Source organism: Uranotaenia lowii, chromosome 2 (assembly GCF_029784155.1).
Source record: "Uranotaenia lowii strain MFRU-FL chromosome 2, ASM2978415v1, whole genome shotgun sequence".
NCBI lineage: Eukaryota > Metazoa > Arthropoda > Insecta > Diptera > Culicidae > Uranotaenia > Uranotaenia lowii.
In genome coordinates this window covers 102,669,301-102,741,389 of record NC_073692.1, presented here as the reverse complement: position 1 = coordinate 102,741,389, position 72,089 = coordinate 102,669,301, and the positions used below count along the sequence as shown (strand labels likewise).

The 72,089-nt window shown below is 36.0% G+C and overlaps 1 long non-coding RNA gene across 1 annotated transcript; it reads left to right on the top strand.

Annotated features, from left to right (window-relative positions):
* The first annotated feature begins 60,099 nt into the window (after window positions 1-60,099).
* Window positions 60,100-60,874, top strand: LOC129746755 (uncharacterized). Its single transcript, XR_008737364.1, has 3 exons — window positions 60,100-60,147; window positions 60,218-60,289; window positions 60,357-60,874. It is a non-coding gene; the product is annotated as an uncharacterized LOC129746755 (long non-coding RNA).
* The last annotated feature ends 11,215 nt before the right edge of the window (window positions 60,875-72,089 follow it).

The following is a 72,089-nucleotide window of genomic DNA, read 5'->3' as shown; positions in this document are numbered from 1 at the left end:
TCTTTCTTAATGTTTACAAATATCGACAATCTTACGATGCAGATAACAAAAACTTTGCGAAACGACTATGGAAACATAAAAATTGCCAGCAAACAGATGAAAACAATTGGATCGATTTTTCCTTTAGTCAAAGATAAAACACTTTATGGGGAAAACACCAATGTAATCTACAAAATTAATTGTAATGGAGAAGAAAAACCGGAAACAAGTGATGAAAACGTGGGGGAAAAATGTAAGGCATGCTACATAGGACTGTCATGTCAAACAAACAAATTAAAACGTTTATGGGAACTTGGATACACTAAAGCAGGCTACCCAATTGCAAAGCTGAGCCAACAAACTGCACTTCTGGATCACGAAATCACCACGCACCACCTTTTCGACATCGAAGGAGCCAGGATTATCGACAGGGGAAACAACCAGGAAAAATTGAAGATATTGGAAAGCTGCCACATTAAAACAACTAAAAACACAGTAAACATTAAGAAAGACACTGAAAACATCCACTCTTCATACGCCAACATTTTCCAACTACTCGGAAAAATAAGCGAACTGCCAGATAATCAAAAAAAAAAAAATACACACAAAAAAACTACACCACCAACACACATACACATCAACTGATTTTTGATCAAAACAAAATAAGTGAAAAGTGAAAACTGTGCTAAAAGTTCGATGCTGTGGAAAATTAATCCCAAAATCACTAGACAAACGGATTTTTATCCGCAAACATCTGTACGCAGTAAGTCGATACACTACACCTTTCATCTAAAAACACGAATTGAATTAAATTATTCGGAAAACAGATCAAAAGACAGCTATACACGACCAACCGAGTCGACACTCACAAGAAAACGGCATCTTTTCGGTAAGAAAGCATAAATTATAATCAGCAGAACTAACTAAATAAACACTATTTTAGTCCCTGAAGAAGATCCAATAAGGATCGAAACGTTGGAAACGTAAATCATTACGTCGTTTTTGCTAAAAACAAGACTGCAAGCCGAAAAAACTCCCCGAAAAAAAAAGAATAAAGGTGTTATAAATGTTCTAAGTGTTGTTTGGTCCTACTTACAATAACGTATCTGTTCTTTGTTAATTTACTTAAGGTAAGTCTATTGTCACATTGCTGGTCGATCGGTATTTGACACATGCTGTAACGTCGAGTTATATGGAAATTCATTATGAAAGTTCGAATTTGAAAAAAACATAGATTAGTGTTTTACGGAACGAGATTTTGGTCGTTTGTCTATGGCGGTCACAAGCTACTGTGATATGTTTGAGCTTTGATCGATGGAAGTTTGTTCATTTTGTTCTATGTGTTCATTCTGTAAGCTTTTAGATTGATGTTCGGAGTGTTTGTACAATTTGTCGAATATGGCAGCGTATGCAGTGTTGAGATTGTCAACATCTGTACGTTTGTTTACAGAATTTTTGGTCATGTAGATGTGGCACATTTCCAAAAATTCTAGATTTCTATGGCGTAGTGTGCTATCAATTATTTTGGTGTTTGAGAGTTCGAATCTATGTTTACAAATTTATTCAGTTTTCTATAAGGGTATATACGGATGGTAGTATTGGCGAAAAATTGGCCTCAGCCATAACCTCAAATTTTGATTTGCTGGCGACCTCACCAGTGATGCTAGGTGCGTTACTTATATCAGTATTTGCTTGTTTTAAACTTATTATAATATTTCCGAATTGATTAAAATTTTTAACTATCAATAGCTAAACGTTTGAATTCATTACGGGGCGTCCTTAAATGGACGAAGATAAGCCATCTTTTGCTAAATTTTCAAGATGAATTAAAAACATTTGAAACATATTTTCATGAACTGCTTGGTAGATTTAAAAAAGATGTTTCTATTTTCTAAACGAATACCAAATCATTCACTGTTACAAACAAGTTAGTTAATAAAAGCCCCGTCTATGTTGACTTTGAAAATGATCGCCTACATGCTCTGATTATTTTTAACAAATCCACATAATTCGTTAAATCGTTTAAATGGCGATACAGTAAGTTGTTATTTCGTTCAGAAAAATGATGCTTTTAATTTCATATTCGAATAGAAATCTACCGTAAAGTTGCCAATTCTCAGTACTCATGAAAAGGTTTTTCAATTACAAAGTCATCATAAAAATATAATCATTTTCCAAATATCAATGCATTTGGCACCCCTGACCACCCTAAAAAATCAAAACACGACCACTAGTGTATCACTTTTCCACAGGGCGAATTTGTCGATATTAGTACCGGAAAATCGCGTTTATCGTGCGCCCTTCTCAAAAATCGATTCTGTTCTCCCATGGTTTGAGGTTAGGGCTGAGGCTTAGGCTGCTAAGGTGGTGTTCGTGTAAAACTGTCAATATATCTTAATAAGAGCGGATTTTTGCATGAGTTTGTCTTACATGGGGGCTGTGTTGGAGTATGTGTTAACTATCTTGTCTAACTGGTTCATTAGTGATCTGTGTCCTGATATTCTGTCGTTTAATCTCTGTTGGGTGAGGCCAATGTATTGGTAGTCGCAGTCCTCGCATGGGATGGAGTAGATGAGCTTAGAGCGATCATCGTTTGGTACGGGTTCTTTCAAGTGTGTGTGTATATGTTGCCTATGGAATTCGTTTGTTCGCTTGCGATTTTGATGGACGAATAGTCGGCTTGCAGCATTTTCCCTAATTTTTCCGTCAAATTAGGTACAAATGCCATGGAAAAATATTTGAGTTGGCTGTTTTCTGTTGGAGTACCGCCATAAACAAACGACCAAAATCTCGTTCCGTAAGACACCAATCTATCCCCCTTATTCTACACCGCGCGTGAGGTGACGATAGTCGAGTCAAGTCGGAGTCACGTGAGTCTTGTCACCTTATTATCGAAGCCGATGTGACAGAGGTTCATGCCCAGCTGACTACTAGATTAGGATAAGAACTCAAAAAGTTCATTTTAAAAGACGTTTCTCACCTAAAGCGACTACTGGAATCGGGTGCTTAGGATGACTCGACTATCGTCACCTCACGCGCGGCCATCATAAGCGGGTATGTTTTTACAAATTCAAACTGGCTCTTGGTCATTCCTGATAATTTTATAACTTAAACATATTTATCCAACAGCATTGCATTTAACACGGTAACAATGTTTTGCCAACATAATTTCGACTTACTTTTTCCGCAGAATGTTTCAAAATAGCTATGTTAATCTAACAGTCCATAATAATAAAAACAGTTTGAAAAGCAGTTGTCGAAAACTATAGCTAAGAGAAACTTAAACATGAGAAAACTGGAAATGAACCTTTTTTGGAAATAAACAATTTGGTAGCCTCAAATTTCTCATCTATAATTTTTTTTCGTAGAACAACAGTTGTTTGTAATCATAAAACTAAGCTTCTGTGAATTTTTCAGCGAATAATAAAAATTGGGTTCTAGAAGGTTAAGTCATGAACCTTATGGTAGGAAGCAAACTTTCAAATCTACATTTATTTCAAAAAATTTATCAACTACTACACGAGAAGTAATATGGTTTTAAAAATAAATGCCTGATTTTTTTCCGGACGAATCCGAACCGGACAAATCCGGGAAATTTTATCTAAAAACCTGGAAAATCCGTTCATTTGATCTCAAAATGTTCAACCCAAAATCCAGACAATATCCGTGCAAATTTTGTCAAAACAACGGATTTTTTCAGTAAAAATCAAAAAGAAAACACTTGATTTTTTCATTAAAAGCATCAGCAGATTTACAATCGTTTTTAAGGCTCACAAAACACCAGTCTTGATTAGTTGGATAAAACTTGTCATAAAAAAATTCTTTTTGGGCGTAAAAATGAAGAAAGTATAATAACTTAAATTGATTAGGGTATCCGAGCCGGACTTTCCTCATATTTGGTGTCAAATATCCGGGCAAGTCCAGATAATTCCAGGTAATCTGGTAACCATATTTTAAAAATTCAAGATTTTAGCACCAACATGTGAAAAGGGTCAATGTTCATTTAAGACATTTCGAGAAAAACGCGTTTAAAAATTTGCAACCTTTTTTAAATCGCTTATTAAAATTCACGTGAAATCTTCCAAGTCTATATGGCCAAAACGGTGCGCAGGATCATTCTTAATATGTTTTTTATCGATAAGAGGGTATTTTCTTGGAAAAATAGCTCGCAATTGTTTATAGAACCTAGCTGAAGTATGAATTTACACTAAATGTGTTATACATCCTTTGCTTTGTACTGTATGTCTCATGTGTGTGAGTGGAAAGGAGATAAAATTTCCTCTATTTTGGGACAAACGCTTATGGTTCTTTCAATAGGAGTGAGTGAATCGCTCTTCGCATATTCCCCCTTTTAATGTTTTGCATCAGACCGTTTGTGTTGTAAAGGAGTTAAGGGTGTATAAATCAATTTTTGTGGGGAAAATGTCATCTTATGGGTGTGTATTTTTTTATGGAAACTAATAAACTAAAAACGGTTTTTGTGATAAGTAGAGCTCATATTGGGCTATTCGAATTCGCTCAAAACATGTTTTGTTTACTTTCTCTTTAATACCCTTTTCACATGTTAGTGCTGATTTGTTTCCCTACCCTAAGAAATAATTACATACTATGAAAAACTGTAAAAGAATGTGGTATACTGATTTTTTTCTAAAATATTTATATCTTAAAAACAAGAAAATAGGTTCAATTGAAATATTAATTTTCTGACAGCTTAAATCAAGAAAAACATTCCACCCCAAGATCGCATTACCAATTTGTTTTAAATGCTGTGATTGGTCATGGCAAGTGTGAATTTTTCCTTAAAATGCCCCCGTGTCGTGATAATTTCACAATTTAGGTTTTTCATCATTTTGATCTAAATTTTAAAACACTTTCAATAAGGTGTCACCAAGCAGAGAAAAACGAATAAGACAATATTTTCTGACACATCGATAGAGGAGAATCTAAACTATGATTTTATGCTTAAAAATCATGCTGAACTCGCAAAGGTATGCTTTTTATGGGTATGTTCTATCACGGCCAATGCGTTCGTTATAACGCGCAAATCGTAGTAGGCTGAAAATAGCATTAAATTTTCAAAAAGGCCAATTTTCATTGAAAATGAACAAAATGTCTAAAACCATATTTGGAGCGTTAATTCAGCCCAAAAAATCTACTTTTCATTTTTTTCAAAATTTTGATTAGTCCATTTTGATTTTCTTTTCAGTCAAAGTGTCTGTAAGTATTGGTGTGTTTTTGGTCTTCGGCTGCTTTCGGGTGTGTTCGGCTGCTAGGCGCATATTGAATACACAGCGGCGCGTATTTGCAACACAGTTTTGTTCTGTGGCTTTGAATATGGTCTTTAAAAATCAAGGTTTTGAAGCAACTATAGCAATTTGAGTAATAAAATATCATAGGCATTTGTAGAAAACACTTTTCTTCAACGATTGCACCCATTTTCAACACAATTTGTACGTGGAATACATAGAAAATCAGCGATTCGCTTAGGTGGCGCATAATAGGGCATGTTCCCCTATAGATTCAGTTTATTTTCCTTAACATAGTTTCCATCTCACGACATAACTTGATGGAAATAATTCCTCCAATTTCTCGTGCATCCCACATTCACCAGATCACGCTCCGCTTGGTCTAACAACCTCGCTCGTTGTTCGGCATTCTTGCAACATGTCCTGCCCAGCGTATCCGCCTAGCATTCGCCACATTCTGGATACTGGGTCCGCCGTAGAGTCAAGTAAGCTCATTGTTCATTCTTCGCCTTCACACTCCGTTCTCCTGCACGCCGCCAAAGATGGTTCTTAACACTCGTCGGTCGAATACTTCGACCACGTCTCGTGCCCGTAGAGAACAACCGGTCTAATGAGCGTCGTGTACAAGTTACATTTTTTCGTTTAATACATTCGATACAGTTATAAGTTAAAGAATCACAAAAATAAACAATTTACACTAGACAAAGATAATAGATTACAATGAATCACATAATATCAGCTGAATCTGAAATTGTTTATTTTTTTTGTGATTCTTTAACTTATAACTGTATCGAATGTATTAAACGAAAAAAAATAAAAGTTACACTTCGTGCGAGAGCTAAGTCTTCTCTACCACAGTTGTTTGTGGAGTCCGTATTAGGCACGACCTACACTGATCATTCGCCGCTGGATCTCACGGCTGGTGTCATTGTCTACGGTCATCAGTGGGCCGAGATATCTCCAGCTAGTGGCCGTTGATCGTGACGTTTTTATTTCTGGACAAGCGGGTTCGGTCGGTCTCGGATCCGCAGGCCAGCAAATCAAACGATGGCGGCCCTTCTTCCTCGAATACAGCGTCGATCTCGATTGGTTTAGAGTTTAGAAAGTGTCATTTCAAGTAAAGAGTAGTCCACCGTCTTGGGTCGATTCGTTAGGATCGGGGATGTACAATCGACCGGTACTTCCGATCGTGGGTTGATCGTGGTTGTGGCGAGGATTCCGTCCACTGTATCTTTTGTCCCAAAACAAAGGGGTCCTGTAGTAAGGAGACACACTGGCATTAGAGCGCGTCCTTTTTGGCGAAAACAAAATGGCGGATGATCGGTGGCGTCAGGGTGTAATTTGCACTAATGTAGTTTTGCTATTTTGATTTATGTGTATACCTGCGGTGTTTTTTAGCCAGCACCAGGAAGCCTCGTTTGACCGGCCTTGAACCGCGAGTTTCAGTCGTTGCTCTCGCTTTGCGATAGCTTCTCGTTCGTTGTATCATCGGGGCGTCGCTGCCGATCGTGTGATTACCCGGAGGCATCGACTATCCTATTTGGCCTTCTGGTTTTGAGATGAAAAAGCATTCTGGCTGCATGCTGTTGACGTTGTTGCGCAGTCGTTGCTTCGAAGGCGGATTTTTGAGGAAAAACTTCACACACACACTAGTTACTCACTGCGATATTCTACTTATTTTGAAAAAGCTACGTTAAACCGCGATCATTCTCTACCACCTCGATGGAAGTGTTATCTGACGCTTACAACTTCGTCTTGGACGTATAAATCATTGACTCAATACACAATTAACACACGACGTATTACAGGACACGACACTTAACGACATCTCCTTCCTTTAATACGTCGTGTGTTAATTGTGTAGTTAAGTTCTTACTCTGGCACAAATCCGCTTCAAAATGACTGTGTTTGTGGTAGATCTTCTCCACAGCCGCCCCCTGCGACCATCGCCTTGTCGAAGCCCTCTGCGCTATTCGGATGAACTCGACAATTCACCCGAAATCGTCACAGCGTCCCATCCTTCGTCGCCTTGATAAGTCTAGTCAGCTTCCCAGAAAAGCCGTTCTCGTTCATGATTTTCCATAGCTCGACACGGTAGATCGTGTCGTATGCGGCTTTGAAGTCGATTAATAGATGGTTCGTAGCGACTTGGTGTTCACGGTATTTCCATAGTGTGAAGACCGTCCATCCATGGACGTCCTCCATCCTGATGATCTCCCACGAATCTGTTAGCTTGTGGCTTTAGGCGGCGGAGTAGAATTAGGGATAACACTAGATTCAGTATGCTAGCCTTCATAGCCTCGAAAGATGTACAAGTGTGTGAAGTTAAACTACACACCAAGTTTTATTGAGATTCTATAGCTGTATGTGAATGTGTATTTAAAAAAAAACTCATAACTTTATTTTTTTCTTTACGTGCTTCTCTGAAGCACACCGTTCATAGTTAATTCAAAAATATTCCGTCACCTCTAGTTCAAATCAACCCCTTTTTTGTCTATGATCCTGCGACATGAAGATCATCCCGAACAGATTGAATTTCTAGGAAGTAATTTGCGTCAGGATAACACCCATGACGGTTTTCCAGCGATCCGAGACATCAAATGCTCAATTGAAGCCAATTGGTGTAAATTGAAATGGGGTACAACAGTGTAATTCCTTGCTCCAGTACATTTCAGATGGCAAGCCGCACACTTCCCATTATTTGCCCGAACGAACGAAAGTACGAACATGGTATGCAGAATATCACTTGCCTGCTGCTGGATGGTGTCATCACTTTGCTGCTCCTTCACATTGTTTTCCATTAAATTGAATTTACTACTTTGTACTTAGGGCCGCGCGGCCACACATGCTTCCTACATACTCTAGTGGAGGCAGTCGGCATATAGATCAGTGTTATAAAATGTAACCAAATCTCCCAGTTAGAATCTTGCGCTCGAAAGTGACAATTAGTGTCGCAGACATCTTTTTATTGTCTATCTCTATTAGGACGCATTTGTGTGAGAATGCAAAAATTCATTGCATTTATTAGATAACTAGTGTTAATTTACACACTTAAGAAACACAAGCCGAAGAATTTCGCTTCACACTTTAACGAGAGTCTGACACGGATTCCACAGTTGGTCGTCGTCTTATCGTGTCAGCAGCGTGGAGCAGCGTTGTTGATAGTAAATTCTGCCCATCGTCGTCGGCCAAATCACGACCGGAAAGAGTCCGAGTGTGTTTGAGTAATTATATTTCCTTTCTTGTTTATTTTTTGCTTGCCCAGATCGAAGATTTAATCAGAGTCCCGCGCGAAAAACACCGAGGGTAAAGGGGCCGGGCAGAAAAATTAATAAAGTACGAAGAACATACAATACGTTCTTTTTTTGCAGAATCATTATTCGATTTGGGAGGTTAATTCTATAGGGTAACGAGAATTTAAGAACCTGTTGGTCGGAAAGATAATATACGTTATATATTTTGGCTTTGATGTTAGTTCAGTTGATAATAAATTCAGGTTTGATGGAAATCTACTGCGTAAAATGGAGCATATCAGAACAACACTTGGGAAGATACCTTGTGGTTCTGGTCTGACTGTCTGTGTTGTTACTTTCCACTTATTTTAGTTATCCATCTTATTTCGTTTTCGAATTCGTAAGAGAGTCAGTTGAAAACTGATCGTTTTATCATACATCCAAACCGAATTTCTCCCATTTATATTGATAGAAAAATAAAGAAGATTTAAGTGAGATTTGTTAAGAGATTATTTAAAAATGTTGTCCGATACATTTCGACACGATTTTAAGAAAGAAAAAAAATTGTGATTCTATTGGAATCGGAGTTGAAGCACGTTTTTGAAAATCATTTCATATACTAGTAAGGAGACTAAAATAACGAAAAACGACAAGTTTAGATTACAACTCTGTGTTTGCTGTCAGCGTTAATACGATAAAGCGATGAATTTGTATATTCAATTCATATGATTAATGTGGACAGAAATATTTCAAAAACTGTCCATAAATTGTCCTAAATTCTTTTATCAAAATTTCCAAATTGCTTCAATGCTTTGCAAATTGCAAAATGCAAAAATTCAATGAAAGCCACCTTTTCTCGGCCACTAATCTAAAACATGAGACCAATATCGAATTGGTAGCGCTTCAAAATCACTTTGTTCTAATTTCACATTGATTATAATAAAATGGACGACAATATCACAACAACATTAAACGGTTTGTATGTATTGACAACCTCCTTTAACACTTGAAAGCAGATTTTTTAAGGGACTTGAACAAGTTTAAATCCCATCAAATAAATTTAAAAAAAAGGACAGATGGCTTGTCAAGCAGAACATTTGAGCACATTCAAAGTTATGAACAAACCATAGGCGAAATTAGAAACAAGTAGTGCTGATTAGTGGAGATTTGTTCCAATTGAATTGTTCAGTTCAAGGAATGAATCTACCTTACTTAGTACTGGGAAATTACTTGATCCCAAAAGTTATTTAGAAATAAGTGTTAAAAAACATGTCAGAAAATTGGTAGCCTCCGCCGCGGCGAAATTTTGTCTTAAATCGCTTTAAGCCTAAAACATTTAATTTTACGACACTATATTGAAACTATGAACTGAAAATTTTGAGTTGCAATTCCACCAAACTGTTGTTTTGAAATTCGAATTTTGACTTTCGAAACTCCTATCTCGTCTTTAGAATGGGTTTTCTTCAAGAAGTGTTACTAAATCAGTTCAAAACATTAAACCAAGTCAACAGAATGATCAGAAAAATATCTTAAACTTTATGTGCATTACTTTATAGCTAATGACTTTGATTATGAAAAAAATCATTTATTACTTTACAAATTTTATGGTGAACAAGCAACAGCAACAACACAGCAGAAATTTGGGCAGGCTCGGCCTGCCGGTTGCCACAAAAAAAAATCTGTATCATAAATGAGTCTGATCTTCGTCCATACATGTCCTAATTTAACAGAACTAAATACACTGATGGTATTGATTTTCGTGGCATCGCTGGTCGGCAGCCGGCAGGCCGAGCCCGACCGAATTTCGTTTGTGTTGTTGCTGTTGCTTGTTTAAGTGTTATTTTCTTCCTTGCAAGCAGCCGGTGTGTCTTCGTGCCGGACTGGACGAACGACGATCGTTTTTATTTTCTTCCAATGAGAAGAAAAAATAAAACGAAGAAGAGTGCTTGGCAAATTTCTAAAGCCAGAGTTCACATTGAGCAGCACATTGAGCAGAGTGAATCAGCTCATTGTGTTTTTCATCATTGTGAGAAACCTCTCAGAAAATTCGACTATCGGTGCGCAGTAAGAGAGCGAGCAGTAGACATTCTATCGCCGTGCGCGCAGTTCTAGAAAGCTTGAGCTCACATTGTGCTTTTAGAACACATTGTGCTGTTTTGAGGAGTATAACACCCCTGTTGCCAGGTTGCCCGGATTCATCCGGTTTTGCTAGAACATTTGAATCAAAATTTGAGGTGAGTCCGGTCTGGCCCGGTTTTCCGGTTTTGTAGCAAAAAGCCCGGATTTTGCCCGGATTTATTCACATCAATTTTAAAACGTGACATAAACTGAGATTACTATAATTTTTAATTTTATTATAATTTTTAATTTTTACGTTCAAAAAGAAGTTTTCAATGGCAAGTTTTAGAAATAATCATGACTCGTGTTTGGAAGCTTGATATACAATTTTAAATCTGCTGATGTTGTTTGTTAAAAAAAAATATTGCAAGTATATTTTTCGTTATTTTTGCTGAATAATTCCGCAGTTTTGACCAAGTTTGCCCGGATATTGCCAGGATATCGATTTGAACATTTTGAAATCAAATGCTGGCCAGGTTTTTTGATAAAATTGGCTGGATTTGTCCGGTCCAGATACGGCAATTCTGGCAACCTTATTTTACCATTTTTTAGGAAGCTTGAATTGAATTACCAATTTTTTTTTATCAAATGATAACATTTTTTTTATCTTTTCTATGGGTTATCTAGTGAAAATCCCATGTATTAAGCTTGTAAACAAATGTTAACGACCTCTTTTTAAGATCTCCCATGTAGAATGGAATACCCATTTAAGTTTTATTTTGTACTTTTAGAAATTTCTAAATAGAGTTCCGCTGAAACCTCTGCATGTGTGCAATGTGCTTTATAAGCTTTCTTATAATTGGATGGTAGAATTGAACACACCGACGATCAATAATAACTTAAAATTTAAAAAATTACAAATTAAATTAAATTGTACAAAACTAAAAACTTCAGATTATATTACTAAAAGTCTCGTGCGTTGAATTTGGTTTAAATTTTTTTCATAAAATTAACGTTTAATTGTCTAATTGCTATTTTAAATTAAATTCCTACACGGCAATCAAAGTGTTGAGATCACAGCCTTGAACTTACAACCCTCAGTTTTATTAATTGTTTCCCTATGAGGAGTTCCGAAAATATGAAAATGGTTGGTTCTTAAAAGCTGGAACATAAGTGTTCAGTCCAAATAGTTATTCAACTGAAGAAGTCAATTCATAATAAACATGAATTAATGTATCCTTACTTTGCACACTGCATATTCTAGTAGATTCACTGTTCTTCTCAATATATTTCTAACAGGCGAGTAGTTTTTTTTTATCCTAAATGAAGGCTCATTATTGCAATCAAATGCCTCGCACCGGTATCACGTGCTTTGAACAGTAGAAGGAAAAAAAACCCGCCAAAATTTCCCCTTTCAAATTTTGAATGCTCAGCAAGCTTTGATTTGCTTTCCAGTACACGTGAACTTTGAATGGTCGTTTCTAATGCCCGGCCCATGGTGATGGTGAAAACAACCCCGCCAAAAGAAACGAAAATCGGGTGGCAAAATGGATGCCATGACTTTTGGTTCGTGGGAATAAAAACGAAAGTTGTATGGGAGGGTCCCTTTTCTTAGGTGGGATGGGCTCAAAACTATTACTAAAACCTTACCATGGTCCAAACACATAACTGTATCAAATTTCAAGCTGATCGGTTAAGCGGTGTGGATTTGTATAAGGTGCATACAAACAAACATATATAGTCCAACTCATCTTTATATATTAGATTGAAACATTTTTCAAAAAAAAAAACGATTTAGGCCACAATTTTATTTTGTGATTCTTGTTCTTCTAAATGCTCAAGTTTCATTTCAAAAGGCAATCAATTCAAATTTGTTCATAATTTTTTCATCTTGGAAGTGATTTGAAGTAGAACCTTTAATTTAATATTAATGGGCTAGGGCAGTGGTCGGCAACCTTTTGAGTCAGAAAAGCCAAAATTTTCAAATTTTTAAAATTCAAAGGTTGAAAGAGCATTCTTAAAGATTTTTTTTTAGTAAATGAACATTTATTTTACGGCATTACTTTAAAACCAGTTAAGTTTTCTTCTAACTCTTGGATATTTTTTAAAATCTATTTCTGATTACCATTTTGTACATGAATTCTCTTCTGGATCTTTAACTCTTCTAACATGGTTTGATTCTATATCAACTCCGATGTGTTGGTAAATATTAAGTCATAAATATTAAAAATCCATATCAAGCTTAAATGAATACTTTGCAGGGTGTTTAAGTGAAAGATTTGAACATATTAACATGAACAGTATATTTATAATTTCTTCGGCAAAGAAAAGCTTATAAATCAACAAAGTAAAGGGAAATAAATTTTCTTAAAATTTGCAAGCTTTTTATGAAACTCCCCTGATTTAGCTAATCCTTTCCAAAATCCTGAAGTATGAGGTTAAATTCCACTGAAATATATGTAGCCGAAAATTATAATCTTCTAAAATTATGCTCCTACCAAAATTCATGACATCAAGCGAACATGTCTTCAGAATGTTATGCATCTGGAAATTTAAAAAAAATCATTTTATGTCACATGTGATTCCTTAGTGTTGAAATTCAATTCATAGTAGATTATTCATCAATGCTTGCTAAAATTTAGATTACTGGGAAAAATCTGTGGTTTGACCAGTATAAATCTGTATTACTGTGATTTTGAAGACTTCGTTAAAAATTCGTGACAAATATTTAAAAAAAAACAGGCAAAATCAATTCAAGGATACTTTATACTTTAAAACTTTTTATATTTACTTTATAATAAAACAACGGTGTCTAACTCTTAATAAAAAAAAAAAAAGATCGTTACTGAAACTTCGTTGAAAATTTGTGTGCTTCTGGTAAATATTGGCTGCAGGCATCACCCTTGAAATTTTAAATTTGTTCAAAGACTCAAAGATTTACTTCTTTTTTGAATACATACAATTTAATCATAAAAAACCTGCTTCGGGATGTAAAGGTTAATTTAGTAATTGATTACAAGTATTAAGTCTGTGAGTAAGTTTTCAAATAGATTTTCGGAATTGAAATTTAATTCATTCTCAATGCTGATTCGAGTTTGAAAAGCTGTCAAACTTTAATTTGTAATTCTCAATTCTCAATTTTGGAATTTTGTACTCGAATTCCATGTATCTTTTCTCTTTTTAATCTGTTATTTATTTAGTAAGCTTTGTAGATTTTGTGGAAAAAAGTGATGGCGAGTGTTTCAAATATAAAGTTTTATGATGGTTACGTTATTTTAAAACAAAACAGAGGCTATCAACTTTTGTGTTCGATTAATTAAAAAACATTTACACGTTTTGGTAATAAGTGATCTGATTTCAGTTTTTATTGTTTTGAAACAACAATAATTTTGTGCATTTACGGTTAGTGATAAATAAAAAAAGTGATAAATAAAAACCAGGAAAAGCAAAAAAAAAATCAATTTGACTTAAAAAATGCTTTTTTGCCGCTTGGTCATTTCCGCTTTTTCCTACAGTGGGTGTAATTCTAAAAATGTCTTCTAGACAAGACTGGTAATTTTCAGTCAATTTTATGGTCTGACACTGACTATTTGCAGCTAAAACCTATGAAAATCCGTTTGTAAGGTCACAAGACTAAATTATCGTTTTAGCACGATTTTGTAGATATTTTATTCAAAAATATATAAATATTTGCACAGCGAGCTGAAGAGCCGCAGCTTTATGTCCAAACAGCCGCATGCGACTCGCAACCCACAAGTTGACGATCTATGGGCTAGGGCAACTAAATTAGTAGGAACTTCTTTTCGCTTTCAAAATTGACAATTCCTTATTCTGATTTTTATCAGTTTTTTCATTGATCAATCAATATAATCCTTTAACGATGAATTGAAGGCACAAATATATAAAGTTATAATTTTGAACATAAAAAATGAGCCTTGTATTTTCAAATCTTGGCTAAAATTGCAATAAAAAAAAAGATTGTCGCTGACTATGGGCGATGAAATCGAAAAGTTATTCTTTCTCTCCTTAAGAAAAACCCGTAAGATCTATCAAAAGTTGGGTGAAATTTTAGCTGCAACCCACTTACACTAATGCAGAATAGACTGGCCCAAATTTGTATGGGATGATTTTTACAACATTTTTTTCAACGCGGCACCCCCTAGATTGGTGCATTTAGGTGAAAAAATGACTTTCTGAAAGTTTCAGGTCATTTGGTAGAAGCACAAGCTGGCGCAAAGGATTTGAAATTTGTATGGAGATTATCGGCAACATGTAGGAAAAATCGACATACTTTCACTCTTTGTGTCCTAAAATATGTTTTCAGTATGCTGGAAAGCTCAGAATTTCAGGAATTGTAGTTCAAACAATGACAAACAAGCTTGTAGAAGATTGTGACGCGATACGAGTTGACTGTGATGAGTTATTTGCAATTGAATGCGTGTTGTTTGCCCATTTCATCGATATATCGTGAACGGTGTATAGGATTAATTAGTACTAACTTAATCGCTTTGTCACACAATGAGAATAACAGATAGAAAGTTTGTGTCCTCGGCAAAGTTGTAGCTTATTTTATAACAAATATCTTTGCAAAAAGTTCAGAGAAAGGTTTAAAAAACTATGAACTGCTGCATTGTGTGACGATGCGACCAAGTTAGTGCGATTAGCCCATACACCGTTCACGATATATCAAAGAAATGCGAAAAAAAATCACACATTAAATTGAGGAAAACTCATCACAGTCAACTCGTATCGCGTTACAATCTTCTACAAACTTGTTTGTCATTGTTTGAACTACAATTCCTGAAATTCTGAGTTTTCTAGCGTACTGGAAACATATTTTAGAACACGAAGAGTAAACATATGTCGATTTTTCATACATTTTGCCGAAAATCTCCATATAAATTTCAAGTCCTTTGCGCCAGCTTGTGACTTTTGACTTTTTTTTCTTTTTATCAAAATAAGAATCAAACATCGATAAGGTATGTGTTTTAAATAAAATCTCTTAAATGATAATTGAATACTCATTTTTTTTTCTAATCGAGAATTCACATTTCAAATCGTGATTAAATATTTCTTCTTGCAAATGTTTTAATCGCGGAATTTTTTGATCAACCTTTCCATTTAAATTGATGAGAAAAAATGTCAATCAAACCATAGAAAATTTACAATTTTCTACATATTATCATTTTGCCTAGCAATTCTTAATCACTGTTAATTACTGATATGATACGAAATTTATTTTATATCTCGGTTCAACTGATTTTAAATCTATTGTTATATTTTATGTATTCTATTTCTGTGCATTTATTCTTATGTCCAAAGCTTTAAATTCTGGGTTCTTTCGAAATTATAATTCGTATACTTTTTCTGGTGCTCCGGAAATATTTGGTTAAGATTTATTAACGAGACTGCATTAAATTATTTTTCAGAAAATTTCTAGTTCAGAATAAGAAACATAATTTAGATTAGATAAATAATGGCTTAACAGAAAATGCATCGATTTGAAACATTGATTCTGAACTATTTCAATCCAATCAGTCAAATTCATAACTATTTTGAGTTTTTGCCAATGTCATCAGCAAACAAATCGCCTAGTAGAAATCTATTGTCTTATGTATATATTGTGTATTTTTGATATTATTTTTTTTTTGTACAGGATTATCATCCTCTGGAATGATTCCTGATATTGTTATTGTTTCTAGCTAAATTTAATTTAGCTAGAAACAATAACAATAACAATAACAATAACCAATCCCCCCCTCTATTGACAGGTCCTTCGCACGGGCCTGAGCTAAGGAGAAAATTGTAAAAACAAACATAAAAAAAATCCAGTTTGGCTCTTCAAAGCGTTTCACATAAATAAACTACAGAAAAAAATGAATTTGAAACTTGCAAAACAAACAAACTTAAACCTAAGGATTTAAGATTTGGCCGAATCAAACAAAGTATACAAATTTAAACATTACATTTCCTCGCACTAAAAAAAAGTATAGCGAAATAAGGCACACTTTTCCAATTTTGCATCACGACAACATCGAACAGTCCTAACGTTGATGTATGAAAAATAAATTTTCCAACCTGATTGTGTGTGTGCGAGCGAATATAGTCAGGCAGAACAGGAACCACCCAACGCGATCTGCCTCGACCGACCGACATCTGTGCTGTATTACAACATGATCAGGATTTGCGAGCACTTGTCTTGCCGTGCCGTTGTCTGACATCATCCGAACGCAACCGAGGCTTGAAATAACACAACTCAAAACAATGATACATTTTGCGCAAAAATGAATGAAACAGTTTATTTTCGCGTCGTCGACGACGACAACGACGACGGTCTCCGGCTCAAAGGGTTATCGTTCCGGGGGCTAATGCTCAACGATTTTCTATGAATGAAGTGAGCGCGCTGTAATCAGAACGCGCAGACACGTGGTGATATGAAATCGCTTTTCGCTGCTTGCGATTTCATTGAAATCTATCTTGCTCGCGTTTTGGTTTGGAAGTTTGCCAAAAAAGTCCGAAACTAACGAATGGAGGTCGGCTTATCACATCAAGCTCGAGGAAGAGGTAAATCAACGCACGCGCACTCTCTCCTTACTTCATATTTTGATTTGCCGGAAAGAGTGACCTTAACGATAACGTTAGATGGAAGCTTCCCGGGATTGATTTACAAAAAAAAGCAAACTAGATTTGACTAAAGTTATCAGATTAGAGAAACAAAAATAATCTGACAGATCAAAAATACAAATGTTAATTTTGGAAAAAGCCTGTTTTAATTTAAAGTTAGTTCTACTTCCAACCTATTGCCCGAACAGTTTAATAATAGACTTATTGTAAAATTTCCTCTGATCGACTCAGATTAGTTTTCGCTTAAACAACGGTTTGTTCCTGTGCTCATTACATAAAAGGGTTTCTTCCAGTGCAGCGCTTTCTTCTGGCATGGTCTATTTGAGATTTGTAGTCAAGCAAGCGTCCTAGTTTAAAAATTTTTATCGCACCGCTAAACTAACATAGCGACAACGAGATCTAATTTGCCTCACTAAACGAACTGAATCGCCGGAAGCTGAAGGCGTATCATTAGAACACATGCTATTTATGCTGTACCGTCTTGTTGCTGGGGGTTATGATTCAACTCACATTATGTACCTACATCACATTTACATTGTTGTAATCTTTTTTTCTGAGCCAAGATATTTCTAAACGTTGCGTTGTTTTGTATCCTTTCTTTGTTCTGGTGACACGATACTCAAAATGGGCTTGTGGTATAGCTCAGTTGGCAAGTCTGTTGTCTCCTGAGCCGATGTCCGCGAGTTCGAGCCCAGGGTTCCGAAAATCAATCATAACAAACACTCAGGATGCGTTTCCTGTTGGAAACATTCTGATTGTATAATGGGATAGCGCCTCTCGCAACTGCTTCGCCTGGCTGGTATGCAATCTCGATCAGCGCTCCTATCAGCTATGCAAACCGAGTCGCATCATTCAGAATCATCGGTTTAGCAAACATCGCATATCGGAGATGAGGGAGATACAAACTGATCCATTCTGAATGTAGCTCACTCAGTATCTGCCTGAATTATATGAAATTCAAAATTATTTTTTGCAGGACGAAAAAAATCAAACAGTTGTGCGGGACACCATAAATTCTCAGCAGTATTAACGTGACGGACGACAGTTTAATAAGAGAACTTGTAAAAATTGAAAAACACGGCGAAAGTGAACATCTTTCCCTCACAAACACAACTACAATTTGATTTTGATCATACTGATGTTAAAAAACGTTATAACCACAAATAAATTTATTCATTTGCTATGTATCAAATCAAACAAAATACGCTAATGATCGGCTTCATGTATCACTCACTCACTGCCTGATCCATTCACTCCTGATCGAAGACCAACATGATTCGCCATATGCATTGCGCATTGGTGAGATTCCAATTTGATGATGGTGCTGCACTGTTTTGACAGCAAGCATCGTGCGAGGTGATCTGTATTTTAGCGATGATTTGAACGATCGATGATCGGGTAGGTCCAGTAGCAATCAATAACGAAACCCGACCGCTGTACGTTCAGGTGCGAAGTGCAATCAGAAACATTCATTGAAAATGAGTGATATTCGGAACACTGTTCGAGCCCAAGAGTAAACATCGAACACAGTTGTACCGGATAAGTTTTTCAATAACCATCCGCCAACTGCAACGTTGATAAAGTCGCGAATGCCATAAAAATGGTAAAACGACTAAAAAAAACAAAAAAAAAACGCTCAAACATAAATAACTGGTTTATGAAATTTCCAATATTCTGTCGGCATTTCTAAAATGAAAAGCTATAAAAAAAGAGAAAAAAACACTTTTTTCAAAACAGCACATGCTTGCAAAACGAGCTCTCATTACAACTGTTGCGAGAAGCAACTCCAGAAAAAGAGATTTTTTGATAACATTTTAAGGAGTTCATCGAACTGCGTTTGCAAAAAAAGAAAACCCGGAATCATCGTCAGACAAAGATGTTAAACAATCTTCCCGGTCGCGCAGTCTCTTTTATCTCGTTTGCGTTATGTAATCGATTTTTTCTCCATTCGGTCACCAGAACAGTCGGTGGGCGGAAAAAAACATGCCAGTCTGCATCTTTTTCATTCTTTGATTAATTCCTGTCTGAATCTTAATGTATGTATCTTCTTTTTTTTATTGAAGAGACGGGTGCTCTGGTGGGATGCTTTTTGCAGAACTTTTTCAGCTTATTTTATCTACCATCTACAATGTATGTATGTTTGTCTAGTGAACCAGAGCAGCACTTCGTGAACCATTCCTTCATTGATGGAGTTTATCAGAGGCTAGCGAATTGGAGCGTTTGTTGCGTCTGTTTCCGGTCGGCATTTTTCTCTTTCTTTACTCATAGCGTAGCTAAACAAGGAAATGATCCGCGCCGTTTCAGACTCGGCTACTGGTCTATGAGTTTATCAAAACACGCTTTGAAGATAGATCTTGACAGTAAGGAAAAAAACACGTGCTATTGTGTATTGTATTGTGTAATGGGTAATTAAAATTTCTATTTCATTGCTAAGATCAACTAAAGATTATTGACAATGTAAACGATTCAACGCTTTTTTTCAATGGTGAAAAATATGCCAACTAGCCTTAAGACAACTCCTACCTACATATTCGAAACCGTAGGTTTTTCGGAGAAAAGCTAACACCTCAAGCCAATAGACTGAGTCGATTTGAGGTCATTTTTGAATTTCTCAAAACCCTGGGATCTCAAAAGTTTCGTTTTGATTCGAAACCATGATTTTTAAAGAATTTTTAAGTAACGTTAACATGAGTAAATTGGGTATGGAAAAACTGAATATTTTGTACAGAAAAATCAACATCATTTTTGTTTCTTCTGTGGCTTACTTTTGAAGTGCTAATTTATAAATTCTTCAGAGTAAATTTTCCGCTAAACAACTTTGTCCATGACATTAACTTTGTATCTTATAAGGCAAAAAAGTTATTAGCTGTTTAACAGGGGTATGTCTTTTGGAATTGATAAACGATAAATTCAATTGACATCACTGCTGGGTGCCTACACACAAAAAAAAAATCATAGTAAAATTACTAAATCCGTGGTTCAAATGAACAAGACGCAACCATATTTTTGAGTCAATAATGTTTTGTTCTTGAAATTACTTCGCGCATTGTAATTTTACTATGTGTTGATTTTTACTGCGCATAGTAATTTCGACTGCATTCGTAGTAAAACTGTTAATGATAGAATGAGTTATTTTTCTTCGTGCATTGTAAAAGTGCAATTTACCATTATTAAAATAACACATTAAAAAGAGTATCGTATCATGGTATACATTACAAAATTACCATGCAGCATGATATAAAGGCTTGTAAATAAAATTTATTTGTTACCAATTTAAAATTTTTATTTTTTTCAACTCATTTTAAGATTTTACGACCATCCACGGTTGGTAAACTGGGGTTGCATCGAAGCGTACAGCTTTTCTGATTACATAGAGTCTGAAATGAAAATTAGAAAACAGGAAAACAATTAATTATAGGAAATAGAAAAACTGTTCAGTTTGCTTATGGGAACATCCATAAATGACGTAGCATTTGAGGGAGACGGGGGGAGTTTGACTTTGTGTGACGATGTGTGACGAGAGGGGGGGTAGGGGTTCAAGTAAAGCTACGTAGCTTTAATTCAATATCGAAAAAAAAATCAAAATTGAGCAAAATTATGCCTAATACAATCCAGTCTGAACATGTAGCTTTTGACTTCTACTGCCCGACTGTTTTCAAGCGTATCAAGGAGCGTACATGCAAGAAATGCAATTTATATTTTACTTCAAATGCTCTCCAAAAGGAGCATAGCAAAGTCCACAAGGCCCCAGCCTCGGAAAGAAAGATTCGTCCAAAGCGAAGTGTAGGCAAAAGAGGACACGAAGTGCTGATCATCACTCCGGAGGAAGATAGAGAGTGGGTGGAGGCAGCTGACATCGCAGATGCAATTATTCTAGCCGAACAGACGATGGAGAAAAGCTGCCCAACGATTTCATTGGAATCCCGAATGGAGATCATTTGGACCGACGCAACTGATTGAATACTTACTAGCTATCCTGTTTGTTAAAAGGTAGCTTGATTTTTTTTGACTGATTGATATGCTTTTTTAAACTTCCATTTATAACTTCTTTCCCTTTTTTTGTTAATTTTTGTATTATTCTTGCAAAATGCAGATAATAAAAGTAAAAATTAAAAACCGATTTTTAAAAATGAGAGGGGGGGGGGGTTATTAAAGCTACGTTATTATCTAGGGGGGGTCTATGACTTTGTGACGAAATGCTACGAGGGGGGAGGGGGGTGGTATAAAAACTCAAAAAAAGCTACGTCATTTATGGATGTTCCCTATCCAAAAAGCATTAGAAAAATTAGTTGAAAAAAACACAATTTCACTCACCTGAAAGACTGCATTCATCGGCCCGGCAGATGTGCATGCTAAAACTGCGTCCCGCTTACAGTGCGCCAGTTACAGTTAACCGGTCACCATCCTTCGTCCTATTGTAATTTGGTCAAGGAAAAACGCGTGTAAATCGGTGAAATCGTTTATTTAAAAAATCAAATTAAATTTCTTTTTCAAGTTTGATTAGAATAAAATTCAGGAAAAATATTCAGTTAGGCTTCCGCTTTTCCAAATCCGAATTGCCGAGCCTTTGGCTTAACCCCTGCCATCAGATTTTGTACAGCCACCTTGTCCACCTTCTTCGCCGCAGAAAGCCAGTTTGCCTTGAACTGCTGCTCGTCCTTAGCAGTTTTTTTGGTCTTCTTTAGGTTCCGCTTGACAATAGCCCAGTATTTCTCAATTGGGCGGAGCTCTGGCGTGTTGGGAGGGTTCTTGTCCTTGGGAACCACCTGCACGTTGTTGGCGGCATACCACTCCATGGCCTTTTTACCGTAATGGCAAGATGCCAAATCCGGCCAAAACAGTTCGGAAAAACCGTGTTTCTTCAGGAAAGGCAGCAGACGTTTATTCAAACACTCGTTCTCGTAAATTTCTTGGTTGGCAGATCCGGAAGCTATGAAAATGCTGCTTTTCAAGCCACAGGTACAGATGGCTTGCCAAACCAGATATTCCTTCGCGAACTTTGACAGTTTCATGTGCTTGAAAATATCTGCTTCCTTTCCCCTTCCTTTTGCCGTATAAAACTCCTGTCCCGGAAGCTGCTAGTAGTCGGCTTTGACGTAGGTTTCGTCGTCCATTACCACGCAGTCAAACTTCGTCAGCATCGTCGTGTACAGCCTCCGGGATCGCGCATTGGCCGTCGTATTTTGTTTATCATCGCGATTTGGAGTCACTACCTTCTTATAAGTCGATAGTCCGGCTCGTTTTTTGGCTCGATGCATGGTTGTAGACGATACACCCAGCTTATTTGCGGCATCTCAGAGAGAGAGGGTAGGATTTCGCTTCAAACTACCGACAACTCTCATTGTCGTCTCAGCGGCTTCCGGTTTTCGATTTCCCCCCGATCCAGACTTCCTGGCTGTCGACAAACGTTCCCCAAACACCCAAACACTCCACGCAAACAACTCGGAATTGAAAAAAACTTTTTGTGTGTGGTCATTTCAATTGCACAGCAAGAGACTGGTTACGACCAGACATTCCCGGTGCATGTTCCGTATACCCAATGGAACCAGATTCTGAGTAATACAAAAAAAACATCATGCGACCACTCTAAATACTCGGAAATCTAAAACTAGGGATCAAGTTCTGTAAACTTTATTTGTAATGTCCAGACATGTCCCAGATGTTTGTCTTGGTGTTTTCCTGACATAAGCTCGTGGCATCTAGACATAGCAAGAAAAATTGGTGTAAATTTAGATCGAAAACGATGCACGAAAACGGAACATCGATTTTGATGTAAAATTTTATCACGGTGTATTTTTTTCGAGGATGTTATTTTTGAGGCGTTTAAATTTAGATCGAAATCAATGCACTAGATTGGATCACAAAAGCCGTCGTGTAAAACTACACAGGGATGTAAATTTTAAAATTTTTTATCGTAAATATTGATATTTTTTCTACATATTAAGGGTTTTGCTTTTGTCTTGAATAAATACGCCGCATGTATAATTTTTAATTCACATTTATTTCCAAAAATGAACATAAAAAACACCATTCGGAAAGCGTCAGGCTGGAATTGTTGTTGCATCCGATGACTCCCAGCACGGGGATGTTTTTCGAATCAGCATGATCAGCATCCTCGAATGGTTCCGGAAATCATAATTTTTCGGTCAGCATCCTGCGCACTTGAATTGTTCTGACAAAAGTTTCTCCGGATAATCACTGGCCGGATATCAGCCGCTGCGAAAAATCTGACCTTGCTGTAATGGAGAGAAAACTAATCAGTTTCAACCATATTCTTCATTTCACGTCTTATACTTACACTACTAAGCCTCTTAAAGTGCTCCTTTAGCTACGCCTTTGAATGACTCGTTTCCGAATAATTTTCCGACTTGTTTACTATGTGCCCGACGCGCAAACTAACTTGAAATATAAAAAGGCACAATTTAAATATTTGCATTCAATTTTAAATCAAACAGATATAATTTTACACTGTTTGTGATATAAATTTCATTGACCGGTTGATTTTTGCATGATGCAATGTAAAATTAAATCAAAACAGTTTATTTCTATTCAATTTTGGAAAATAGACTAATATTACATCGAAAGAAGTTTAAAATTACATCTTTTTGTAATTACACTCAAGAAAAAATAGATCACTCGTGTTTTAGATTCCGTGTACTTTTAGAAATTTTTTGCTGTGGAAAGTTAAAATGAAAACAGCCAAGTTGGACCATAGTGGTCTTAGGCATAAGTCGTGTAATATATGCGCAAACAAATAAAAAAAAAAGGAAAATAAACACTTTCCATTTTACCACCCCCATGGGGTGTCAATTTTACCCGCACTATATGTTTTTTTTTAAAACAGTTGAATTAAAAAAAAAGTTATTGAAAAAAACACTTACCTGAGCACAGATATTTGTACAAAAAACTCGGCGGAAAGGCGTTTAACACTTTAAAAAACCTTAGTTGTTGTAGGCCGAAAATAACATCACCACCTGGATAGTGCACGTATGTTTTGTTTTTGTTTATTATTTTCAGTGTTTGACAGCTCGGTGTTCCATTGGGTGTCTCTAATAGCCTCTAGTGATTCTGTGATAGGGTGGCCATAAATTTTGCACTACTTTGTAAAGAAATATGTAAGATTTAAGGGGGTGTCCATTTTACCCACACTTCCTCTAAGTGATATGTTCATGACTTCATCAAGCATGCACTTCACTTGATTGTATTTGGTTTTTTTCTATAATTATTCATATCGTTGAAATGTGTTGTAGTAAAAATCCATGAAATCGCGTTGGAAAAGAAGAACAAAAATGAAAATTTGCATTCCAGAATTTTTCCAGCGCGTATCCAATCCAGGCATATCCTGTCAACCGGGCATTTCCAAAATCCGGACAATATCCCAGAAAATCTGAAGAAAGTATAATTCGAACAAATTCAGAGAAAGATGGAAAAATCACTCAAAATTTAAGTTTTTCTTCGAAACAAATCAAATCATTTTCAGTACTTCCAAAAAAATTCCAAAGTTTATTATGAAGAAAAAAAATTTTCTAACATTTATTTTTTCACTCAAATAACAATTTTAAATAATTTTGCAAAATAACTTAATGCTAAATTTTGCGACTAATATTAATAAATGCGTGTAAAATTCTCTCAATTCTTCTCTCTTGTCTCAATTTTTTCTCGGATATCCGGTAATAAATCGGACAATCTGGAATGCTTAAAGTAACAGATAAGCATGCGGGCATCTGTAAATCCAGTGGGAAAAGTGATTATTTTCTAAGCTTCAAGAAAAAATAATATATGGTAAAATGTTCCGAAGAAAAGTTATTTTGAAGATTTATTTATTTATTTATTCAAAAACTGGCTTATTTCGTTAGCACTGAAATATTAACAAAACTGTTTTAATTAAATTAGAAAAACCCTGGAAACATTATAAAATATCAAGAATTAAGAATCAAAACTGTAAATTAGATTCTTCGGGAAATTTGCTTAAAAAGCCTTAAAATTATGTATCTAAATTTCAAATTTTTCTAAACATCCCGATGTTATGATCTTATACGGAACTAAAAAAAACAGTTTATGTACCGTTTGTAACTAGCAACCAGAGCATCGAGTGCAAATTTAAATTGTAAATTGGTTCTTAAAATATGCGCAAAAAAGATAAATTTAAGTCAATAAGGCTGGAACAAATATCAATTTCTTCTTTTGTCACCCCCCCCCCCCCCTTCGAAATTTCCAAAATCCCGAAGGGGGGAATAAATAAAGTTTGAATTATTTTAAGTAAATTTCAAATAAAAATTCAAATATCCGAAAGATTACAAGACCAAGAACCAAATATTTGAAGATGGAAGTTAATTCACATTTTGTATTCCTGATTTTATTGAATTTTTTGATAAAAAAAAACTTGATTTATAGGTTTTATACAATAATATAGTATGCAATTTGGTTGCATACAAGCTTTCGTGCAATTTATTCCAATTTATTTGTTTTTCGCATTATTTTTTATTGTCCCCCCCCCCCCCCTCGCGATATTCCAACTCCGAGTGACAAAAGAAGGATTTTAAATTTGTTTCGGCCTAATTGTCGAACGACGATTTCCAACAAAAAATGTTTTTTAACAATTAATTTCATTAGAGACATTCAAATGTAAGTACAACCAAGTTTTTTATAAGCCGTGCAAGGCCTTCATAAACTTTGCTTTTTTCATAAGAAAAAGCAAAGCAAATGATGCCTCTTTTTAGAGAAACGAATGATTACAAAAATGAACAAATCAATAAAAAAAAATCAATAATTTTAAAATAACTATTAAACTTACTAAGACTTACGGGTACGGGTACGGGTGTTAATTTCTCTTTTTAGATTTCAAACAAAAAAAAACAAATGAATTTGTTTCAGATTTCCTTTTTTAGTGTTTTTAATGAAAAGTTTTTAGTTACAAAAGATTTATGTTTAATTTAAATATCTCCATTATAATGATAGCTATCCCTAAACTTCTACTAATATTAATCGATGACCCACTTGGCTGAGAAAAGATTAACAGCGATTAGCCAGCAATAGGAAATATTTTTTTTTACACAATTTGAATCAATGTCATTTTGAGTGCGGCCCGTCGAAAAAATTTGAAATTGAAATTGGCCCGTTGGTTAAAAAGGTTGCTCACCCCTGCCCTAAAACATACCCCTTTTAAACAGCTAATACTTTTTGCCTTATAAGATACAAAGTTAATGTCTTGGACAAAGTTGTTTAGCGGAAAATTTACTTCAAAGAATTTATAAATTGGTACAAAAACCATAAGTAGGGTTGGTTCCACAAAAGAAACAGAAATGATTTTGATTTTTCAGTACAAATTACTCAATTTTCCCATACAAACCTAATAGCACTGACCATACTAATAGTTCCAATTTATTCATGTAAACGTTACTTAAAAGTTCTGCAAAAAAACATGGATGAGTTTTGAGCCAAAACGAAGCTTATTAGACCCCAGGGTTTGAGAAATTCAAAAATGACTCCAAATCGACTCAGTCTAATAAGCCAGTCCAGGGAATTGGTGAACCAGTCAAAACAGGAATCGGAGCCCACATTATACCGAGTACCCTCCTCCTCATAAAGTTACTAACTCCCAACCAATTCTGCACTTCGTGGTTTGGTGCAACAAGAAAGTGTCACCTCTAAATGCAAATTTGGCACACGGTCGCGTGTCCTATCGAATCTTTATAACTCATGTCTATTTCGTGTGTGTGCGATTATCACTTCAGACTGGAAAAGTATACGTAGGAAGTTCCTCCCATACAGCTTTTGTCAAAATCATTTGAACCAGTTGAGTTATTGATCGATGACAAATTAGTACTCCGCGCTAAGTTATTGTTCAACTTGGCTTCTGTTTACAGGTGTAATTCTGGAGACAAACAAACACAAGAGGGCGTGAAAGATAGCTATAAATATACCGGCAACAAAAAAAAAGTTCTAGAAAAAAGTTCTTCCCCAGCGGACTTGCCTCTCTGGGGCCTGTGTCTGGTTCCAAATTTATTTTAAGAATCCCATTAGAATTCTAGAAATCGCATCACATGGATACGCACGAGTCTCTCCTCGGCGACGACACGGTTCTACACGGAATTAACCAACCGCAACCGGGCTTGTTGGAGGTGGTTCTGGGCGTTTGCCAACACCGTGAAGCTGAAGATAAATATGTGTAACATACACAAAACATGATCTTGGTCGTGACATTCTGTCAACGCACATTCCGCCCGTGCTTTAGAATTGCTGCTACTTACGTGTATGGCTCCGATTGGGATCAAATTTTAAAAAGAAATGTTTTGTTTTTTTTTTCATACCGCTTTTCTATGCAATACAAAACGATACGTCAAAAAATTTAAGAAGAACAAAATATTTAGTAGTTTGAAATTTTTTTTAATTGGTTTTAGAATTTTATTTGTATTATTTACCGGAACATATCATCTTGACCTACAAGATCATATGGTCCAGCAATCTGGTACCTTACGTCCGTTTCGAAGACTCCTTCTTTCACATGCAAGCGTAGACAGCAGTTTCCATAAATGGGTTATCTGTGCGGTGTTCACGTGCCAGGCCTGGCGGCGGCGTGACATCGTATCGGTGCCATAAAAGGACCATCGCCTGGTCCGAGGTCTTGGCCCGCACGAGTTCGAACCACCTTTATTCATTGCTGTGAACGGTTTACGCGCCCGCAGAAAAACTGTCTTGTAGGTACCAGGTAAGTACCAGTAAAAGGCTAACAAGTACAACCGGAGCGATGTCACGCCCATCATCATCATCATCTTGGTCGATGAAAGGGGCAAGGATGGAGCTAATGAAGATATTATTGGAATTGCAGGTTACTTTTTTTGCAATCAATTGTGTCATTCCGATCACATCAATCAAGTGACAATTAAATCGATCTCGTTGATGTAAGTGAGAATTGTAACGCATTGATACAATGGCAATCGTCTTTTTTATCAATTCTATCCAGTTTTTTTTATTGAGGATAAATTTTTGCGTCACATATACCTACTTATATATTATTACGAAAAGAGAGAATTTTTATTCCCTAAGAACTGGAATCAAAACCTCAAATCTTTAGTTGTGCAATGTTTGTAGAAAAAACACAAACTACACCGCTCGGTTGTTTATTTATGGTTTCTCTATACAAATCCAACTGTACGCCAACGATCGGATTCAACTCGATGAACGGTTGGATGTTGATCGAAATGCGCATGCACTGGGTTCGGAAATCAACGATCCGCATCCGTCGCCGTACGCGCTGCACAGCTTCACGTGAGGAAGTTAATTGTGTAATAAATTTTGTAGAATTCCCAAAAATAATCTCCAGCATCTCGACAGATCAACAACATTCAGATGTGAAACACATCCTACGGGTTGAGATATGCGTTAGAAATGCCAGACACCGGCCAGTTGGCGGTCGAATCGAGAATTCTTTCGAAAGTGTAAAATTTTAAATGTTTAATCATGTTGGTACAGTTAATCTTGACATAGTTTCGATTCGCCGAACTGCATTATTTAGTCAACAGGAGACTCAATTGACCAAAATTAGTAATACGTTTTTTCAATACTATTGGCAAAGTTTTAACGACAAAAATTATCTTCCGCACAATTTGTGCAACTGTGCAAAAACATAATACATTGTTGAGCTTCAATAAACTCCCACACACCAAGCGAAAGTAGAAAGCCGCATTGAACAAGAAGAGGTGTTGAAACTATATCGGTTGAACATCTGGTTCTCAGCATATTTAGGATGCAAATAGCTTCATCATTGAGACTTACTACCGAACCTAGACAAGTAGAACCCAGGGAGAAGGAGGAGAATCAATTAGCACTCGTCGGTATTTACAGCTGCCCTGCAAGGGTGGTGCCGGGAAGTTTAAGCTAGGTATCGGTTCGGTAGTTGGCACCGTGTCAAGTCGAGCAGAGCTATAAATTTTCGCGGCAGTTAAAGATGCTCACGGAAAATTTAAACGTTATGCGATATGATTGAAAACACCTTCACTAGGGGAAGAATTTGTGCATCAAACGTTTGAACGGCTTGATCGCTATTAAACGTTCTAGGACTTTTGCAACTATTAGGGAATTTTATTGTCTGTTTATTATAAAAAAAAACTCCTAAGCCATTACTATAAGTTCATATCCCAAGCAACCAAAAGCTCGAATAACATTTCTCTATCAGGTTTGATCAGCTCAAACGTATATTGTAATACAACTTCTTTTTAGCTCATTTTTTAAGTAGTGAAACTTTTTTTTTTTTTGTTTCGATTATAGTCGTTTTACCATCTTTATTTTTGGCATTCGCGACTTTATCAACGTTACAGTTGGCGGATCGTTATTGAAAAACTTATCCGGTACAACTGTGTTCGATGTTTACTCTTGGGCTCGAACTCGCGGACATCGGCTCAGGAGACAACAGACTTGCCAACTGAGCTATATCACAAGCCCGTCAAGTAGTGAAACGAACTTTAAAGTTTACATAAAAAATCGTATAAATTGCTAAACAACTTCCAGCTTCAAAAAGCACTTTTAAAAGCAGTACAAAAAATCGAAAAAATCTTCTTCGATTCTTCTTAAGTCCGCTAAATTTGATTCAAATCAATCAACCATATTTGTTACTAACTCACATTTGAATAACATGTTCTTACGGTTCTTACCAAGCCTCGAGTCCGAGCTCACCGCTTGAAAATTGAGCTTCATACTTGCTGCTCTATATGAACATCATGAGAAGGCAACGATTTAACTTGATTTGATGATTTTCTTCGAAACGACTTTCCAGTTCAAAATTTCTACTTCATTCCCATTTTCAAGCTGTTAGAAAGTTCTTCCGGAACTACAGGGTTTGTCCGGAAAGTAATATTTAGGACTGACTGTCTTCCGCCGCGACTGTACTTCGGAGGGTGCGGGCGCCTACTTTATTACGTAAAGGCAGAGATGCCAATGTGACTGATTTTTCGAGGCTCTGCCTGACAACCTGATAAGCCATTGAATTTCCCTGATTTTTGAAAATATGCCTGATTTTGCCTGATTATTGCGAATGTCAAGAAAAATGGGTAGTAAAGAACTGGAGTAGGTACCATAGTTGAAGTGAAGAAGTAAAAATGTGGCTGAATCAAAGCTATCAAAAGATTCCCGTTAATTCTTATTTAAAACAGGGATTTAAATGGGATCTTTTGATTGCTTGATGCAGTAGAATTATTCAACCAAATAGGCTCACAACACATATTAGAGTGAAAATGTGGAGCGATGACCAAAAAAATGTCATCACTTTGAGCGAAATTTCCGCTACTTTAACGGAGCCTGATTTTGCCTGATTTTTATTTCGCCAGTTCCCTGATTTTTGAAAAAAAAAATGTTGGCAACCCTGCGTAGAGGGCGTTCTTAGCTAACGAACGAGCGGCTGTTCGGTTGTCTCCTAGCAACGGGAGAATCAGGAAAGCCATTTTCGCGCGATGTGTTTCTGTGAGTGGTGCAAGCCAAAAATGCAGCCTTCGTTACACCTTAAACTCTGTGTGAAACTTGGTAAATCTGCAACAGAGACGTTCGAAATTATCAAGCAGGCCTACCCAATATGTTTCTTTAGCAAGAAGAAGTGGGCCTCGCTGGCACCAAGCCTTCTTGGAGGGGCCGGAAAGAGGTCTGCGATGAAGACCGTGCTGGAAGATCTTCGACACATTGTCGGTGTTTGTCGAAGTCGAAGGTCTTCCAGCACAGTCTTCAGTCAGACCTCTTTCCGGCCCTCCAAGGAAGCTTGGTGCCAGCGACCCACACTACTTTTTTCACACAGAATTTAATCGCTTACCTCTGGTCCAACGAACGCCACATTTTCGACTTGCACCACTCACAGAAACACGTCGCGCGAAAATGGCTCTCCTGATTCTCCCGTTGCTAGGAGATAACCGAACAGCCGCTCGTTCGTTAGCTAGGAAAGACCTCTACCTCATCCAGTCGGCTCGTGAATGCTCTGAAGTACAGTCGCGGCGGAAAACAATCAGTCCTATTACTTTCCGGACAAACCCTGTAAGTGTGTACTTCACATTGTCGTTTCCCAAGTAACGACGTGTCTGTGTATGTAAACATGAGTTCGATACAAGTAGAATTCCTTTAAATCTACTTCAAAGTTCTTAAATTGCAAAGTTTACAAGTTTACAAAAGAGCACAACAGATATTTTTTACGAACTATTGAGCTGTACAAAAAGATTTGTAGCTTTGATAGCTACTTCTGTGGAAAAAATAAGAAGTTCGCAACCAGTAGATTGTTTTTCTTCATACCAACTTTTAAGTTCTCAACAGAAACAGAATCCAAAATAGTACTTACTTTGAAGCTTTTTTGAGCTTTGACTGAACTTGATAGAGAATAAAGTTCCATGGATCTCGAAATTAATAGTATTTTGAACAGCAAAAAAGTTCCACAGAACTTTTGTACAGCTCTATGTGAACTTATGAGTTTGTTCCTTAAGGGGCCGTCCATAAATGATGTCACGCAAAATTTGGAAAAATTTTGACCCCCCTCCCCCCTCTGTCACATATTGTCACAACTTCCGTAACCTCCCTTTTTGTATTACGTCACGTTTTCCTAAACCCCCCCCCCCCCTGGAATTAAACTTCAGCCCTTCAGAAATTTGATTAAAAATTTTGCTTTTTTAAATTCATCAGTTTTATCCATGGAATTGAAAAAAAGGTTAACAACTTTTAACAAGCCTTCAATCATTGCTTAAAACACATTTCAGTCATGAGTCCATGGATTATATTTATGACTTTCCATATCAATGAGCGAGAAAGTCGAGGCAGTAGCTGCAGCATCAGCGACGATGTCGAAACCATCCAAATCTAGTTCCTCTTCTTCAATCAATTCGCAATCCAAATCTTCTCCACAGGTTAGAATAGCCAAGCAATCCTGTTCACGTTTTGCCACGATTTTAGTGGGACGGACTTTCCTGAGTGTTGCAGTGGAAGTGTTGTTGTGAACTTTCTTATGATCATAAAATTTACCAAAAGTGATTACGTTAGTATTACTATTCATTAAATGAATGGTGCAAGTATAATTTTGTTGAATTTAGGATAAAATTATTTGTTATTGTTTTGCTGTTTTCTTTTTTGCTATGATAAGTGATGTCACGCTCCAGCTGACCCCCCTCCCCCTCATGTCACAAATTGTCACAAAAATCGAAACCCCCTCTCCCCCCCCCTAACGCGTGACATCATTAATGGACGGCCCCTAAGTGATATCCGAACTTTTGGTTGCTTGGGATGTATATAAGTAATGAAAAGAAAAATAGCACTATTATTCTAGAGATTAAAAAAAATTGAGATGCATAACATACAAACAACTTGTACTGAACACTGATATTCCAATTTAAAGTTCTAGGAGAAGAGTACCAAAACGAACATCTATGCAACAGATTTTACAGCCTTTTGGCTGAATAAAGGCTGAAATGCTATCAACGCACCAACTACTAAAAACCAACCCAAGTGACCGAAAGTTCCATAGAACAGGCTCCCCAATGCTTACTTAGCTTTTCGATGACGGCAATAGTCATGCTATACAGCTCGAAATTTAAGTTCTAATCGGTACTTCTGAGTCTCGTTAACAGTTTCAGTGATACTGATAAAAAAAAATCTGGAGCTTTGAATCGCTTCGCTGAACTACGTTCACTAATGTATCACAGCTTCCGGTAAACCATTTCGCTGTATTTTTTTTTTTTTTTTTTTTTATTGATGGTCCCACAGGCCCAATTGGGTCCTTCCTCCACCCCATACGCTTCTTTAGAAGTGGGAGGGACAGTTTATCCTATGGATAATTTTGTTTGCATTATTTTATCTAATTCTGTACGACTTGTTTGTCTAACTCCCGCGTATGTCCATCACCGTACAAATTTATATCTGGTATTTCGCAAGCATATGATCCTTTTTAGGATTAGTCATTATTTCAAATTGTATGTTTAACGTGTTGTATTGCCAGTTTCTTGAAAATGTTTATGTTTGAACTGTCTTTGATATTTTGCGGCAGTCTGTTAAACATTTTTAGACCGTTGTAGAAAACTGATCGTTTTGTCAATTCCTTCCTCGTATTCGGTAATCTGAAATCATGGGCTCTTCTCGTATTGTAGCTATGTACATCGTTGCCGTACTGCAGACCGTCCATTAAGTAAGCCGGTAACATTCCGTTCTTCATTTTATATATAAAAATCAAACTGTTATACGCAATTCTCTGTTTCACTGACAACCATTGAAGTATGTCGAGCATCAATGTACTTGGTGTGTATCGATTACATCGTATCACTACTCGCATGATCTTATTTTGAATTCTTTGTAGGCGCTTTGTTTGTGTATCAGATGCATGCAGTAAAATTGTAGCGCAATAGTCGAAGTGTGGCATGATAACAGATTTAACGTAGATTATTTTCGACCAGAAAGTCATATATCTACTTACTCTACAAAGTACACCATATTTCACGGCAATCTTTTTGATTGTGTAGTCTATGTGAGCTATAAAATTCAATTTTTCATCGACTTGTACTCCTAGGTATTTGACTTGACGAACCCTTTCGATCTCACAACCATCGATTAATAATTTAGGGCTTACTCCTATTTTGCGATTTCCAATAATCATCCAGTTGGTTTTATCAAGATTTAGACATAATTTCCTGTGTTTCAAAAAATCTGCAATATTTTTCAAATCAGCATTTGCTTTTTGTACAACGAGTTCTAGGTCATTTCCACTCCAATAGGAGACGGAATCATCTGCAAATAGCTTGAGACGGCCGTGATTTAAGCACATTTTCATGTCATTGATGTACAATATAAATAACAAAGGACCCAACACACTTCCTTGGGGAACTCCTAGGTTATTTTCTCTGTATCGCGAGTAAGATGAACCATATTTTGTTCGTTGCATTCTATTCTCCAAATAATCTTTGAACCAGCTCAGAACCGTACCATTGATGCCAATTTTTACCAACACTTCTAACAGTAGTAACCGATCAATAGTTTCGAATGCTCTCTTGAAGTCTAGAAACACAGCCACTATGTAGTTTCCGTTTTCAATATTAATCTTCCAATTTCGAAGTATCAAGTTAACTGCAGATTCAGTTGAATGCTGCTTCCTGAATCCAGACTGTTCAGCAATCAATATGTCTCCACCCTCAATAAAGCGTAAGAATTGCTGTTTTACTGCTAATTCTAGCACCTTTTCTTGAATTTCTAACATGTTTATAGGACGATATAACGTCGCCTCTTGTGCATTTTTCTGTTTTTCAATAGGAACTACAGTAGAACACTTCCACGTTTTAGGTATTATTCCTAACTGCATACTCGTGTTTATAACATTTCTCAACGGGTTGGCTAATACCAGCAACGAATCCTTAAAAATTTTTAAGGAGACATTTTCGATACCAGCTGTGGGTTTCATATCGTTTACTATTTCGTCAAAATCTTGACTACTTATTGTCTCGAATGTGTGAAATTCTCCACTATTGTACATACTCTGATCCACGTAGCCATTAGAGCTTACCGGGATGCTGTTATGAATTTCCATGACGCTATCAATAAAGAAGTCATTGAACTTCTCTGCTATTTCTTTTTCGTCTTTGACTTCAACTCCGTTGAATGTGACTGAATCTGTCTTGGTACTATTTGACTTCATCAACCTTTTTATTGTTTTCCACAATTGTTTCCCATTAGATTTGTTTCTCTCCAACTCATCTTGGATAGATTGGTTTTTAGCTTCTTTTAATTTTCGCGAATATTCGTTTCTCACAACTTTGTAATTTTGCCAACTCCTTGAACATTTTGATCTTAAAAATTGTTTGTAAAGTTTGTCTCTACGTCTTTTGATTTCAATTAGGCTTCTGGAGTACCATTTAGTACCACGTTCAGTACCATTGAGTACCATTTTTTTACGAACAAGTGCATTAACACTATCTTTCAATAAAACATCGATACGTCTTACCAACTCATTAAAGTCAGCGCATTCCAATGTTGGCAAACCTGCCTCAAGAAGCTGTCGAAATACAATGTTGTTATACTGACTCCAATCATTCACAATCTGATGGATCTTAGGTAGACCATCATTAGTACCAAATCCAACTTCAATATTTATAGTCTCATGATCTGACACCCGAAAATCAGGAACGATCTTCGCCTCGGCTCTCTCCACATTTGTGAACACCAAATCTATCCTAGAACTGCTGGATACCGTGATTCGAGTGTCTTCCATAACAATTTGTCGAAAACCATATGCCTCCATGACACGTTTCAGATCCCTACACTCTGCTTCATTGTTGAAATTAATGTTATAATCACCACAGAAGATGTTATCAATTTCGTCTACAACAGTTTGACTCAGCCAACTATTTTCCAGAATATCTAAAAACCGAGCATCGCTTGCACTCGGAGAATGATAAATTCCTCCAACAACGATTTGCCTTTTTCCATCATTGAGTTTGACTGCCAGAATCCAGTTCATTTCAACACCTGCATTTAATAAAATGTCGATTTTAAACATCTTTCGTACGTACATTGATACTCCTCCAGTATGTCTTGAATGCGAAAAGCAGTGAATCATGGTGTAACCAATTATGTCCAAAGTATTAGAATTCAAATCCTCCGTTAAGTGGGTTTCAACTAGCACTAAAATTTTAGGCTTTAATTCTTGAGCCACTACGCAAATTTCCTCGAAGCTACTTAACAAGCCGCAAACATTTAAATATAAAATATCTGATTTTGATTGCTATTTACCGTAATCGATGAACATTTTTGCCTTAGAGGCTTTTCTTTTATATATTTCACACTCATAACTCCATGCAGGGTGGCAAGTATCAACTTGCTTCTGCAAATCTAACTTCACTGTGCTATTAAAATTAATACAATTTATACACTTTTCAAATTGTGCACTGCATTCTTTTGTATCGTGACCTTCGCCGCACTTAGCACAACGAGTTGACTCTCTGCAAAATTCAGCTTTATGACCATAATTCCAACACTTATAACAACGCAAAACATTAATATCTTCAAAAATTTTGCAACGTTCCCAGCCAATATTTACTTTACCGCGATTTATCAAAGCACTAAAAGTTTCCGAATCAACTTCCACAGTAGCAATCATCGGATTATGCTTCCATTTCTTATTTTTTTCAATATGAACCACCTTTATTACAGAGTCATTTAAGCTGTTCTGTTTTTTAAATAATTCGACAAACTTTTCATCATCAAATTTATCTTCTTCTGCAAATCCCACTACTTTAATCTTAGGTTTTGCTGGTTGTTTTATTTCTATATAATATTTCTTTCCCAAAACTTTCAAAGCGTTTGTCATGAAATTCTGTGCCTTTTCCTTTGAAGCACATCTCACCAACACTTCCGCTGTTGATTCTATGTAACGAACTGAGGTTACTCCCAAAGAAACCGGATCTAACGAAGATTTCAGATCTTTACGCGTTACATCCACACTCTGTTCTTTAATTGGTTTCAAACGAACTGTTTCCTCTAATTTAGCTAATGAAGCATTTTGTATTTTGTCATTTTTAGCAACGATATCTCGTTTGGTCGAATTTTTATCATATGCCACTTGTTTACTTAAAACATTTGACACTACTGGTGTTTGTGTCGTTTTAACTACTCTAGCGTAAGTTAATGTTGGCGTTTTTTCGTTATCACTTAATTTTCTTTTTTTGGAATTCGAACGTAAGGCATACCTGGCAACTTCACCTTTATCATTAGAAGCTGATCCAGAAAATGGTTTCATTTCATCACGCACAATATTCTGAATCTGTTTTTTCAAATCTGAAGAAACTATCATTTGCTTATTCATATTATCGATTTTATCATTAATATGATTTATCATACCAACCAAATTATTAATATCACAGTCCACCTTAGAATTGTCCAAACATTCATCACACACAAAAACAAAATTTTTTATTTTTCGTATCAAATCATAGTTTTGACCCACAGCGTGCGATAAGCAGCTGATGTGAAACGCTTTCTTACAACTACCAAAACAGAGAACTTGTTCATCCGTCGATGTTATTCTCCCACAGCACTGAGAACACAACGCGGAACTCACTCTCGCGCATTCATCCATCCCCACGCATACAATCTCTTGCATACCAATCGAGACGGCCTGGCCGCTCGCCTACACACTTTGACAGCGATCAGATATGATCGTTTACAGACGCACACAAAAGACAATAACATAAAGATACTTAGCGACGGTAAAAAATGGTCTATCCAAAGCAGTCCACAATAGGCAAATTTTGATCCCTTTGCCTGGTTCTTCACGGTGATTAATTGATGTCATCCGATGAAATCAGGTGGCACAGCACTTGATCACTGTGAAGAGCACTTATTGCTTGACGAATCACAAGTTTTACACATAAAAAATAAACTTTAATTGTGCACACAAAATATACACAACATCACAACATCACAACACAATACGTTGTCATTGTGGGGGATTGTATTCGTTTTGGCGGTATGACTTTTCGCGTATGAATTTGTTTGGTGGTCTATCATTTGACGATTTGAAACACTTCGCGGTTTCTCATTTGACATTTGACCCTTTTGGCGGTTTGTCATTCAGCGATTTGTAACACTACGCGGTTTCCCAAAATGTGAATAAATCTATTTGGCGTCCTAGAAACATGGATCAGAATTACGAGGATGTCCATAGGGGATTATCCCTACTTTGAGTATACCTATAGAAATGGAGCCTTTCTAGATCGTTGAGGAAACCTAATAAAACGGGGTCGTCTCCGAAACATAGATCAGAGCTAAGAGGCTGCGTCCTCAGGCTGCGCGTTCGAACTACAATGATGTATGGTCCTACGCCTTGCGTTTCGAAACCAAAAAAAAAATATTGAAATACAAAACATGCTCAGTATATTTTTGAGTAAATATCTTACCGCGAAATGTTCCATGTCGCCAAAACGTATTTAGAAGCTCCGACGATTAGAAAAAGATTTATTCATTTACTAAGTAAAAAGACTTCAAAACTTACTTGGTGATTTTAATGACAGCCCCCACAATGTATTGATTTCTTTCATTTTTTTTCGGTTCGGAACAACTTTTTATTTTGTTTCGATTATAGTCGTTTTACCATCTTTATGGCATTCGCGACTTTATCAACGTTGCAGTTGGCGGATCGTTATTGAAAAACTATCCGGTACCTACAACTGTGTTCGATGTTTACTCTCTGGCTCGAACTCGCGGACATCGGCACAGGAGACAACAGACTTGCCAACTGAGCTATATCACAAGCCCCAACTTTTTATTGATATCAAAATTTATTTCACTATGTACCCTTTCGCTTTGAGCCTATAGTATTCTACGGCCGAATTTTACTTATTTTTCTTTTCGATAAAAATGAGATAAAAATAATAACATGATAACTTCTCCTCCGTTTTCTATTACGATCAACATGACCCGCACAACATAAATGTTTCTCAGTAGGGGAGAATGGGGAGACTTGATCCCATTTTCTTGTTTTAATCATATCTTTTTGAAAAAAATTAAGCAACTCACCGTCTTTTATATTTTCGGATAAATAAAATTTCAAGTTTATTTGTTCCGAAAGTTAGAACGGTACTTATGTTATCCCGTCTATGAATTAGATGCATTCGTCGTAGCGATATTTTTAAAGTTAAAGGGTATTTGATCCTTTATTCAGGAGCCTTAACCATTAGCAAAATGTTAAACACAATCAATAGATAAAAGATCCATTGACTATTTTTGGCCATATTAATTCTCATTTTACAGTGTAAGAAAAAGATAATTCTAAAAATATGCCTACAAGTTTATAGTAATTGCTGCATAGTTCACTGCATAAGCCCTTCATATTTCATATTATTTAGAAAACAGCAATTTTTTTGTCCTTTTTACCAGGTAATTATTGTATAAATATTAAATAGTTATTACATACACAGTATTAAATAATCTTGTGCTTTTACATGTTTCAACCTGCAAATAAATGGAACAAGTTATTTCTATTAATTTTACATGACTTATTACGTAATGTAAATTCCCGAAAAGAGAAAAATGCCATTGTGAATTTACATGACCGTAACAATAAAACCGTTCCTGCTCATTATTCTTTTTTAGTTTTTGAATTCATAATTTATCAAGTTCTAGCCATCAGCCTTACAACAAAGCATGATAATGATTAAAAAGTTGTTCAAAATGCTTGTGCTTACTCGAAATTCACGAGCTCCCCACTTGAAACAGATTTTTTTCTGGCGCATCAAATCGAACTTGCTGCTTACCGGTCGGCCGTTCGGTGTTTGTTTGTGATACGATTCTGCTACAGGGTGTATCTAAATTTTCTTTTATGTTTCGTTCATAGTTTTTGGATGGATGTTTTTTTTAAATAATTTTCTTTTTCAATGTAGGTAGCATTATGTTCACCTAGAATGTTTTTTGAGTAATATTACTTGATATTAATTCGTTGTACATTGAAATGCATTTGCAAAATGATGGGATTTGAGGAAGGGGTAATGAAGCGAATCATTTGTTGGTATGAATATTAAACAACTCAAAACGATTCACTTATATTTTTAATAGTCCATGAGCCTGATTTTTTTAACTAACGCGTTTATATTTAAATCCAAGAACAAAAAGAGAAATAGCTTTAGTTTGCTGAAATTTTTGTAACAACAAATTAAGAATATTGTTGACCATTTTCTGCAATTTTTTTTATTCTTACCAAAAGTTAGACTACTTTTTGTGCCATTAATTTTTAAATGTTAAATTTCAAATCGACCTTATCGGTTAGAGTTATTCTTATGTTTAAAATGTGTTTAGAAATGAACAAGTGGGCAACTGTTTAGCTTAGAACAATATATCACTTCTATCCAATAATGTCTATAAATTTCTCTATAGTAATATACTATTTTTAGGTTTTTTTTTATTAAAGCAATAAAACATTTTTTGTTTCTTGGTGAAAGTTTATAAAAAGATTTCTTTTCACTTTTCATTTATTAAAATTGGAAAACAATAAGACACACCCTGTGCGCGACTGCAATGTTTTTGATTTCAAACATCGTTTCATGCAAAAGTCATGTAAAATTACAACAAATTGACCCGAATGAGGCAACGCATGGTTTTTTTCAGGGCTACGTTATAGTATACAACACATCTGACCGAATTTTACATGAAATCAAATTTTACATGAAATGTAAAGCTCAGTATTTTTTTCTGTGTAGGTATTAGTTATTTCGTGCTGATAGCGATCTATTCAGAAGAAAATGTCTTTTTTTTCTGTAAGGATCAATTGAACCCATATTGAAAATTTAAAAAAAAACTTTTTCTGGGAAGAGCTTAACTTTGCTTCGGAATTATGGCATTATGAAGTTCATACTATAGGGGAGAGTGGGGATACTTGATCCCCTTTTCTTATTTTCACCATATCTTTTTGGAAAAATTTAGCAACTCGCCGTCTTTGACATTTTCTGACAGCTTGTAACTTCAAGTTTCTATGCTCCAAAAATTAGAACGATACTTGAACCCGTTGATGAACTAGAAGCATTTCCGTGGGAGCAAAAAAATTGCGATTTTTCTGAAGTTAGGGGAGACTTGATCCCCTATTGAAGGAGACTTGATCTTTTATTCAGGAAGCCCTAATCCTTGTATAAAAATCAAACAAAACCCCAAGATAGAATGTTAATTGACTATTTTGGTCATGTTTGTTCTCACTTCACAATTTATAGCAGAAATAAGAAGAAAATTCTATAACTTTGTCTCAACGCTAATAACATTGCATACTTAAAGGCGCTATTTTATATAACTAAGAGAAAATTAATTATTTTTGCACTTTTTTTCAGACAATTGTTCGATAAATATTAGTTTTTGGATAAATATTAGTAATTTCGTAATCAGCAATCATAACGATCAATTCAGAAGAAGAATATGCCGTTTGGAAGGGGGATCAATTGAACCCAACTCTAGGGGATCAATTGTACCCATAATCAACATTTTAGAAAACTTTTTCTGAAAAAAGTTGAGAGTTTTCCATTACTTTGAAAATATGGCATTATGAAGTTCATTTTACGCTCGAACGATTGATACATTGGAACAAATGTTTTTTTCATAATTTTCCCATGTAAGGAACATTTTAAAGTGATGAAAAAAGATCTTCAAGTTACATTTTGTGAAATTTTTCAAACAAATTTCAATTACTCAAACAATTATTTTGTTAAAATTTTTTGAACTACAAACATTGTTATTTGGCTCATTTTGGCACATTTTTCTAGAACATTTGATCTTTGTAAGACATTCCAGTTTCGAGATATAGCTAAGGAATCAAGTATCCCCAGGGATCAAGTATCCTCATTCTCCCCTACTGTAACGATTGAAAAGTTGAAATAAAAGATTCTGGAATAATTTTTAGATGTTGGAAAATTTGTAAAGTTTGTAAATTTTTGTCATTTTAACCATTTTTATCGCTTTAGTCAATTTAGTCAATTTTGTCATTTTTGTCATTTTTGTCATTTTTGTCATTTTTGTCATTTTTGTCATTTTTGTCATTTTTGTCATTTTTGTCATTTTTGTCATTTTTGTCATTTTTGTCATTTTTGTCATTTTTGTCATTTTTGTCATTTTTGTCATTTTTGTCATTTTTGTCATTTTTGTCATTTTTGTCATTTTTGTCATTTTTGTCATTTTTGTCATTTTTGTCATTTTTGTCATTTTTGTCATTTTTGTCATTTTTGTCATTTTTGTCATTTTTGTCATTTTTGTCATTTTTGTCATTTTTCTCATTTTTGTCATTTTTGTCATTTTTGACATTTTTGTCATTTTTGTCATTTTTGTCATTTTTGTCATTTTTGTCATTTTTGTCATTTTTGTCATTTTTGTCATTTTTGTCATTTTTGTCATTTTTGTCATTTTTGTAATTTTTGTCATTTTTGTCATTTTTGTCATTTTTGTAATTTTTGTAATTTTTGTAATTTTTGTAATTTTTGTAATTTTTGTAATTTTTGTCATTTTTGTCATTTTTGTCATTTTTGTCATTTTTGTCATTTTTGTCATTTTTGTCATTTTTGTCATTTTTGTCATTTTTGTCATTTTTGTCATTTTTGTCATTTTTGTCATTTTTGTCATTTTTGTCATTTTTGTCATTTTTGTCATTTTTGTCATTTTTGTCATTTTTGTCATTTTTGTCATTTTTGTCATTTTTGTCATTTTTGTCATTTTTGTCATTTTTGTCATTTTTGTCATTTTTGTCATTTTTGTCATTTTTGTCATTTTTGTCATTTTTGTCATTTTTGTCATTTTTGTCATTTTTGTCATTTTTGTCATTTTTGTCATTTTTGTCATTTTTGTCATTTTTGTCATTTTTGTCATTTTTGTCATTTTTGTCATTTTTGTCATTTTTGTCATTTTTGTCATTTTTGTCATTTTTCATTTTTGTCATTTTTGTAATTTTTGTAATTTTTGTCATTTTTGTCATTTTTGTCATTGTTGTCATTTTTGTCATTTTTGTCATTTTTGTAATTTTTGTCATTTAAATAAATTTGCAAAAAAAAATTTTAATTTAAAGAATACTTCTTTCGCTTCATTACTCACATTTTCCTAGAACGTTAGGTTTTTTTTTTTTTTTTGTTTTATTTAGGACCTTTTTTGCCATTCGGGTCCGTCGTTAGGTTTTAGTAAGACTTTCCAATTTCGATATATTATATATCTAAGGAATCAAGTCGCCCCGAGTAGAAATGCACTGAAAGTGCTTTCTTCTGGGTTCCAGCTTCCCTCAAGTTAAAGATTTTTTTGTTTTCCTGATCGATACAAATGGGAAAATGTCCGGTCACGATTGGAGAGCTGCTGTCATAAAGTAGTTTCTCAATAAGTTTTCCGAAAATACACTTTTTTTGTTGAAATATTCGGATAGATTATTGATAACTGACGCAAAACAAAAGCACTGGTGCCTCTAAAATTATCCTTCGGAAATTAGAAGCTATCTTAAAATTATTAGAATTTATTTATCACACCGTACTAAACGAGTGTCGTAAACCGCTTCCTACAGTAATCACAAACCGGTGAAACTGCAGGCGAAAATCCCTTCCAGATGGGCGTTTCGAATTTTGCGCTTAAACATAAATTACAGAGCAAGCATTCGTTTCGCTTTATTTCAATGTTTATGCACCGGCCAAGCACCACTCAGATTCTGAAATTGTGTATGCTTGCCAACATCCAGCATGACTTTCTTCAAGAACCTTCTGAGCTTGGATAAGGGTGGTCCAGCATTCCATCATCGTCATTCACAGTGCTGGAGGAATCCTCCATACTCTGACTGCTGGCGTATGTTGTGTTACTGTAGCAAAAACGTGTATGTAGGATACCTTTTTTTTACTTCATTTGTCCTGAATACGAGAAAGAAAAACGGTTGATGGCGCTGATGAAATTAATGTTCGCTTCATGCTCCCAAACATCCATCTTGGCCCAAACTCCACCACCAACATCGGTCGGTCCTTCCTCTAGCAGCCGGGCAGCAATGATTCATGTGTGTGAAAAGAAAATAAAGAGATTTTCGACTGCTGGATGTGTTGCTTGCTGCCAGTGAGTGAGCCAAAAGTCGTTAAATATAATACCGGGTTGAGGAGGATGCAATTGTTTACTTCAGCGGCAGATCGGTAAGCCGCTACCCTATATCTACTGGTGGCGATCGGGATGGTTTTCCGAATCTTCTGGCTGGTGGCAACCGTTGAGATCGTGGTTTAACTCAAATTTCATCGCTCATAGGAAGCTCGATTGAGGCAACACGTTTCATGAGCGTAAACAAACGACGTATGACGATCAAAAAATCCAAATGTTTGTTTCCACTAAGCCTTAAATAAATTAATAAAAAAACCATCCATGACATAGTTCTATCTAATTAAGATAACATTACATTTTAAATTGGACACACAATCAAAAACTTTACAGACTATTTTCTGCAAAACATTTCTTATTCTTTCTCTTTAAACCTGCTTCACCAGGCAACCATACTTATGGCTAATTTGACACGAATTTTCACGATGTAGCTTAATACAAGTTATTTTCTCAGTAAATGCATAACTGCCTAAAATAATTCCATTTTCGGAAAACTTAGGGAAATTTGATCCTTTAAAAAACCTTTGTCTGACGATCGTGATAATTCCCGAATATCGTGTTTAATACCGTGCTATTTAATTCCAAAGCAGCCTGAGACACTTGATAAAGGGCGAGCGCGAAATTATTGCGACACCAAAAATGTCATGCCAATTGTTTAGAATCATACCAAAATTTTAAGGTAGTTTTATACATATATCTATTTACATAAAAAATCAAAGAAAAGTTGATCGATGGAGCCTTGAATGTAAAATTGAACGCATTTTCACTTGATGCTCTCAATCAAAGTCTGTGCAGTGCGTACAGTGTCATCCGGTACCAGCTTCTCAGTTTTTTTTTTTTTTTCATTTTCTAACATGTCCTTCTCGTCTTTGACTGTCTTCTTGCTCTTCCGAAGTTCCCGCTTCATTATTGCCCAGTACTGCTCCACCGGGCGGAGCTCCGGACAGTTTGACGGGTTCATGTCTTTCGAAACAAAATGGACAGAATTGGCCTTATACCACTCCAGGACACTTTTAGAATAGTGGCATGATGCCAAATCAAGCCAAAATAGCGGAGCTTCGTCGTGCTGCTGCAAGAACGGCAAAAGGCGCTTCTCGAGGCACTCAGATTTGTAGATCTCGCAATTTACTGTGTCTTTTGTCACGAATGGCTCACTCCTCAGTCCGCAAGAGTTGATGGCCTACCAAATGAGATATTTGGAGGCCAACTTCGATATTTTCTTCTTTTCAAATTTGTCGTCCACATCGAACTTACTCTTGCCGGTGAAGAACTCCAACCCTGGAGTTTGCTTGAAATACGTCGTCTTATACGTTTTGTCGTACATCACACAGCAGTCAAATTTTGCCAGCATCTTCTCGTAGCATCTTCTCATGCCCGAATTTTAGCCGTCAATTGTTGCCGCTCATCGCGGTTTGGGAAGTTCTATACCTTGTATGAATGTAGTCCAGCTCTCTTCTTTACATTCTGGACGTAGCTCTGCGAGATGCCGATCTTTGCCAAATCACAGCTTGAGACGTTGAGATTTGCTTCAATCATCCGCTCCACTTTTCCCTCCGTCTTTTTGTTCTCCGGTTTTCTTCCAGCTCCTTTGCCGTAGTCCAACGTAAACCGCTTCTGGAACCGCTTCAACACTTTGGAGACGGTGAAATAGTGAATGTTCAACATTTTCCCATTTGCCGGTGCGACAGGTCAGGGAACTCCAGGTGTTTGTTCTCTCGACTCGCGTTGGTTCATCTCCATTTTCGTGGAATCGAAAAACTTGACTTCGAGTTTGACAGTTGTAAATAATACACATCAATGAGAAAGTGTGCAAAATTGGTTGAATTTTACTCAATGCTGAAAAACTTATGCCATGTTGAATATGTCGCAATAATTCTGTTTTCCCCTTTTAATGTAGCATGAGATCTGAGACCTCGGTTTTGAGACATGAAACTTACATCCTGAGGCCTAAAATCTGAGACATGAAATCTGAGAAATAAAAACCTTACACCTGAGACCAGACACTAGAAATCTGCGACCTGAAAGCTGATATCTAAAATCCGATACCTGAGACATGTAAACAAAGACATGAGACATAAGACTCATTACATGAGAGAACGGAGGCATGAGACCTGAGTTCTAAGACTCGAGTCCTGGGCGAGACCCGAGACCGGAGACATGAGACATAGGACTCAAGACCTGAGACATGAAACATGAGACGTGAGACCAGGGAAGTGAGAAGCGACACGGGATACGTGAGAAGTAAAATTTTGTACGTTAGACGTGGTACGTGAGAAGTGGTACAGTGGGACTGTTGGTGTATCCTTACTTTTCAGGAAATGTTGGTGCATAATTTAGGTGTGTCTCGTTCTTAGTCTAGTGAGAATTTTCTGTTCCTTTTTCGATTCCAAATCGTTCCACTTTCCTGTGTTCGATTTGATTTCCCTGAAATGTTGCTCCTGTTCAGTCATCGTCAGTCGTCTATGTTAGAAAGTTCAATGTTTTTTTCAATAATGCGTGATTTTGCCTCCAATGGAAACGAAAACTCTTATATTTGGGGGTTTTTGGAACATTCAATCGATCCCTGATTTAATATTTTTTCTCAGAGATTCGTCCGTATTGGATGTTCAATGTTTTTGCAATAATTGCATAATTATTCATCCAATCTAGATAAGAATCCGTTCACCAGGTCGCCCACATTCAATATTTAAATGTTCCATATTTTTGCATCACAACATAGCCTTTAACAAGCAATACAAATGCTGAATTAGAGCGCCATCAAAACGTCATTTTTCGCCAGCCGTATAAAAGCATTAACAATGCATACTTAGAACACCTTTCAATTATTTAATTGATTGATAATGATTGATGTGAAACGGAAATTCAAAATGGGAAATAATTTTTTGATTAATTTAAATGAACAAAAATTTAAAAAAATAAATCATATCAATCAACCTGCTGAATGAAGGATTATGCCAGCTTAATGAAGGGTTCTATGAAATGAGAAGTGATTATAATTGAATTATGAATTACCTTTGATGAGTTTCGAACCGAGGATCCCGCAGCAGCCTTTATCTTTCCTTGCGCCTTTACCATTTCGACCACTTTTGGTGCTCATAAGGTAGGTGAAAAAACCCGTACTTCAAGTACTGTTCGGGTCGAGGCATAAGATTTAAAACTTTATAAAAGCTCAATATAAGCATTAACAGGAAGTTTTAGTGCTACAGTCTTAATGCTTGTTAACTTTATAGCGTAGCTCTATATGTGCATATCGTGCTATCATTAGTGCTAAGTTTTTTTATTGCTTCTATGAATTAATAATGCTTATATAAAAATAAAAAGCATTATGAATGTTAATATAATGCTTACTTGCATTAGAAATGTTGATTTAATGCTTATTAAGGGCTATGGCTTAATGCTTATGGTTACTTGGGTATTGTCTTAAAGGAGCATCGGAATTGGCATTAACCCTAATCAGATCTTGAGATACACTCCTCGCTTAAAACGCTATATCTATCTTGTTTCTCAACCAATTCTTAAAAAATTTATAGTTTTGAAAAATGCTCAAAAAAACTTCACTTAGTGTCCAAGAAAGCTGAAATTAGAAGCTATACGTTGCATATAAGGAGATATATTTTTTTATTTTTTTAAGATCATGAGTAGAAAAAAATGTAAAAAAGTGATGTGAAACCCGTACTTTTCTATTAATGAACCGTCAAAATTGTTAAAGTCAAACTCGATAAATTTTGAAAAGAGGATTGAAAATTTGACATATTTTTGCATTTTTAAATTGTTAAAACACGAAACACAGAGGTTGCCGAAATAGAATCAAGCAAAGTCACACTCACGTTTAAGTTGTTCGACAAGAATTTCAAGATGTGAAATTCGAAAAAAGTGTGAATTTTAGGTTTGTTTTTTTTTACGTTTTCTAATCGGCAACGAATTAGCTGTAAAAATCAACAAGATAAAGAAAAGTTGTAAAGTTCGCCCGTATCCAGAATAAAGTAATTCCAGCGTGCTCCGTTCGTGGGTGCGCGCGACGTGAAGATTGTTGATACGGTGGATACGCACGCTCAAGTCGTTTGACAAATGTTTTATCGTGTTGATTCTTTAATCGGTAAGGGAAGTGGTTATTTGAGAAAACCAAAATAAGGAGAGGGTAGAAGTCATCAATGTTGCATAGATTGGTAAGGAATATTATTTAGAAAGCGAAAAGAACTTCCACATGTGAAAATCAGTGTAGAATGCGATGTTGGAAAATGCACCTCTTGCGCCTATGGTTTTGTGTAACTTGATGGATAGCAACCATCGCGCAGCCTACTTGGACATTTTTAAGCGGTTTGCGTATGTCAGAGTGGGCGTTTTAGATTTGCCTAATAATTGAACGATATTATGCTTTGTTCCTGCAGAACAAGCGAAAATGGGATGAAATGTGGATAAATTTCCTTTGTTAGTGTAAGTGTAAGCTTATAAAGGATATCTGAGGAGGCTTGTGTTCAGACATGTGGCAAAAGTGGTTTTGCGTTAATGAAGGGAGGGTAGTTTTTGTGGTTGATTGTTGAAAAAGATGAAAGTGCAATTTAGATAACGGAAGACTACACATCAAATATGGATTTCATTATTTGATCAGATGGAAATAAATATGGTTATGATACTGAACAAGGTGGGTTACAGCTAAAGGTAAGCTTAGTTTGTCTTGAGGTAAGTTGGGTATTAAGGTAAGGTTATTCTGTTGTATAACTATTTCATTTATTGATTATATTATATAAGAACGTTCAAGCAGTTGCCAGCTGGGCAGGTATCTACACGCATGCGGAATACCTGTCATAGATTCATAACACTGAGAATGTTATGAATTTTATACGGTTGCGAAACTGTTTGCTCGTTCTACAAATAAGACATACACATACACGAAATACATTCATTACATGACAGTTCACACGAAGCCATGGTGTCGGGTATGTGGTAATTTGCATTGAAGATTGGCCGAACTTATAATCTAAAGAATGCAATTTAGCGCATACGTTGGCGAAACTGCGGTGAATCCGTGCACCCATGGTGGATTATCTACATACATACATACATACATACATGTTAAAACACGAAACACAGAATTTTTGACGAATTTTCAAAGATAGCTGTTTTTCCGAACTTTTAGTCAATTTGCAATTTTTTCACATTATCTTGCGCTTAAGCAAAATACAACTTTGCACTGGATTTTGAGTATATTAACGCAAGATTTATATTCACCATAAAGTATAGGCTTGCCAGATACTTTCATAAAAAAGCGGGACATTTCAGAGAAAAAAGCGGGACACAGCCGAAAAAAGCGAAATATTCCAAAAAAACTCTTAAAAAAGCTTAAGCTTAGCAAAACTGTTCATAGAAAGTACACTAATGTTTTTTTCACGGTCTGATTTTGCTCAGTTTTTTTCTTACATGACTTTTATTTACAAGGTTTTATGCCATACGGTTATTATCCAAGGTTCTCGCGAATTAACACTTTATTTGAGAGAAAATATTTCAAGTCCTACATAAAAACGGCGGATTTTATACTCCTAAAAACCTTTGTAAAATAACATATATTTTAAATTTGTTTTAAATTTTGAAAACTCAAGAAAAATTCCATCTTAGTATAATTCAGCCTTAGGTGGCCAGATTGCCTGGATTTCATTGAAAAAACCCGGTTTTTGCCCGGATTGATTCTTTTTATTTTCTAAATGAAACATAAAATACAAATTGTGTTGAAAGTTGTGTTTGAGAAAGTTAAAAGAAAATTATGAAAGATTTTTGGAAGCCTAAAATTCGATAAAAATTCAACTGATATATTTTAATGCAAATATTTTTTTTAATTTTTTTTTTAAATTTAATGTTCAATTTGTGTAGTATGTGTATAAAATGTATAACATATAAATTGCCTAGGCTCAAAAGTACGTAATGGATTGATCTATTTCCTGCATAGTTTCATAAAAAAATATTTAACCCTTCGTTTCATGATTTTTTATTTTTCCTTAAAAATCATTTTAAAAGGTTGAAAATGATGAGCAAATAAAAAAAAAATTAAAATTAAAGACGATTTTTCCATTTTTCCATACATTAATTGTTGCAAATTTGTTACTTTATCAAACGAAGGGTTAAAATACAGTTCAATGAATAAATGTCAGTATTTAAACCAACATGGAAGGCAATTCTATTGAAGTAAAAAAACAGCTTCCTTGAGCCGTTGTCTTAGGGTCCTCTACCCTATATGGATTCAGGCGAAAATAAATAAATATCTTTCTTCGTTCAAAAGTTATTTACATTGCAACAAAGAACGTTCTCCAAGAAAGCTCAATTGAATAATAATTTTACAGTTATTTTAAACCGATTCTAGTGGTGTTTAGTTCTAAAAAACAGGTACCTTTTAAAATTCGTCAAAAATTCAGTGTTTAGTATTTTGACAATATAAAAATGCAAAATTACGTCAATTTTTCAATCATTTTTTTTATTTATCTGGTGACTGAAACATTTTGACGATTCATTGATTGAAAAGTACAATTTTTACACGACTTTTTTACATTTTTTCGTGGTTATAATGTTAAAAAAATCAAAAAAATATAGCCTTATATGCAATGTGTAGCTTCTAACCATGATATTACCATCGGAAAGCTCGCGCGTTTAGGATTTTGTGGATCTCTTATTGGCTGGTAAATTGACAGTTAGTACGGGTAACTGTTTTTCCAGGCAGTTCTCAGCTTCAACAGGCGTGCCTCAGGGAAGTCATTTAGGGCCGTTAGTATTCCTAATCTACTTCAATGACGTGCTGCAACTCCTCGATGGACCAAAATTAGCCTATGCCGACGAGTTGAAACTGTACTACTCTATCAATGGCCCCGGAGATGTGAACTTCCTGCAGAACCAGTTTAACACCTCTTTGCTCCTGGTGTGATGCCAATCGCCTACCTTTAAACCGTAGTAAATGCGTAGTAATATCATTTTCCCGCAAATGACGCCCGTTCTCAGCCGTTTATTTCCTTGGAAACGATGCAATCTCTCGAGCTCAACACGTGAAAGATCTTGGTGTGATCCTTGACGTGCGGCTCGATTTTGAAAATCACACCAACTATATCGTTGACAAGGGCTCCAGAAGCCTGGGTCTTCTTTTGCGCATGACGAAGTACTTTAAGGACATCTACTGCCTGAAGAGTCTTTACTGTAGTCTGGTTCGATCGATCTTTGAATATGCTTCTGCGGTTTGGTTCCCATATTATCAAAACGGTTCTGATCGCATCGGAGCCATCCAACGACGTGCTTTGAGGTATGCCCTTCGACACTTAAACTGGCAAGACCCTTTTCGACTTCCCAGCTACGAAAACCGCTGCCGCCTGATCGACATCGACACGCTGCAAGCCCGCAGGACTGCCTCTCGTTTGTCTTTCGTCGCTGATCTGCTTTCATCGAGAATCGACTCTCCCGCACTTTTAGAAGTTCACTTAGCATCCGACCTCGTGGTTTGAGGAATCGGGATCTTCAGCTCTTCGTTCCTGTTTTACTAAACAATTACGGGGCCAACTCTGCAATAATTGGCGTCATCAAGACTTTTAACCGCTTCTCAGAGCATTTTGATTTTGACGTTTCGAAGGTTGTATTCCGAAGAAGAATTCTTAGTGTTTTAAGTTCAGTGTAGATTTGTATTTGTAGTTAGTCTCTTAATTTTTAAATGTCATTTGGATCCATATATAATCTGTTGATTTTATAATAAATAAATAAATAAACTTCAGCTTTTTTGGAAAATAAGTGAATTTTTTTTAGCATTCCTTAGCTGATATAAAGTCATTATTCTGAAGCATGTTTTATCGGATTTTTTTCTTTTCCTTCGAATATCGGAAATCAGAAGTTTTGTAGCCGAATATTGTCTGGAAAACATATTTGAGTCACATTACGAAGTTTGCAAAACTATAAATTTTTTAAGAATCGGTTGAGAAACAAGAGAGATATATTTATTTCAGTCAAGAGTGTCAAATTGACACTCCAGGGACCGTAACGGGTAAAACTTTCATATTAAACCAAATGCTTTCCCCTTTTTTTAATTCAACTGACATTTTTTGTAGCAACAATTTTTTTAATCAATCCTCATTTCACAAACCCGGAAGCTAAGATATACTTGAAATTGTCAGAAAGGAAAGTAGATCCTGATTAGGCATCAATTAAGACTCTGAACAATCGGCAGAAGGTTTCAAAATCGTACATGATTGACATGTTAACACAACACAAATATGTGTACAAGCACCTTGAACCCTACGCAGTTAATAATTTGGTTTCCTTCATTTTTGTTTTTGTATTGCTATTGGTCGGTTTCGGCCACTTACGCACATTATCACTATCTCGCACCCCGACTGACATGGCGGTGCGGAACAAAGTTTCCAAGAATTTCGGTGCGATCATGTTATCGCCAACGGCTTTATATTGAAAATTCGTGTCGGTTCCACGTTGACCTTTCCCTGGAAAACAACCGTGAAGTCAGGAAGAAAATGTCTGCCTCGAAGACCCCGGGTAGGGTGTTTACATCAGTGCCTAATTTTTTTTTTTTAAATTTAAGAAAGTTCTAAGGGATTCCGTTCTTATTGAAACTCTGTTCAATAACACTTTTGAGAAAAATGATCAATCATTCGAACGACATTAGGTGAACCTACCCTAGCTTTTTTTTTATTCAATTTTCGATTTGCATTTCATTTCTTCTTGATTTTCTTTATTATTTTGGTCTCGAGACAAGGGTAAATGTTCCTTTGTTTATTTATTTATTTATTTATTTATTTATTTATTTTTTTGGTTAAACAGTTTACATATTTTCACTTGTGATCACAACTTTTTTTAAGTTAAAAATCAACATACGCAATAATACCATTAACATATTCGAGGATATATGGAAACAAACTACCTTAACCACATGCTTTTACGTCCGTTACCTCCTTAATGAGACAATAACAGATAATCATAATGATTTGCAGGTTCGATTTACTTTTTGCGTTCCTCTGTTTTCGACGATCGGGCGATCGTTTTCATACGTGATAAGTCGACTTAAAGACTGTACTCGAAAAAAATGTAACACTGTCTTTTGTGAATAACTTTTAACCCTAGTCCGCTCTTGAGTGCCAATATGACACTATTGGAAGTTTGGCGGCTTAATTTTATTCTAGGGCATCAAAATTAAACAATTTCTTCACGCCCCCCAGTGGATTCTTGAAATCTTTGTGGACGCACCCTGAAAACCCAGGAAAAAAAACTCCCTTATTTGACCTTGAGTGTCAATTTGACACTCCTGACTAAACCCAATATATCTTTCTCGTTTCTCATCCGATTTTTACAAAATATATAGTTTTGGAAACCTTGTGATGTAACTGAAATTTGTTTCTCAGACAATATTCACCTACAACACTTCAGTTTTCCGTTATTCAAAGTCTAAGAAAAAAATCTGAAAAACATGCTTCGGAAAAATCACTGTAGATCAGCTACGGAGTACTCAAACAAAATTTCACGAATTTTGGGTGCGATGGATTGAATATCAATGAAAATCTAATTGGGATAATTTAGACCAGATCGGTAGCCAAATTTGATGTAAACAAATGTAAACAGAAGAAGTTATCAGCTGGATGATAAAGTACGTTCAGAGACCTACATTTTGAGTGTACAACGTTAACTAAAGGATATTTGGTTTTCGAGAAATGAAGAAAATAAAATAAAATTTTTGCTGGGAGCTTATGGAACTGTCAAAGCGTTTTTCTCGAAACAGTGATGTTGGCGCATTCCCCGTATTCAAAATTCGGTACCGAGATGTTTATCAAATTTAGTACCACCAAACATATTATTAACCGTTTGTATTTTTTCGAGTACAGTCCTTCTAAAGATGCCTGTGAAGAAACTTACTGTACCAATCAATCAACTGTAAGGGCATTTTTAGCAAAAAAGAAAGATCGTCTGCTCTAAAGGTTTTGTGTCCTCCTGTAGGGATGGTGAAGTATGGAATTTCTATTATTTTCATATTAAAATTTTATTTCCATCCGGAAAATCAATATTTGCATACTGGAGATAGGAAAGCAGAAAAATCGGAGGAATAAATTGCATACCGAAAACGAACGACGAGTGAAGAGCAGCACTTTAAAAACAAATTGTATGCATCGCATCATGCTAATGTGAACGGGCAAGCATTGAATGAAAAAGGCATTATCGAAGTGAAAAACTTCGATCGTGACAAAGCTGTTTTATTTTCGCCACAAGGTGGCGGCTCGAGTGAAAAAAGTGCATCAAATTCTTACTCGAGAAATATCTCTGGGAACAATCGATACCCGGTGGTTTTGGGGTAACCAAAATCGTATATGTACTACAAGTTTTTGATAAAATTTTTTTTTTTGAAGAAGAGAAAGTTTTAAAGTATTGTTTTTAAATTCTTCGTTAGCTTTGAAAATGTTGGCTTCTACCAACTTTCAAACATCCAACTGTTTGGTAACCTCGTTCGAAACATAATGGTAGCTGGCTTACTTTGAAGATGCTTTGATTATCGAGTTACTCCGGAGTTCGCCGAAAGAAAATAAACTTTATCTTAGCCTTGTGCAAAGATTGGCTCAGCAAAATAAAACCAGTTTTTTTCGCCAGTTGCTCGACAGGACTCCAGCGACTTCTCAAAGAGCACTTTGGCCGAAGGTTCCCTTAAGAAACGCAGGAGGAAGTACATACGTGAATGGATATGTTTTGGAATCCCTTTTCCCCCTTCTTCTACACCCCCTCCAGATGGTGATGGATCACTAAGTGAGACCAAGAGTGAAAAGTGCAGAAACTGGTGGGCATTCAGGGTCGTTTTCACGAGCCTTTGATGAATATTTAATGCTCTTTTAAAAGTCGGTCAGCGGGCGAGATTCGTCAGGAAGGGATAGCCCCGGGGAAGCATATTGAACATAATTAAACACAGTCAGTGTATGGAAAAGTGCAATGGGGTCGCATTTTTTGCATTATACATTAATTGAAAAATGAACTTAATGGATAAACTGATCGATTATTGTACCGGTAGGGTTCCGGAGACTTCGAATGGAGGAATGGGAAAATATTGACGCTAATGATAAATTGATTATATTAGGGCTGCATTTTTCTGTTTTATTTATTCAACAAGACGTGCTACACATTAAGGACCGCTAAGAAATCTATACTGAAAAACAACAAAATTTGGCATTCTATAACTCAGAAACCACAGAATAAAAATTTTACAAACTTTGTATCTTTGAGTAACCGAAATTGTTGTTTTAAAAGATTTTTTTTCGCTGAACAACTTTATTGAAGACCGTAACTTCTTAGCTCCTTAACACTATACCTCGCTAGGCACCCAGCAGTGATGTCAATTGAATATATTATTTATAAATGCCAAAAGACATACCCCCATTCAACACCTAATAACTTTTTTGTCTAATGAGATACGAAGTTACGATCTTTGATAAAGTTGTTAAGCGGTAAATTTCCTTAAGGAAATTTATAAACTGGTACAAAAACCATTAGCAGGCTCGATTGCACAGAAGAAACAAAAATGATGTTGATTTTTCAGTAGGTATAAAATATTCAATTTTCCCATACAAACTTAAAAGTTCAAATTTTCTCATGTAAACGTTACTTAAAAATTCTGCAAAAATCATGGATGAGTTTTGCACCAAAACGAAGTTTTTTAGACCCCAGGGTTTGATAAATTCAAAAATGATCCCAAATCGACTCAGTCTAGTGTGCATGTCTAATAGCTGTTCTTAAATATGAAAAACTTTTTAATTGTTTAGACAGTTGTCTATACAGATATTTTTGCTGTATAACGTAAAATTTATAACTATCTTTATTTAAAATGTACTAAAACTGAAAAGAAAACTAAAAAGAAAAGAAAGTTCTCTAAAACGTATCGTTACAATCCACAATCAACTGGATTGGAATAGCTTTATTTTGTATATTCTGTGGATAGTCACCACACTGCATCTTATCAGTTAGGATTGTTCGATCTCCTGGAAAACATCGAGTTCCAAGATCAGATCGATTCAGCTGAAGGGTTTCAGGATCGATCCACCTAAAAAATCGAAGCCAAAGGATCGATCTCTGCAAGATCGATCTTTTAAATTGTTGTTAAAGAGGGGTTTTGCCTGAGGGCTGCTTTATGCTGAAGTAAATAGTGAAAAATGACGGGAAAGATCATACATTTGAATATCAAATGTGTGAGCTATAAAAAATATGTTTTCAAATTCAACATCAGAATGTTTAATATTTCATTACTTTGGTTGAGTGTAAATGACATATTGAAAACAGAAAATACCATGAATTCAGTCCCAGGTCATGTTCAGCTATCATCTGGAAGGCTCATGTTCAATTCTTTAAGTACCGAAATTTTTTATGTATATTTTTTTAAGAGTAGGAAAAATATGAAAATATCCATTTGAGGAATGAATTGATTCAAATATAAATATAAAATTGAAAGCTTAATTTTTCTAGAAATACTTTTTTGTTGAGGTCTCGGTCAAAAATTGAAAATTTCAAAATTCGGAAAATAGGCACAGCTTTTGAAACGGAACCAATAAAAAGACGGAAACTATAGGAAATTTCGGAAATCAAACTCTTCGAAGATTCAAGCAGTTTTCCTGGCGAACTCCTCCAACATCTAGGATCGGCATTTCATTTGGATTTCTCGGTGAGCCCGTTCCTTTGTATTTATTTTTTATGTTTGTAAGCGTTCCTAAAACGATAGTATTATATTGCCTTTACTATTTTGATACAGTTAAACGCAGGGCCGGATTAAGCCTTCGGGGGGCCCGGGGCAATTTTTCTCGGGGGGCCCCTGTGAATAATTTTTTTTTCATATGCCATCCCATAAACGAGTTCAGTGTATTTACCGATTATCCGATTTTATACGGGCATGATCAAATATTCAGTTTCGAAATTTAGGAAAGTTGCGGTCCTGCCCAATAAGCTGAAAATATTAGAAGAAAGTCCAGCTTCTGCCAGATTTATTCAAATTACTTGCAAAACTAAACAAGTTGAGTTATTAAAATTATTTTTGTCAAACGGAAATCTGGCAAGCTGAGTATATTGCATTGTAAACAATTATGTGGTGTCTTCAAACAATATAATCGTTAATACATCACGTGCAAATATTGCATAGGAGTTAAACTTTCTTAAAATTCTGGTGGAAGCTAAAATTCAATCAAATTTATTTAATAACTATCATTTCTCAAAATTCTCTTAAATAAAAAACATCAAAGACAAACAGTAACATGTTTTTCTTTTCATGATTAATTGCAGAAGATCGAGAGCAGATTAGAAAGCATCATGAGAATAGGGAAATAAAATTTAGAACTTAGAATTAGAAATAAAAACTAGAAAAAAATAATGGAAAAAATCAAATCCATAGAGATACAGCTATAAGAGTTCAAGAGATTTGAAGAATTGAAACCTAAAATCAGATTTCATTCAGAACAATAATTCTGCGTCTCAAATGAAAGATTTGAGAAATAAATAACAAATGCATTTTTAATTCAAAATTCAGAAACAAAGCTACAATCAGGGCAAAAGCAGGAATTGCAAAATTTATAATTGAAATCCGAATGTTTTATTTCAATTTCATATCTCAAAAAAAAAAAAAGTTTTCATGCAATTTGTTTGAAATTCAAAATATAATACGGATGATTAACAATTTTGTATAAAGAATTAGATTCTCATTATATAAAATATTCAATAAATAACAGAAAATTTTGTGAAATAGTTCTTCTATATATGGCAGAATGCTCAAAACACAGAATCATAAATCTGGAAGAAGATAGGATTTAAATAATATTCATATTTAGAGAATAACTCAATGAAAGTCGAAATTCAACTATGAGTATGTTTTTATAATAAAAATAATTTGAAATTGATCTACAAGAAAATAACATGCTGGTTTCCAATATTTGCTTAAGTAGAGGATAATTTTAAAATAAAAGTGCTAACAATAATTTAGCATTTTTCATACAAATACTTTTGCATGCTTATAAAGTGAGTATTATAGACTGTTCGATTTTATTTTTATTGTAGTCCTCGTTAGCAGTCGTTAAAATCATAACTTTTTTTAAATGTTGAAAAAATATTTAATATTTAAAAAATAATGATTGATTCGCTAGTAGTTCCTGGAATATTTTCTTGATTTTTAAAAGCTTTCACCGGACGAGTGAAGCAAACTATGATCTGGCTCAAACAAAACTCAAATCGGTCTCAATTTTCTTCAGCTATCTTTTTTTTTGGGGAATTTTAAAAACAATTCGAATGTTGTTGACAAGTATCGATAAAGAGCTGAAAATTAATGATGTATGATTTTGGTCACTTTGTTCTTGATTTTTTTTTTTTTTTGAATAATCTGATTTGAATTTGATTTGTTCGTTTTTTGTTTTAAAAAGATCGAAACCAAATGCCCAGATTTTGCTCGGTTTTGGAAAATTTGTTCTGATTTACCCAACCAATATAAATATGGACAAAATTCTGCAATTTTTATTCTTGGGGGCCCCCTTAACTTATAATATAGTGAAACTATAAGAGATTTTATTTCACTGGGGCCCCCTTATTTGTTATATTTTACGCAATAATTCAAATTTTCTCTTTTCAATCCTTGTTTGACTAGATTTCAAGAGCTTAAAGCGGAATAATTGAAGTAATGTTATACTTTTTTTCTTCCTCGGGGGGCCCCCTTGAGCCGGGGGGCCCGGGGCAATTGCCCCTTTTGCCCCCCCTTTAATCCGGCCTTGGTTAAACGGCATTTAATGGTTTATAAATTCCACACAACTTTCAACCATGCATGTTTGGTGATAGATTTACAAGTGTCATAAAAGAGGACGAAAGAAACAATTTAATATGTGACGAATTTTTATTTATATACGGAATTGACTTCATAAAGCACAAGGAATTTAGTCTTATCAACAAACATCAACGTGAATTTTAACTTATTTACTGACTCAGCTCCTTTTTTTAAGAAAATTACTCTTTAATAATTTTTCCTACGCTGAGCGCGTTGTTAAATTACTGTTATGGTTTTATTATTCCATGGTTTATAAGTAATTAGTTTATGGAAAATCTGGCTCAAGGCTCGCTTTATTTTCATTGTCTGTTGGATCTCTTAAGAGTTTACCTTAGAATCATTTGTTCTATTCGATTTTCTTGATCAGCTCCAACTCCAAGTCTAAATTGTGTTCCACTGTGCAGTAGATTAGGCGTCAGCCTAAATAACATTTTATTTGGTTTGAATAAAAATAAGGAAATTTTTTAGATTATGTTTATAATTTTTTTTAATAATGTTTAGAAAGATTTATTAATTAATATCATGTAATATTATATTTCAATATATTTTTCTGTATATATATAAATTAAAGTTTCATTGAATTTAACCAGGTTTAAATTTATTATTTTTTAAAACTTTAACACAGTAAATATACCTGTAAAATCTTGTTCTATCGAAATAGATAAACAGAAAGAAATAAAAAAAAATAGTTCTTATTATTTGTTCAACTATATTAAAGAACAGAAGCATATTACAACCAAAACTATTGCATTAGTCAAAAGTGTCTCCTGATTATATCCTTATACCCACACTCCAAACCAAAATTATTTGCTAGGATGCAGAGGTGACCTCGGTTCTAAAGCACAAACTCATTCTTTCATCCCTTTATCTTTCTTCCAATCTATCTATTGACTGCTAGGACGTGGCCGGCGCCGTTATTGATGTTTAAAGAGAGAGCATCAGTTTTGGGTATTGTGAATGTGCTGTCAGTCCAGACACCATTCATTTGACCTTTGAACAAAATTGGTGGCCTCGGTCAATCACGGAGTAGCAACCATTGGCGATGTGGAACTTGTTCTACTGACCCACGCCTGCGGTCGTGGGATTTGAAATGCATATTTTGAAAAAATGATTTCATTAAAGTAATTTATTATTGATCGAGCAAGGTTTTGAAACGAGGGAGAAAAATACATGTATTATAAATTGACTTTTGTTGTTAAAGCATATCAGGTTCAACGATTAAAGGTGGATGTGAGCAGTCAATCAAGCTAAGCTAAGCTAAGCTAAATACTTTTTTGTTGAGGTCTCATTTAAATGCTGATCAGCCTTCTATCAAGTTTCTAGTAAAAGCCAAAGTTTCCGAAAAAATTCTGTGTTTTTGCCAAAAAAAACTGTACACAGCAAAAAATAATGTAACGATGGCCGATGTAATTTGAGCAGATGTTAGTCACAAAATGTAATAGTACGACTTTTTTTTGTGATACTACTCAACTGTCCGTTTATTACATCCAATCGATGTACACAATTTTAAACATGTCTGTTGATGTAATATCACATCGTCAATGTAATCACATCAAAGCAGCTCATAACTGTCAAAAAATAGTTTTCATATTGAAAACTTCGGAAGGGTTTCTGAGGCTCAGACGCAACCGATCTACTGGTAAGATACATCAATTTGTTTCTTATTTTTAAGCAAACCCAGTGATACTAACTGATTTCCATATTTGTAGGTTCCAGTATATTTATTCTAAAGAAAAACAGTACAAGGAGAGTGGAAAGAAATTTTGAAAACAGATCGGAAGGTAGGTTCTATTATAATTATTTTTTCAGACCCGCTACCTCGAGATTCCCCTTTTTTCTATTTTTTAGGCCCAAAGCAATATACCGAGAATCTCTTCATGCCTCGCATGCCGATCCGAGGCCAATATCGAGATCCAGCATTGGAAGAGACAGTTATTTTGTTTCGAGTCTAAGGAAAGCCAAGAGCTAATAGTTTTTGTCAAACTTCCGGTGAAAAAATGCTGCTGAAAACATTTGCCAAAGTTATGACAAGCCAAGCCTTTGCAACTGGATGAATAAAAATTTTAACAAATCAAATTTGAAGATTAAATAAATATTAACCCTTTTCAAAATGACATTATGACAGATTCCAACAGAATATCATTTGTTAACACATTGGCGAAATGTGATTATTCAATAAATTTTTCGTCCTTTTGACTACCGCATTTTTATACTTACCTGGCATAGGGGTTACCGTGATCAGACTAACACATTTTTTCTAAAGCCAAGTGTTCAAACGAAACTTGACTAATTGTAGATTTGTCCACGATCCTGAAAGTTCTACGATAATTATATTGCCCTTTGAATTGCATCAACATTTTTCATCGTTTCTATGTTCCCATGTTTGTCTACTTCGATAATTTCTGTAGTGTAATTTTGATGCATTTTATCGAGGTCATAGGTTTTACATCAAAACGATGTTATAGGGTAAGAACACTATATATTGAACACCATTTTTGGGATTCAACACATTTGTGGCCAATAAATAATAACGAAAGGTTTTTCTGACAAAATTTTGATAGCGTAGCTTAAGCTTATTTCTCTGCTTCGAATCGATCTATTTTTTTCGTGGAAATATGTTTTGAAATTATTATTTAAGCCTTTTTATTCAAAATTACTTTTGTCCCAATGATTAAACACAATGATTCAAATATTGAACAGGCAATGTTCCAATTATTGAACACGTAAACATTGAATATCATTGCATATATTCAGGGGTATTCCAATTGATAGTATGCCTTGCAGGGGCGATTTAGGTTGAGCTCAACCCCCTGGCAACTTGACGTTTCCCATACTAATCGCGTGTGCCAGTTTTTCTGGTTCTCTGGTTCTGTCAAAATCTCATATTCGCTCAACAAACATATCGAAAGGGTGGATAATGAAATGTTCTTCAAAAATATATTTTTTTATTGAAAAACAAAAGTTTTTAAAAACAATTATTTTAAAACTCTAATAAGCGGAAAAGGAGTTGATGTTTAGAAAAAAAAAGTGGTTAAAAAGTCAATGTTTCAAATGACTTTTATTTATGAAATACACAAGCAAATTTAAACTCAAAAATCTCTGTTATTGGTTTATTGCATTGTAAATTTTAAAAACAACATTTTATTCATTTCTAAACAATATGAACTTTGTTAGTTTTTTTTTCGAAGAGTTTCAAGTTTCGGTGGTTAACTAAAGCATCTTGATCCAAAATGTGTTCGGCTAATTCTCTAAAAACATCCCTTGCATCATTTGAAACCCGTGTCAGAGTTCGATTTATTATGATATCATAATAGTATGCTAAGTTTATACATTGATGATTTTGTTCTTCAATTTTTACCTCCAACTCGGTTATTATGCACACCTTTAACACATCGGCATTAACTTCTAATCTGCCAATAAAACTATTGATAAATTCATTTCTGCAATCTTCACATTTGATGCTACGAACTATTTTTTTTAATTAAACTTGCCGAATTTTGTAAGGCTTGTTGGTGGAAATTCTCGTCGACAGTAGTTTTAATTATTTCGTCGCCTTCTAGGGTAACTTTTTCCATTTCCTCCTCAACCATCAGGGGCTCAATTCTAACCTTGTTGATATTATTGAGGTAAAATTTTACTTTTTCGTCCACATATACGCTGCTCTGAATTGGGAAGCTGTTGGATTATTGTTGTTGCCGCCTCTGGAACGTATTGCAGCAAAAAAAGATTCTAAATGATCTTGGCTACACCAATAGCCGTAGATATCCGTAATTTCTTGAAGATCGACAAATATTTCATAACATTCAGCTGGATAAAATTTTACAGTAATAAACTTTAGGAAATAGCGGAACTATTTCAAACTGCGTTATGTTTAACGAAAAAAACTCATAACTCTAGCTGGTGACGCCTTGTAGCAAAAACACAACGGATGAAAGATGGCCTTTTGTAATCTTTGCTATAAATAGAAATTTTATTAAGTTGGAAACGAAAATGGAACACAAATAGATTGAAATAAAATTACCAATTTCATTGACAACTATTTTAAAATTTAGTTATAAAGTTATTTATTTTTCCTTTTTGCATCACTTTTGATTATGTGCCCTTTTAAAATGGTATTTCGTCAGTTTAATTGCATCCAAGGATGCCGTAAAAAAATCAAGTGGTTTCAATGGAAAATGAACGTTGCCGCTGCTAGGGACGACCCAGGATGCATGTAAACAAACGCGACTAGTGCGACATCTACAATTTTGAAGACGGCACTGCAAACTCGACTGAACTGTCAAGTTGCCAAGGGGTTGGTTGAGCTAGCAACCAAGAAACAGTTTGTTTACATTTCCAAACACCAACCGATGATTGTTCAATAACTGGTACATGCATTTCTTTACGAAACGAGTACTGCAAGATTGAACGTTCAATAATTGAAACATTGGCGTTTTCTGTGATCCAATGATTGAACACTTTAATTTGTTAAATTTTAAGAAAATAAGGATAGTAAAAGCTGCCACTCTTCCAGAAATCATTCCAAAAGACTTAGTTTAAAACACTCATATCATTATCTTAGACGTTTATTTGTCTTTAATCCAATTTTTCCCCCAATCAAAAATAGGCTGTTTTCTTCATCCAGTCGAAAAACCAAGCCAAAATTTGAACACATATTCAAGTTTCGGGGATTGTGGCTTTAAGAGTCCGAGATTCTTGATAAAAATTTGAACATAGGTATAAAATGCTTCAACAGTGGCACAACGAATTTTGATTCATTTTTCAACTGTATATTATTGTTTTAATCGGTAAATGTTTTACTAGTGTTCAATATCTGGTACCTGTTCAATAACTAGTGCTTCTACCCTATTAGGTAGCATTTGCGACTCAAGTTATGTGCACGTTTTTGATGTAATATCCCAACACTTTTTTTGCTGTGTAATTTTGTGTTTTGACCTCAAAATTCTTTGACGATTTTCTATGATTCTGTTGTCATGAATTTTATAGAAAATTCAAATTAAGTATTCACCAATTGAATCGTTTTTTAATTCATAATTTCAAAAGTATGTACAAAACACATTAATTCTGTGAATTTTGTGAAAAAAATTTAATATTCTGTGATCTGTGAAACAAATTCTGCGACGAAAATTAGAAAAAAATTCTGTGAAATTACAGAATATTCTGTGATTTCGGAAACCTTGATGAGACTCAAAGGTTTCGATAAGAAGTATAACCTTGAGCTTTCGATTACTAGAGCTTTTAATATAAGTTCTGGCTTTACTTAAGGGTTGTAACCATCGGTTCTCCCAAACTGCTCAGTCGAACAAGAACCCCCCCTCTCAAGCCTCAGGGTCGGCAACACTCAAATTCGGAGTCAAGGAAACACCTCAATGCGCTCAGTTGAATTCCCACTTTATTATTTCCCGAACACGGCTTATGGAACACTATTCTTCCCCCCAAGAGTTGTTGTGGTCCTACCTTATGAATGCGAGATGGCGTATACGGCGTGAACTAGGCTCGGTCCGGAGATGGTACGTTAGTCCACGAGGCGAGGGTCAGCTCCAGGTGTCTCGTGGGTTGTGGTCTATTTCCGACCGGTGGCGCTCGGATCTGGCCTCCAGAACACCGAAGGCCCCAGCAGGATTGGAATAACGGGGCTTGGTTCTGGATTAGGCGGCAACGTTGCACCCCGCGTACCTGGTCCCACCTTGGGTGCTGAACCAGGCACGAAGATAAGTATATCGACGTCGTAGGGGATCGTCGGTCTGCAGCTCTTACGTGTTGTGAAGTCTGTGGCGGGGTAGCATTTACGTTGGTCGGCTCCGGATCAGGTAGCTTACTCCCCTGACTAGCACTAGCTAGCTAATCAGCTCGGCGACCGGCGTACCTGGTCCCACCTTGGGTGCTGAACCAGGCACGAAGGTGAGTCTATCGACGTAATATGTGTTCGTCGGTATACAACTCACGCGAGGATAATGCCCGGTCGTAAGGCGCTTGTCAGGCAGAAATTGGGATAACCGGCACCGCTCGTCGGTTTGGGCCGGATCGTTGAGCACAACACCGCAGGTTAGGTTTTCCTAACTAGGAATTCGGGGTCCTGTAGGGACATGATGGGAGAAATATTTGCCATTTTAGTGTATTGCCTGGTATGGGGTTCAAAATGGCTATTACCTGGTAGTTCGATTGCTTTATCAGTTGAACTAAAGCAAGGCTGTGGTCGGCTCAAGATATCCATGCAAAGTGAGGCCGTTTCAGAGCAAGATCTTTGACCCCATACGCAAGCTAGCGGCTTTGTAGTTGTCTTTCCGTTCTTCCCACCATGCCCTATTGTATTCGTTGCTGCGTTCTTAGTGCGTTTCCGATGCGCACGACTACTAGCGCCATCTCTTGCTATATTTTGGTGAGTTGACCTATGTGTTTGGCTACCTCCGTGCACGGGAATTTTAGGGTGGTCCTCCTTCCTTACTCACTAAGGCACTTCCTTGACACGCGTTCCAACACGCGTCATTGCTGATCCTTTTCCCACCAAGCAGTAAGTAAACTTACTGGTTACACTCTCCTCCGGCTTGGGTTGAAAAAATATTAGCAAGCTAATATTTTTTCATATTACCACTTTTCTGAGACGCCGATCTAAAGTGTACCTCTGAACCAGACACTTACCGACCGAAATTGACACCGCACAAGTTTTTTTTTAACGATAAGCTGTTCTCGAAGTTACTCTAGTTTTATAAAGAAAATCTTGAATTGCTGACTCGAGAAGAGGACCAATTCTTTAGTGTATACATGGGTCGGGGTCATAAGGCATCATCATTGACTATGTCAACTCCACGCTGTTTAAAGGCCTCGGCCTGTTACTGACCATCAACGTCTTCGACTCCGGTCTCCAGCGACCCATTTCAACTACTTACTGACCAAATTCGTGGAATCACCGAAAATAACTGTTTAATACCATTCATACTCAATCTAAATCTACAACATTCATTTTATATATAACAACAATCATGCACATAATAATTAAAATAGTGATACAAATAAGTTGAACCTAATGGAATAACGAAACATATAATTATAACACAAAACTAAAATACTAGATCAAAACTAAATTTAAGCCACACTAATCAACGGTGAATTAATATTATTATGGTAGTACGCATTGAAATATTTCACAGATTGTTTGAAAAGTTTCGGTTTTGGGAACATAGGTGATTGATTGTTGGTGGGAACTGTTTGACAAGCTGTTACGATCTAGTACCGCATTCTCGAGAACTGTCAAATGGGTTAGTTTCCTGTGCATGTGCATACGGTATTTCGTTTGGCACCAACTAAGGAAAGTGACGAGCTTGCAGATGGATAAATTATCTGACTCTACTCGATTGAAGAGGATTCGGCCTGATTTCCCGCTACAAGATGGTTTATGCTTGGATTGGCTTCCCACTAATTGGATGTCGGGAGATCGGTTATGCGCCTGACTGTGCAGGTAGGGATTTTTTTATTCAGCTACCCCGGACTATGTTCATGATGGAACTTATGCTGTTGTGTGAAATTTTCACTAAGAATCTTGCTATTATGATATCACGCTCATTGTGATGCCTTTCCCCAATGCAAATTAATGCACCAGTGTGTTTTTTTATATCGCCCCACATTATTTGACCCCCAACAACTTGCATGCAAGTTCTTTTCCACCTTTGGTGCAACTTACGTATCCACGGTGTCCCCATCTTAAGATTTATTTTTAAAAGAATAATTTGATAGTTTTTTTTGAATTTTGGTTTCGTTTAAAAATTACTGGGTTGTTTTTAGACTTGTTACCGCCCCTGTATTTTATGAACTTTTACATTCTTAGGACGTCGGCCTGCTTTACCGTGCTGTATTTTTTTTTTTCAAATTTACGCAGATCGTATAATCGACTACCTAATAATTGTGCGAGATGTTCTTATGTAACCAGATAGCGTTCTCGTATTTATATATGTTTTTACCATTTTTCTTAAGCCTTTAAGTCTGCTGCTGAAAAAATGCCCAGGGGTTTGCCTTTCATATCAGCGACTCCATAGGAACTTGTTCCATGCTTGGACGTTATAACGCATGGAACATATTGGGGTCCCAGCTTAGCGTTAAAGGATTGCCCTGCCACTGACTGACGGAATGCTCGCTTAAATACGCATTGTCCAATATTGAAAGTGGGGGAGTATCGTTTATGTCGTAAATTATAATATTTTTTTGTATTCTCATACGTGTGTTTAAGATTTTGCGTAACTAATTGATACGTTCGCTTGCAAACCTCTTCCATTTTCTTTACGCGTTCATTAACATCAATTTCCACATCCGGATTGAGCCGATAATCAGTGCCACGCATCATGATTTCGTGGCCGAATATTATCCTGTGCGGGGTGTATTTGGTTGAACTGTGGACCGTATTGTTGAGAACATATTCGATTTCCGAAATTCTCGTGTCCCACTGTCGCTGGTCCAATTTCACATACGAACGAACCATAGCATTTATGGTTCGATTTAATCGCTCTGCTGGGTTGGCCTGACTTCTATGTCGGGCATTTGCCCAATGTTGGATTTCGTATTTTTGTAGCAAATCTCGGAATTCTTTTGACATAAACGTACTAGCGTTGTCAGATATTACGTACTGGGGAACTGCCAACTTTCTAAACCACTGCTCTTCCAGAATGCTACATAGACTACCACTTGAAATCTTCTTCACCGGTACAAGCATGGAATATTTAGAAAATAAGTCCATGACTACTAATAAATGAGCATTTCCATGCTTGCTCCGGGGAAGTGACTGAATGTAGTCCATGCAGATTATCTGGAAGGGCTTCTCGGCTACGCGTTGTTTACCCATTTCAGGCGTAGTGGATGTGGTCGAATGTTTTGTTTCTTTGCAAATTGTACAGTTGTTGATGTAACGTTTAATTTCTGAGTTCATTCTTGGCCAATAATATCGACGTTTTATCTTTTCTAAGCACTTCTCGTAACCAATGTGGAAATTGTCGTCATGCTCCTCTCGAATGATACGTGGGCGAGAGGATTTTGGTACACATTCTTTCCACTCAAATCGGTAGTCGAGAACATCCGATCGAGCGGAGACAAATTTGTACAATTTTGCTGAATCAATCTTGAAGTCCATGTACTTCTCCGGGTCTGATTCAACAGATTTGTACAGATTTGCATACCATCTATCCTCTTCCACATTTACAGCTTCTACGGATCTGGATAAGGCGTCCGGGACGACATTATCTTTGCCCTTCCGGTGCCTGACCTCCATATCGTATTGCTGTAAAGTGATGCTCCACCTACTGAGCCTTGACGACGATTTCCACTTGGCTTTCATTATAAAGGTAAGTGCTGAAGAGTCCGTCACCAAAGTAAATCGCCTTCCCTCTATATATCCGCGAAACTTCTCTATGCAGCGGAGGGCAGCTAACCCTTCCTTCTCCGCTGCATGGTAGTTCAGTTCAGCACCCTTAAGTTTTTCAGAATGGTAGGCTATCACCCGCTCTTCACCATTCTGAATTTGAGTCAAAATGCCAGCTATGGCCACGTCGCTAGCATCAGTCTGAACGCTAAAGGGGAGTGTAAAATCTGGGTTGACCATTACCGGAGCTGTAATAAGTCTCTCTTTGATGGCCCGAAATGAATGTTCTGCTGCATTGTTCCACTGGACTCTCTTCGGTTTACCTTTCAGCAAATCCGTCAGAGGACCAGTGAGCTCGCTGAACTTTTCGATGAACCTGCGGTAATAGTTCACCATACCGAGGAATCGCCTCAGCGCTCTCACCGACTTTGGGACCTCATACCCCAGGATCGCCTGAACGCGATCCGGGTTAGGTCGCAGTCCTTCGCGGGAGAGAATGTAGCCCAAGTAGGGTAGTTCACTGCAGCAGAAATTCGATTTCGTCAGATTAATGCTCAAGTTTGCTGCCTTCAGCCTTAGCGCCAGATCAGTAAGGCGTTGGATATGTTCTTCGAATGTGTTGCTCGCCACTACAATATCGTCTAGATAGACGAAGATAAAGGGTTCGAGGGCACCATATCCGAGAACCATATCCATAACCTTACTGAGTGTACTGGGGCTATTGACAAGACCAAAAGGAAGGGACGAAAATTGAAACAGGCCTCTTCCTGGGACCGAGAAGGCAGTGTATTTGCGGCTATTCTTTTCTAGGGGTACTTGTAGGAAGGCTTGCGTTAAATCTATGGTAGATAAATACTTGAATTGGCCTAGATGACTAAGGATGCGATTTTGGTGAGGCAGAGGGTACGCATCACGTTTGGTGCGTTCGTTGAGAAGACGGGCGTCGATGCAGAGTCTGACTTCTTCGGTGTTCCGCTTTTTGACTGGCACGACAGGAAGAGCCCACTCTGAACTTGACGGTTCGATTACTCCATCCTCAAGCATTTTGTCGACTGCCAGATAGATTTTCCGTTGAATCTCTGGACTCCATGGGTACGGATTTTTTCTAATTGGGTTCGCGTTCAAAAATTCTTCTTTTATTTCTATTTTATGTTCCAGCAAATGTGTTTTTCCTAATTTACCATTACCGGCTACAAGAAACAATTGTTTTACTTTTTCCAGCTCTACTTTTTGCTCTTCACTAATTTTCGATTCAATTTTTAGGGTGTCATAGGACCGGTCATCGACGACATCGATTTCATTACCGACGATAGGACGGATATCAAATTTGGACCAAAAATCGATGCCCAGGATGCACGCACGATTCAGATCCGGTGCGATGATGACTGGTAAGATCTTTGTTTGATTATTAAAAGTAAGAGGTATTTCACACTCTCCTAACACTTCCAAGTTCTGCCCTGACGCAGTTTTTAGATTTAATTTTGAGGGTTTTAAACTGAGTTTAAGGCGTTCCACAAGTTTTATTGCCCCAGCGCCTAATATTGTTTTCGCTGCGCCACTATCTAAAAGCCCGATGATCGAGATTCCCATAAAATCGACTTTCGCGAATGGTCTGGGATCGTTGCTTAGGGTGATGAGCATTGTAGCAATCTCTTCTCCTTCAGTAAGGCCTCCTCCCACCCGCGAATAGCCGAGATTATGAAGAATCTCTGGTACATCGGTTTCTTGAGGTCTTATCAAATTTTGTGACAGACTGTCTCGCCTCAAAGAGCAGTCTTTTCCTAGTTTTTTACCTCACAGTAAGGGCATTCTTTAGTTGAGAAACCAGGAAATCCGCACGTTTTACAGAATAGGATCAGTTTCTCGCGGCAGGATTCGTAAGAATGTCCTACAACGTGGCAGTTAAAGCATACATTTCGCTTTAGTGGAATGTATGCATTGACTACTCGTTGTAGAGCATTGCTTCCGCTTGGCCCTGCTACAGGCTCTGAATTATTTTGTAAAGCTTGGCGGTTTCGAACTTTCCTTTCTTCCTCTCTGGCCTTAAACATGTTTTGTTTTCCCCTATTGCTTTCTTCTCTTTTCCAAAATTGGTTCTCATTTTGATTATAATTATTTCCTTGCGGTTTAGAGTTTCTATTTCTATTATAACTACTATTTTGGTTTTTCAATTGTACTCGATTTTGGTTTTCGTAATTACTTCTAATATTGTTATATCCATTATCATCTTCTATTTCTTCAATTTCTCTGTTTCTTTGTTCATTATCTTCATCTATTTCTTCGACTTCTCTGCGCCTGTACTCTCGCCTGGCGTCTCGACTGTTATAAGTTTGCCAGTTAATAGCGTCGAATTTCTTAGCAAAATCTTTCATACTAGGAATGTTATCCACCCTTGCGGCGAGCATCGCAATCCGAAGATCTTCCCGAGTATTTCGGAACAAGCAGTCGAATTTTCGACGCTCGTCCCAAGGGTTGGACATTCCCCGAAAAATTCTTACCATTTCCATGTAAAAATCGTGGAATTTTTCTTTTTGGCCTTGCTTTCTGTTGGTCGCTTGACGTTCGAAAACGAAGTCAGCATCATATGGGATAAATTCCGATTTAAGTTCTGAAACTAAATTGTCCCATGTGGCTAGTTCCCCAAAGCTATTCGCATCCATAAGCCAAGACTTTGCTTTATGAGAGAATAGATAATGGGCGTTTTGGAAGAGTTCTTCCTTCGAACAACTTTCTGAACGGGCCATGAATGTGACCTCGTTCAGAAATTCGTTCAACCTTCGACCATTATCCATTCCATCATAGCTAATCTTCCACTTATGGATGGGAAGTCGCTTGTGGGCATGTCTGTCGGTTTCTCTGACTAAGTCTATAATATTCCCTGGCGTTTTGGATGATTCCATCCTTGGCTCATCTCTAATTGAGCTCAAAGAATTTTGTACTGAACTGTTCTTTTGTTTCAGCCAGTCGAGGAAGTCCTCCGGTCTGTGCTGGTTTTTCTCAACCGACTGGGCAGTAGGACCTTCAAAGAAACAAGTGTTTTGGACTGTTTTAAATTGTGTATCATTTCCCGATTGGTTAGTTTCTAATATTTGGATGCGTTTTAGAAGTTGTTCTACAGTTTGCACCAATTTTTTATTTTCTTCAACCAATATTTTGCAATTTGCATTTCGCTCTTCAAAATTAGGATCCACCTGATTGGAGTTTTCTGGTCCCTGTGGAACTTCTATATCCATATTAGCATTGTCATTTCTCTCACTAACTGGATTTTCAACCAGTTCGTGACCCTCATTTGCTCTAATTTGATTCAGACTTGCGTTTATGATGTCCAATTCCGCTTGTCTTACTTCAGGAAGAGGTGATGTAAGCGAAAAATATGTGCCCAGTAATTTTAAACATTCTGAAGCGGTTTCAGCTAGCTTGTTTGCATATCTTTCCACGTTTGTTCCGGCTCTCAGCCGTTCCAAACGAAAAAATATGTGAACCAATCTGGTTTTGTATAGCTGATGTGGTACACTCTTTTTTCCTCGCTTTTCCAAGTGTAATTTGATATTCGCTATCTTATCTTCACAAATACCCAAATCTTCATCGACTGTTATAGGAGTAACAAGATTATTAATAATATGTTTCTCTTTCTCTTCTTTTAGGTGAAAGCGTAGGGCACGTTCACTCAACTGTCGCTTACCTAACGGATCGATCCTACGGATGGTTAGCTCGTAATCCAGCTCGTCGACTGTGAGATGAGCACAGTTCATCCCATAATACAGGACATACAAGTGGGACATATCCATTTTGAGAAGCCAAGGTATAAATGATTTTTTTTACGAAGTAAATACTGATAGATAGAGAAAAACTTAATCACTACAATAACCTACTCTAATTTTAACGTATTTTTAATAATGAAAAACTAATTAAATTGAATAACTAAATAAGAAAGTTATGATTAATTGATTGACCTAATACGGGAATATTAGACCCAATTCAAAAATGTTAAACTATAGTGTATAACGGAAATACAGACACTATATTTAAATTCAAAAATAAGTTATAAACATAGTATGATCAATTTATCTAAGATAACTTTAAGAAATTTTTTTTTATATTAATGTAATAAATGACTCTTTGTTTCGGTGTTTTTTTTCTTGCACTATAAGTTCCCCCAACAATTACACCTTCTTAACGATTTTTCTTACCCATTCATCAATCAAAATTTTATTCAGATGTAGCCTAATTATTTAATA